This window comes from Dioscorea cayenensis, chromosome 14 (assembly GCF_009730915.1).
Source record: "Dioscorea cayenensis subsp. rotundata cultivar TDr96_F1 chromosome 14, TDr96_F1_v2_PseudoChromosome.rev07_lg8_w22 25.fasta, whole genome shotgun sequence".
NCBI lineage: Eukaryota > Viridiplantae > Streptophyta > Magnoliopsida > Dioscoreales > Dioscoreaceae > Dioscorea > Dioscorea cayenensis.
The window spans coordinates 1,685,425-1,737,700 of NC_052484.1; the positions used below are offsets into that span (position 1 = coordinate 1,685,425).

Sequence of the window (52,276 nt, forward strand, 5' to 3'; positions counted from 1 at the left end):
TGTTTGATATTCGAGAGACATAAATGTCTTATATTTTTTATAGCCATCACTTAAATTTTTATAATTTGTAAAATTATTAGGGTATAATTATATTTTTTAATTTTCTAAAATACAATAATTAATAATTTTTTGCCAAATATAATTTTTTATTTCTAAAATTTTTTATTAGGTTGAGGTCAGGTGTTTTAAATTTTAATTTTAACTATGGGCAAAACTGCTTTTTAATTGTGTTGTACCACACTTAAAAAGTTGTACTATGGTTTTAGTGGGACAAGAACTTTAACAACTTTTGTTGTACTCAACCAATTTCTTGTACTGTTGTCACACCCCGAACTCAGCTCTATGGACCCGGGACGCCGACAAACGGCCGTACACCAACAAGGCCGAAACCAAGTAGGCATACAAGGCCTCAAAATCTGAAAAAAAAAAATAACAACAAGATTATGAGCTTGGGAGCCCAGTAAGTAACCACTAAAAATATCGGGATCACAAAATGTTCAATAATCTTTAAAAACATAAAAAAATGTAATATAATGAAATAAATATCAAAAATGAACCCATAAATCGAAAATGGTTCAAAAGCAGTTTAATTTATCAAAAATAACGAGCATATAAGTCCCCCAAACAACTAATGCCAAAACAAAAATATCATAACTCATTTATTTAAACTCGGTGACCCGAGTCGGATTTAGAACTCATAGGTTTACCCTCGGTGACCCGAGCCGAATATCGAGTCTGTTATTCTTCACCGACGGAACGATGCGAAACTATAGTTTCTATGTCAGAAGTACGTGTCGACACGGTCGGTGTTTAACCCCCAGTGACAGGGTTATTACATTGTTAATTGGGGACTACGAATTTCTATACAAAAATATATATCTGTACATCAAAAATTATTATCAACGCAGAAACAGTGAAATTCTATGATCCCATTTTCTATCAAAAAGTATTCCAATTATATCAAATAATCTATTATTAACTAACATAATAATCCACACAAATAAAAAATAATAATTAAATATGGAAATAACCCACTAAAACAAAAATATCATTTCCCAGTAATTCAAATAAATTCAATTAATCATGAATTAAACAAATAAACTAATTAAACAAATATACTAATTCAAAATATATATATATACACACACACCATGAATCCGTATTTTCCTAAAGTAAAAAAAATAATAAAAATAACTAAAATAATATAGAAATGTTTATTTTCTAAACAATAAAATCCAAATTAACAAAATGATTATATAAACCAGTATCGAAAATCAGAATTTGCATTGATTATATAAACCATTATCAAAAATCAGAATTTGCATATACATACATATATTTACAGATTTATATGTGGTTTACTTACATGTCGATCGCTCAAAAACCCCCAAAATCCTACGATATTTCTTCGAGACAAAACCCTTGACGGAGAGACCTATCCCCGTCCTCGCCGCCGGCACCACACACCAAATCAAAAGAAAAAAATAGAAGAAGAGGGGGAAAAAACTAATCTCTCCCTCTTCTTAATCCAAACAAAGATCCATAACGTGAGAAACAAAGAGACGGCGACTAGGGTTTTGAAACCTAATTTAAAGATAAGTAAATAAAATTCCGTAACTGCCATCCATGCACAATAAATAAAATAATTAAAAAAAAGTGTGGGGCCCACAACTGTACTCCAAGCCCATTTGCAAAATAAATAAGAGACAAGAGAGTTTGTGTTGTACTGTCTCTCATTTTTTCTGTATCAAATGCAACCATAGAGTATAAGCGAAATGTTAGGGATATTAAAAGTAAGTAGTATTTTTTTTTATAATTTCACTTAATTATATCATTTTCTTTTCATTGAATGAATCATTTTTTTTTCCCGTGTAAAGTGTTGTTTGGCATAGTAATTATATCATGTTTATTTTATATGTTAATAAAAATTAATTTATTTACCAATTATTAGTCCTAGAATTTAAATTTTAAATTTGTGTTTAAATTGAAATTAACTGATTAAAAAAAATGGCAAACCACTTTATATCCAAACAAGTACTCATTTATTATAATTATTATTGAAATAAAGTTTTTAAAACAAAGATTATCAGTAAGGTTAACCAGTCCCACATTTAGAAGGAGACATATAAACTTTGCTACCTTAAAATGTCAATCCCTATATCAAAGTTCTTTTGTGCTAAATGCCAAACAGAGATGATTTAGTACTTAGCATGGTCAAGCAGATGGAATCATTCACCACCATGAATGAGCTTAATGGTACCAAGTTCACTTCAAGTCGAGTAAAGCGAAACTTTATTATTGGCACCTTCCCTTCATTGAAATCATTTTCATGACGAGGTCGGAAAAAGCCTAGTCAGTGCACCATTAAAAAGTGATCTATAGCCTCCACGTCACATAATGAAGATGCTAATTTATCAAGTGACATACCGCTGAAATGATTAGTAATTCTAGTGAGCATTTCAAACCAAATAAAAATTCAGTGATCAAAATAATATTTGACCAAAATTCAGTAATTTACCAAAAAAAATTAACCTCAAAATGTCCCAAAAGGTTATGTTCAACATTTCTGATCCCAAACTGATGTCTTTTAGATTGAGGTAATACAAATGAGTCGCATCTTGACTTGTTGCCAATCTTTGTTGGCTTTTCCGATGAGTTTGACCTCTTCTCCAAATACCATTTGGCTCTTTGAGTTCTCATGGTCATCGTTTATTAAGCAATAAAAGAACTTGTACCCTCCCAAACTCTTCATTTGACTTATCAGTGAGCTTGGCCCTATCTTTAAACCTACAACTCCTTCTCGATCTTTCTTAAAAATCACCGAGTACTTCCAACCACAACCAATGAAGGTTTTTGTAATGTAACTCTATCATCACCTTCAATTACTAGAAAATTGAGGTTTTTCAATCCCAACGATCCCATTAATAACCGAACCATCAAGGTAAGTGTAGGAATATCTACACATGTGGAGTACGAGCACATGAGAAATTGGGTAAGGTGCTTTGCATGATGCATTGTTGCAATAGAGTGGAGTGAGTGGAGGTCGAGAAAGGCCTAATTAGCGCACCGATAGAGGCCTCCACATCAATTAATAATGATGTAATCCATTGGGTGACCCTGCCGATAAAATGATTAGAAACTTTTAGTGAACATTTTGAAATAAATCAAAAATTTAGTGTTCAAAAGAATATTTGACAAAAAAATACAATGATTTACCATTAACCCTTGTTTGCATGTACTCTGTTAAACATATAAAAATTGAATATGCTGACATATTTAATTACTCGATTAAATATATAAGAATTGAATATGCTGACATATTTAATTTTTTAAACAATATTGTGTTTATAATTTTAAATGTCGCGTATTTATTAACTGCACTAAAGGTATCTTTATCTTCCTTTCATTGGCGAAGATTAAGTACAAACGAAGAGAAGATGCAAGCGAATATTATAGAGTAGTTATTATTAAATTAATTATTTGAATTTTATAAAAAGCTCAAAATTTTTGATATCTAGAAGATGTACTGTATATCTTGTGGTATCTCCAAAGGTTCATTAATAATTAACAATTATATCCAATCCCCAACATAAGTTTTATGAGAATTATAATTAGCATTAGGCCAATTATTATATATATTATCTTAATTTGTATAACTTATGTTATCTTAATTTGTGATCCCTCCATTATGAAACACAAGTCGTTTTGAGAACTTTTTTTTTGTTACAAAATACTCGTCATTTTATAATACGCAGGCAATATTTATTTATGTTTTTCAATTTTATCATTATTCAATTTTCAAAGTAATATAAGAGAAAAGAGTCATATTCATAGTCTCAAGAAAAGAGTATAATTTAAAAAAAAAAATGAGTAGTTTTGTAATTTGGTTAGTTTTTACCCTAAATTTTAAAAATTAATGTCATCCTTAATTTTTGTGCAAAATTAAATAAAATATATTTTGGAATGAAGAGAGTACAATTTATGATTTCAGTGGCTCAAGGTACATAGCTAATGCTAAATGCTTTATGATAAAATAAAGTCTCACTTTCTCCTCTCATGACAAATATAACCAATATTGGTTTGAAATTTAACCTGGGAGTGACCTAGAAAAGCCCCTGGATCACGGGTCAACGATTGGAAGTTGAACTAGGATTGACCCAGTTGTAAATAATGTATAATTTTTTAATTGTATATAATTATATAAGATATACTATAAATTGCTAAAACTTTTAAAACCAATAATATAAAAGTATAACAGATGAATAGGTTTTTTTTATAAGTTATAAATACTAACATAATATACTAAATAAAATCTAACAATCATGTCATAATAATCTAAAGATTGAAAATGGTATTATTTTAAAGCCCAATAAAAAAACATTAAATTAGTAATTTAATCATGCCCAGTTTTTTTTTTAATATGGATAAACTACTTCAATTAGGAAAAAAAAAGGACAATACCCAGTTGACCTCACTCTTGGTGGACAGACAAGTGAGACAACTACTTACCAAGTCAAGTCACCGGATCAAATTGTAGCTTCAAAAGATGGTGGCGTGGTTGTATCTCAAATGAATTGGGTTTAAAACATTGGATATAGCTAGCCATTCCTTTCATACGACTAATTATGATGGTGAAAAATCTACTTTTTAGGTTTTGTTACCATACTAGAATATCATAGAAAGACTTCTTAATTTGGGTAACAAGAGACAATATATAAACGTCTACTCTCAATGATATGTATCGGAGCATCAAACTAACATTGGATCCAAACAATGCATGGGACCCATTGATCTAATTAAATTAGTTCAAATAAAATAAAATGCATCCAATGCTTGTAGCTTACCCAACTCATCCATATTTTAAACAAATCTCTATCTTTATAATATTAGCATAAAATATATTAAAAAGACTAGCAAACTAATAATAAATATAGTAAATATATAAGGTAATATATTTAAAGTAAACAAATAAAATTAGCACTATATTTAAATCTACGCATATCTTAAGGGATCATTAGATTAACATCCAATAATCTTTCTCGTGTCTTCAATATCTGTTTCTCCCAAACCTCTCTTTCACGGTGGTTCCAACCAATCCGTGCTCTCTTCATCTCTTTCCCTCCTCAGGCTCTCTCTTATTTTTTATCATTGTTTACAAACTTCCACTATGACTTTTTAATATATATATATATATATATCAAATACTCAAAAGATAATTGAACATACATTTATACAAACTGTCATCACTACAACAGGATATCACTTAGCATATCTTGTTACAAAACCCTAAATATTTAGAGTTTAGATTTAAAATTTGAGAGAAAAACAAAGAATCAAAATTTTTATAAAAATGATGTGAATATGATGACAAGGTGATGTCAACTAATTAGCATTTAATCATTCCGAAAACTATTCAAAGTTATCACCTAAAAACATCATTACCCACCCACACAAATATTATATATAGTATATATATATATATATATATATAGAAATGGTTAGAGAGTTCAAATTAATTAACATGAAATCCAAAAAGAAAACTATACATGAAAAGCCAAGTCATACTTTAAACCCATGTACTGTCACAGTCTTCCTATCAAGACAACAACACAAAGAAACACAAACTCTTTTCACTTTCGAAGAGACAAGATATATCATGCACACACACTCCATATTTATATATATATAAAAACATGATTTGGAAGTCAATAGATGTGAACTAGTACATGAATTTCCCTGCTCCTTCATGACTACTATTGGTGAACAGCTGTGAAAACTCATCCTCATAAACATTATGATGATCATATGGAAGTACTCCACCAAAAGTATATAGTTCCCAAGATCTACATTTTGTTTGTAATCACTTCGAAAACATGAGGACACTTCCATTAATGTCTTCCATTTTGTAGTACTGTTGCAGTGATGCAGTTTGAAACACTGTTGATGTGTTTAAAGATGAAGATGAAGATGAAAACATTTGAATGGGAGGTTTATTAATTCTCTCATGAGATGAAGAAGAAGTTGGTTAGATGCTAGTGATTCCAAGAACTCTCTTGAGTTTTGTGTTCCAATAATTCTTTATATCATTGTTCAGCCCTTTCTTCCGGGAAGTTGTGCTGCTATCACAGACCACCTTCAAAGAGATGCAAAATATATTTCTTAACTCATTAATGAATTAATAATATACTAATTATATTTTATATATATGTATATATCTAGACTTACCTGCTTCAATGTTGGCAAAGAGGTTGCAAAATGATCATGTCTTCATCAGGAGAGGAACTCACCATGTTTAATGTCTGGTCTGAGATAATTTAGCCATCTCAATCTCAACTCACACACCTTCTCAACCCTAAAATCATCCAATATTATATATACATTATAGTACTTAATTAAAAAGAAAAGTTGTGTGCATGTATAATTAATCACCATTTATTCTCTTTTTATTGTTTCTTTTTATGGAACCTTAATGATAAATACTACCTTCATGCAGCTAGCCACCAAAAACATAAGAATACAATGACAAAATATAACACTAAAAATTAACTCTCTGAGATTCATAGCAAAAGTCAAGAGCATAAGAGGAAAAGAAGAAGAGAAGGAATGAATAAGTGTATATATATATATATATATATACATACACTACCATTCTTTAGCTCTATGGCTCTTGATAAACACTAATTTATATATTGAGATAAGGTACACAAAGAAAACTTAGGAAAGAAACCCATATTTCTTAAAATTAACTAATCTTACCATTCTCTTTTCTCTCACAATCGTTGACAAGAACATATAACAAGAAAAGAGCTAAAAGAAAATGAGATGAGATATATTATATAAATATATACTCTCATTCTCTCCCCAACACTTTGACAAGAACATCACAAGAGGAAAGAAAGAACATGTATATGTACACATACATAATGCACAGTACTTTTACCATTCTCCTATATCTTCTCATAAACTTTTAATTTATATATATTAAGATAAGATACAAAAAGAAGACTTTGGAAAGAAACCCATAACCCAAAAACTAACCTTATCACTCTCTCTCACACCTCTTGACTCACACACACACTCACACACACATCAAGAAAAGAAGGGAAGAAGTTGAAAAACAAACCAGCTTTGTGAGGAAAGCAAATCCAATTGCCACCAGTGCCATACTTTTCAATGAACTCCTTTGGCTTGTTATCTCCCTCTGGAGACCATGGTCCCTTCTTCACATTTGCTCTTATCACAACATGGTGTCCTTCCCATGTCCTCACCTCCACCTTCTCATCCTCCCTTTAAACAAACCTTATATGTTTCTATATAACTGAGAGCAAAGAGGAGAGAAAGAGAAAGAGAGATGATGGGAATGAAGTCAAAAAGATAGGCTGTCTGATTTCAATCAGTGCACAACTCTCTTTGATTTGTCTTTATCTCAAAGCCTATGACATAAAAGACTTAGAACAAAGGTCATTCTCTATGCCTTTGTGGATGGGTCCTACAAACCATCTAACTTAATCAATAATAACTCATCTACAAACTTCTTTCTTTCTCACTCTTTCTTTTTGTTTTCCTTTCTCACATCATCATCATCATAAAAGATTGGTTTGTTCTGTTAATGTGACATCCACCAAAACATCTCTTAGCTTTCTGTTTTTACTTGTTTTTCTTTTGTTCATTTAATTTTTATATGTGGTGTCCTTCTTAGCTTTAGGTAACATATAAATTTGTATGGTTTGTGTGCATGACAAAAAGTGTTTTTGAAGATGTGGATCAATTAGTGCTTCACAACATTTGGAGATGGAAGGAAATTTTTTATAAACAATAACACTAGTATTCTGGAAAAATCATAGTACAAAAGATGATGTTTTGTTATTAGGCTTATTAATTAGGGTGACGGATATCATCTTTTTATAAGCGTAATTTATTAGTGTTATCTATATACGAAATAAGTAGTTTATTGTTATTGGTACTATTTTTAAGTTAGAGCTTTAATTAGGATAGTAGAGTCAACAAACAATATAATTAGTGCCAAAGTGCATATCGAGCTTATCATTATTTATAGTACTTATCAAGATAGTAATATCTGCTCATTTATTAAATTAGTTTATATTCAACTATAATAATCACAGCTTAAGCTAAAAATAGACTAATTATTTCTGAATAATAAACAAAGCTTTCATATTATTTATAATATAAAATCCAAAATTTAAGATGATAGTCCAAAACAGCCATCACCAAACCTAATAAATATGTATAGGAACTAACTAACTACCGAAAACTAAGTTTCATTTTCTATTATGAATTCAGATGGTTCAAATTAAGATAAAATATTCTAGCAAACCCTTGAGCTTCATTATTATGTCATATATTTAAATATTTAAAGTGGCTATTCTTTTTAGTGATCATCAATATAAGTTTCTTTCAAAATTCATTACTTGTACACTTATAGAATAATAAAATTATATATGTGTGTGTATATTAAATATCAAAGTTATTAATTAATTAATTAATTATAAAACTCAACATCAACATCAATGCAATTACAATTTAAACTGGAATATGTGGTTCACAGCTATATGTACAAAAATGTCATTAAGTCAATAACACTTAACTCTGTCAAGATTAAGACTTTTGCAAAATTGTAGCCTTCTTTCTTCTTTGATTGAAGACAGCTACCATTCACAAAGGACTAGTTCAAAGCATTGACTTAGTATTAGTTCTTAAGAGTTCGGTTTTAATTGGAATCCATACACTATTGAAATTAATTGTTTGGTAAAAGAGTGGAAAATTTTTGGGTATTAGATTAATAAAGTGAAGAGAAACCATTAAATAATTTAATTGATAGCTAGGTAATTCATTTGACAAGATTGATCACAATTGTTTATGATGTAATTAATTAAGGTCTTAATTATCACATTGAAAAGGTGGAAAGATTAATAAATTTAATAGTTATTTATATAGAGAGTTGAAATTAAGTTTTCTAAAGAAATAATAGTGATTATATATATATATATCGTTAGTGGTTTAAAGTAGATTGAAAATTTGAATTTTATAATGAGTTACCTACCACCCATGCAAGATTGACTAAAGTTATCTAACTACATTGAAACTTTGGACAATATTGATTGAGTACAAGTCACAAAGTTAAAATTATTATATAATCAAAAAAGCAAATTAAAAACTTTATGATTAATAGATAAAAGCTTGAGAGACAAATACTACAATGTAAAATATTTATTAATTTATACTAATTATCATATATGATAAACAATGACTTTGAACATACTGTTTTGACATGCTCATGCGTTAGAAAAGAGCTAACCAATCGAAAATCAAATGAACAATAATTGATATTTATAATTAACTTGATTGTCAAAAATTTTTCTAAGATAGTTTCACTGAGTGCATGGCATAAAATATTCATTAGTGTTTAGTGAATCGCCAACTATGAATGACAAATAAAAACTTCAACGTAGAACAGTGACTTGAAGATCTTGAAAATTATGGTCCACAATAATTGAAAGTTGATGAATCACGTAGATTAATGACAAAAGAAAAGTTCCTCATAATACATCACAGCTTAAGATCGGTTTAGAATATGTCAATTATGGCTAAGAGATAAACTAATTGAAACTCTCTTTAAAGAATAATGAACTTAAGTTTCACATATTATATTAGAATGTCATATCTCAAACAAGAATATGGGAAAACAGACAATAATACCTAACAATACTTCAGAGACGGTGACATTAGTACATGAAGGTTCTCTAATACCTCATTAAAATTTTAAACATATTTATGTTATACTTGACATCTTTCAATGCACATAAGTTATATATATATATATATATATATATATATATATAGACGTAAATAGTTTTATATATTTTTGTGTTAAAACGTTGTATTAAAAATAAAGATATAGAAAATAATAATACAAAAACTGAGACATTTGTGAGACATGGACATGAATCAATATATAGAAAGTTCTCATTAAAATTTTAAATATATAAATTATATTACACTCCATAGCTTTCAACAAGACAATTTAAATAATTGAAATGTGTTATAAAATAACCATAATAGTACAATATATATATATATATATATATATATATATATATATATATATATATATATATATATATATTAAAGAGGTTGATTATCCATGGATATCTTTAGATTTAAAAATCTAGAGATATTAAACAATGGCTATTAAAAGCAAAAGCCTAACTGTTATGTAGTGAAGCCCTCCCTCCTTCACCAAAGAACAAAAAACAGTAATTATTTATAAACAATCAAACATCCTATATTCTAAAGAAGGACCACATTAATAGCAACCATTAAATAATGATTTAATAGCTGCTACATGAATTTCCCTTAAATCTATGACTATTTTTATATGACGAATTGCCATATATATATATGTATAGACATATTTCTAAAGACATCACCTCTTTATCTTAATATTCGACTTCATAAAATAAGAACTTAATTAAATATCAGTCTAAAAAATATATATTGTTTTAAAACTTCATTGATTTATTTAATAATACATGTTAAAATAATTAATTATAATCATGCAAATAAATATTAAAAAAAGAAGCACATGGTAGAGACTAGAGATATAAATGGGAGAACCCAATGCATGTTAAATGTGAGTTGGATTCAAGACTTGATTAAACAAAGATAATAGAAACACTGATTAATAATTAATTAAGACTAATACTACTACTACTAATAATAATATCAACAAAAACAAAAGCATCAATTAGCATTGACTCTTTGAACCATGGCTGCTCTGGCAAGCAATGTATATATTATACACAGACTCTTGTGAAAAGAGTCAATGAATTAGAAAAAAAATACACAAAGATAGGTGCATCATTAAGGGTGACAAATTTAGAGATGGAGTGACTTTGGGATTTTATATAATTGTTTTATCATATTTTTGTGGTATGGTAATTAATATATATTAATTAGGATCCACATGATTTGTTTATAAAAATATGAAAATAATCAATCACACTATATTTATACTGATTATATATTCCGAAATTGGCAAGCAAAGTATAATCAACTAATATATCATAATATGGTCCCAAATATGCCCTATTTGATTTAATATACTTTATTATTATCAAATGTTTTTTTTATAAATCTGTTATAATTTTTTATCACAATTATATTTGGCCGGATTTGAAAAAGTCACTATACAATTAGTGATTATTTTAATTATGAGAAATTTTTGGAGGATTAATCTATAGTGCTAATGGGGGATTGGACAGATAGAACTTATATATATATATATATATAAAAGCTTTCAAAACTTATTTAAAAAAACAATAAAGTTAAGTGGTAGTTTAAATTAATCCAAATATAAATCAATATGACTTATAAATGCACTAGGGGTATACTTAAGTATATTTTTAAAATATTATTTTGATAAAATAATTTCAATAAACTGAATTGTTCATCATTACCATATTAGCCGTCTGTAGGGCAATGAAAAAAAAATTGTACTGCCATTATTACACTTAATTTTTAATATAATGAAATTATCTTCTTTTTCTTTAATTGTGGTGCTGATTTTTGAGTTTTTTTATGTAAATTTGTGTGTCTTTTTCTTCTTCTTATTCATTATGTTTTTTAAAAATAGAAAAGAATTTGAAGGCAATGTTTCATCATAACTTGGGAGACTTAAAAAAAAAAATTAATAATAAAAAAACTATTACAAATCACATTGCACTTTCAATAATTAAAATAGAATTCGCTTTTAAAAATTTATTTAAGGAAATAATAATGGGTTGTTTGGTTACCCGCAAGTGGGTGTGATGTAATTTGATTTACAGGTAAAATGCTAACATGGGTTGTTTGGTTGTCTGTGAAAGCATATATGTGGTGATTTAATTTACACAAAAAGGGTTGTTTTCTTGCATTTGTTTTAATATATTTTTTCTTAAAGTCACTCATCTTTCTCAACAGCTTCTCCATTTCTTCACAAGCTCTGCCCAGATCTACCATTCTCCTTCACAGCGTCGTTCTTCTCCTCTTTGGCTTCAATCGCTGCAGAGACACCAGCGTTTTTCATCTCCTCTTCGGCTTCAATCGCTGCGGAGCAACATTTTTCATCTTCTCTTCGGCTTCAATCGCAGCAGAGACCCCGGCAGAGCTTCCAGGCTCATTCGCTCACCGACCTCGGCAGAGTTTCTGGTTCTACTCCCAGGTTTCTCCTTCAGGTATTTATTCTCATTTAAAAAAAAAAAACTTGAAAAGTAGGGTGTTTTTGTCCCCTTATTGTAAATGAAAGATAAGATGCATTTTGTGGTTTCTCCATCAGGAATTATCCAGATTTTGCTTATTTCCGTTGTTCATGTCATGTGGAACTCTTTTGAATAAAGATTCTATTTGATAATTTTACTGGCACAATGAATAGCTTATTTTGGGTTTTGCATGATTATTTGGCTGTTTTCATCATTAGATTTTAAGTCATTCATGCGTTCAGCAGCAAATAACAAGGAATTGTTATGTGATGCTTGACCAAGGAAAAATCAGTTTGGCACTTTGCTATCTTTGCTTAGGAAGACCATTATTGAAACTTGTTTCTTGGTTGCATAAAATCAATTAATTCTGGGGACAAAACATAAGACATTCTTGGTCCTCATAGATGTAAATAAAAGTTAGAATGTTATTGAAAAGGCTTGTCAAATTATATTCTTGCATGTTAACCACTATTTCGACATTTAAGATTTGCTTTCATATTAAATATTCTATCATCTTCTAATCTTGTTCTCAGACCATGATCTTCTTCTTTTTTTTTTTTTTAGTAAACAAGGTTCAATGGGCAACACAATTGATGTGAACTGTTCACTATTTTATATGACATTTTAGATGTTTTTCCTTTTATTACTGAAATTCACATTTGAATGATAGAAAGAAGCATTTTTTTTTAGCACCAGCTGGAAGTACTTTTTGTGATTCAGCTTAATACATGTAGATTAGGTGGCCTTCTTATCACATGTTTCCTGTTTTTGAAATATATGTCACAATATGTTTAAATGTTTGAATGATAGACTCACTTTAGTTATTATGGCAATGATACTGAGTCTTTGAAATGTTGTAACTTTGCATATAGTCTTCTTTTCTTTTCCTTCAGTTTGTGACATCTAAACATATAATCTTAATCATAGAGAAATAAGTCAGTTTATCCAAAACAATAAAGTTTGCTTGTAGTATGTTAACTAATCAAGAAATGCAGATAAGAGTTTCTATTTAATTGTGGCAGGTGCCATTGGATGCTAAAATAACAAGTATTGGGATAAGTTTTTTGGTTTAGTAGAACCTCTGCTATTTATACTTAGCCTTCTAAATAAAATTATTCAAAATAATTCTACTATGACTTGCATATGAATCTTTCCACTAATTAATGTCAATTGGCTAATGAAACCTTCTGTTAATACTTGTGTGTATAAACCTTCTCTTAATTCCTATATACACTTTATCTTTATACATGGATATGTGTGTATATATGTATAATATAATATATCAATGAAGGAAACATTAGGGATATCCACTTGTGAATTATTTTTTATTTTATAAAAATAGATTAATTATAATTTTGTTATAATAATTATATAGTATGAATAGAATATGGATTCAATTGAGTGTCATGGTTATCCAGCTGTGAATTAATTTTTTTTTATAAAAATAGATTAATTATAATTTTGTTATAATAATTATATAGTATGAATAGAATATGGATTCATTTGAGTGTCTTGGATATCCAGCTGTGAATTAAATTTTTTTTTTATAAAAATAGATTAATTATAATTTTGTTATAATAATTATGTAGTATGAATAGAATATAAAATACATTCATCATCCCCTATCCTTTTCATCTTACCCAAACATATATATATATATATATATATATATATATATATATATATATATATATATATATATATATATATATATATATATGATGTACAAATATTTTTTTTTACACAATATAAATTGGTCATTGGGTTGTAGTTAATTTTTTTTAATCTAAAATTAGATTATTAATGGACAATCAATTTGGTGACGAAAGCGTTGTACTTGCCGCCGCTACCATTGTTGCAATTATAACGTTAAGGTGGTACAATAGGAGAAGAGGATTGAATTTGCCATGAGAACCGTATTATAATAGGGATCAACAACGTACAAACTATGTTTCAAGAATAATACATGGATCTGAGGAGGCTAGTATAGCAATGCTAAGGATGAAGAGGGTTGTATTTTTTGGATTATGTGATTTATTAAAGTCAAAAGGATTGTTATATGTTCTAGCTGGGTGGGAGGGTTCAGCACATGATGCACTTGTTCTTCGTGACGCTTTAGAAAGAGAGGATGGTCTTATTGTGCCTGAAGGTATGTCACTATTTGACAAAATTATAATTATTATATTGTCAGAATAACTAATACAATTACCCATGTAGGCAAGTATTACCTTGTAGATGCGGGATATTCCACAAGAGCGGGTTTTATATCACCATTTCGTGGTGTTCGCTATCATCTTAAGGAATTTAGTGCCCGCACACCATCAAATAACAAGGAACTATTTAATTATATACATTCTTCATTGCGCACTACCGTGGAACGAGCGTTTGGAGCTTTGAAGAATCGCTTCAAAATTCTCACATCTAGACCATTCTTTCCATATCGAACACAAGTGGATATCGTGGTTGCATGTTGCATCTTACACAATTATGTTTTACAAGGAGGTAATGATATTTATGTACCCAATGTTGAAGAATGGGAACCTAATGTGCAAGAAGTTAGAACTCAATCTTCCTTTGTTGTGGTTTTGTTGTTTAATTATATACCTTCGTTGTGGCTTTGTTGTGGAATTATATTTAATGTTATTGTTTTCTGTTGTTGCATTTTGTGTTCCATCTTCTGATAACTAGGCTTAATGTGACACTATATAACTTCATTGTTGTTATGTTTTGGAATTATATTAATGTAGTTGTTTTGTATTGTTGCATTTTGTATTCCATCTTTTGATAATTATGTTTAATGTTATTGTTTTGTGTTGTTGAATTTTGTTTGAATATAAATTTATTGTCTTTTTTTTTTATATGTAAAGGATGGACTCAGTCGAAATGACTCAAGAAAGCGAAAATGTTGGAAGGAGATGCCCAACTAATTTTAGGTGGACAGCGATCATGACGTCATTCTTGCTTAGATGCTTAGTTGAGCAAGCAAACCTTGGCCTTAAAACTGACAAAGGTTTCAAGAGTACTGCTATCAATGCAGTTGCGAGGGCTATTAGTACGAGGTTTAACATGACTGTGAGTGATACACATATTATCAATTGTCTCCGACATGTAAGAAAAATATGGGTAATAATAAAAAAGCTTAAAAAGTTTAAGTGGGGTTTCTTGGGATGATTCGGAGAAGAAAATCATTATGGGCATTGAAGAATTCCGAACGTACATACAGGTAATTTGAAGTTTGTTTTTTATTTTTATAAATGATATTTGTGTGCATTATCTCTATTTACTTGTCCCTTTTTTTTTTTTGTAGTCACATCCTAATGAAGCGGTTTACATCAAGAAGCCCATTGAAGATTATGAGGAGATGGCCATTGTTTGTGGGAACGATCAAGCAACGGGATCATTTGCAAGAACAGGTTCTTAAAGCTCTAGGAGTCTGGGTGTCCGCATGGAAATGCCATCAGCACCACCGACATTGGATTCTGATGATCAATCACAAGGGTTGGATGATTGGGACTTCACTCAATCACAACCTCCTCCGGCGGAAACACCAACAACGTCCACTTCAAAGGCGAAAGAAGTAAACAAGGAATCAAAGCGTATTAGGCGGAAAGAATTGGAAGTCATGCAAAAAATCTCCATTGGATTGGATAGGCTTGCAAGTGCCGCGGAGACGGACAAAGGTGTACAGTTGAGTAAGAGATTGTACGATGAAGTCATGACTTTGATTGGCTACTACAATAAGTCTGATCTTGGTTTAGCATATGACCATTTGAATGCCCAAAATAATCTAGAAACTGCTTTTATAAACAAAGATCATAACCTTCGATGCTTTTGGATGGATGGTTTCCTTAGGCAGTTGGTCCGTGATGGTGGTGTTTGAGATTGTCTACTCTTATGATTTACTTATTTTGTGTGTTTTTAAGTTTATGGACATTTATTATTTTGCATGTTGTTTTTGTTTGGAGTTGTTGAACTATGTTATGCTCTATGAACATGTTGACAATTTAATTGTGTTGGTTGTTAAATTTAGGTTGTTGAGTCTCAAACTTGTTTGATGAACATGTTGAATTATTGAATATGATTTGTTGATTTTATATCTTCTTTTATGAACATGGTGAATTTTTTAATATGATTTGTTGACTTTATTGAATTTGAGTTTGTTGAATTTAGATGACTTGAGTAATTTTAGATTAAATTTCAAGTGAGTATGCTCAAGTGATAAGCATCAATTAATGGTTGTATTAGTAAGTTCAATTCAAGTATATTGAATAATTAATTTTAAAAAATTAAATAAAATTTAAATAAATAAAATTCATTAACTTAAATCCATTTAACTAAATAAAATATATTAACTTAAATAAATAAAACAGATTTTAAATGAAATATTAAAGAAAATTATAAATTATAAAAATTTTGAAAATAGGGGTAATCTCACCACTTACTTTACATGGTGATTATAACCCACAATTTACATCAAACCAAACGCTTGAAAAGAAAATGCAGCATTTTCATTTTAAGGCAACCAAACAACCATGATGTAAGTGAAAATACAATAATTTCAATTACATGTAATTTAAGTTACACTGTAATTTGAAATACTAGTAACCAAACAGGCATTAATAAACCCATGATTTTATTACGGAAGTATGAATAAACATCAAAGTAGTTGATCTTTTATAATTTTATATATTACCCAAAATTAAATAAATTGAATCTATGTAACAAGTTTTTTTTTTAATTATTATATTGATTATTATTATCTAAAATACATTATTTTTATCTTGCTCATAACGCTTTAGCCTAATAATACCTTGGTCTTCGGTGTACAGGTGAGACAAGGTCGAATCTCACTGTATAAGTGAGAGTGTGAAATACTTAAAAAAAACCACACACATGACTTATTTATTTTTGTATATATATATAAATAATATTTACTTTTATAGTAATCAATATGATAAATTATGATGTGTAGTACTATAAACAGTTATATAATAAAAATACGATGCACAATGCTTTCATCATGTTTATAATCTTAATAGTAATTCAAACAATCAGAACTATCCTTTTAAATCTGCGATATATATTTTAACATAATAATATTATTATAGAGTTTATAAATGTCTTCATAAATTAATAGCACAAAACTTCAGGGACTGTTCACGAAAATTACAAAAAAGAAAAATTATCCGAGGGACTCACAGTAACTTTCGCCTCAACCGTACGGAAAATCCAACCTATTTAAACCCATTTGAAAAATTTTGAAATCCATCTTCGTCTTCATCGTCGAAGGCTCGAAGCTTCAGCAATGGCAGCGGCGGCGGCGGCGCTCCGGCAACCATGGACGACGCTTTGCACTATAATGGCCGCCGATACCTCCAACCCCTCCTACCGCGCTTGCTCCCTCTGCGATCGGCCCCTCCCCGACTCCCCATCCTCCTCCCCCTGCCCTCTTTGCATCCGCCACTCCTCCGCCGCCGGCTCTCACCGCCTCTTCCGCCTTCTCGTAAGCACTTACCGAAACCCTAATCACCATCTCTGGTCTTCATCTCTGATCTAGATCTACAACAACTCTCCAGATCTCCATCGCGACATCAGACAAAGTATTGATTGTGATCTGTTTCGATAGGGCAACACGCGCGATCTTCGGCGGCAGCGCCGATGAGTTCTTCGACCTTTGCGAACTCCACCCTGACGCTGGTTTCTCCATTGATTTTTTTTCTTCTTCTCTTTGTTTTTGATGGTGTTTGTGATTAGGGTTTTTGATTTGGTTGTGCAGTGTGGATGGCTGGGGAGATGATGGTTGGGGAGATTTGCCGGGTGACGTTGCGGCGGCCGACGAATGGCAATGCGGAGCACTTGCGTGCCGTGTCGCTCGTCCCTCTGCGCGCTGAGTTCCGGCCGGTGATTGCGCGGCTGCGGAGCTTGTATAGAGCTCCGAGTCATTGAGGTGAGCATCAAGTGTTTGTTAAAATGCCCAAATGGAGCGCTCATTTCACTGAAGTGATATCACTTTTAGGACTTCTGTATTTATTTGTTAGAAAGTGAGATTAGAACCCAAGAATTTAAGTGTTGGATGAAGTTATATGAACTCAAAAAAAGATTTTAAAAGTGGAAAAAAAAAAGTTAGTTTTTATATATTGATTCACTATCCCTCACTTTAGTAAAAAAAATACTGAAGTGGATTTAGTTCAAAAATCACTTCAGTCGGAAGTAAGAAGTGTCACTTCTCCCATTTCAGCACAAATGAACATAAGAAGTGGAGGAAGTCAGACCACTTTCCCTCACTTCCCTCATTTCCCCTGAAATAAACGGCCCTTGAAACATATTTATATTAATAAATAAGAATGAGAGCCGATCTATGTTTGGATGTCTTTAGATAAGAAATCTAAAAATGTTCGTAGATTAACTCACAGTAATAACTATTTATATTAATAAATAAAAAAAATAGCCGATTTATGTATGGACGTCTTTAGATAAGAAATCTAAAAATGCATGTAAATTAACTCACAGTAATGACCAAAGTGTCATGCAAAATATGATAAATAGTGCATAATATGATGCACAGTGCTTGATGCATTGATAGTCATTGGATCATTGATCTTTCTATATGTTGTGCAATCCAGATCGTCCAACCGTATTTGCACTCTCCCTCCCTGTTGTAGGTGAAAAAAATAATTATAAACACTGTCTCACCTATAAATACCCATCCTACTGCAAGTACAATGATTTTGGTATTATTTATAGACATATTTAACTCTTCCATCCTCCTTTTGTGTTTGTTTCGTTGGCCGTTTATGTTTTGCTTTACCTATTAATAATTTAATTATTAATTATTAATTATTAATATTAGATAAAAAAGCAAACAGAACCAAAGTGATTATTGTTGTGCTTTAATCTTAAAAAAAAATTGGTGAAATATTTAAAGATCTCAAATTCAAAACTTATTAATAGCAATAATATTAATGGGTTGTGAGTTATGGGTATATGCTCACAATTCAAACCTTTGCTTTTTGTTGAGGGTGCACGTAAATATTGATTAAATTTTATTTTTATCTTTTTAATTAATAACAAAATTACAAGAAAAACAATACATGGGCACAACATTGTGGACTACATCAGTAACTCCACTGGAAGTGGATGACCAAACTATAGAAATATAATGAGAAAGATAATAAATAAATAAAAAAACCCTTGGGAGGCGATGAGACAAGTTCATGGCCAAGGTTGAGTTGGGCCAAGACTTAGTATTAACCATGGTTAAGTTATGCTTGCCCAAGCCTGGTTTTTCGAGCATGTACTTTTATCCAACTTCTGTTTATAATTTTAAATTTCAAACACATGATCAAAGGCCGCATAAGTTCACTCATATTTACTTTTAAATTTTAAAACAAATTAAATTTATTTATTTTATTTTTATATAATTGGGGCTTGTGTGGGTAGTCTAGCCCTTGCAATGATCTATTGATAGTTTATTTTTTAATAAAAAACTTTAGTTAATTTTTGATAAAAATTGTGTAAGTAAATAAAAAATGATTTATATGAATAAATAAATATTAATTTCTTCCGAGTATATAATCATTCATTTGTTATCATGAATTGATGCAGCTTCTGCAACTAAAAAGGCAAGAAGATTTTCAGGTCCCATATAGTTACATGATTACAGTTGGTCATTTAAAAATAATGGTTTAGATGACTATCGTTTTGTTCTTTTTATTTTTTTGGGATGTTGTTATCGTTTTTGTAGTTGTCTTTGTTTTTGTTGTTTGTTATTGTAATTTTTTACTACTAGTCCATGATCCACTTCTAATGGATCGTTGTTGTCATGTTTTGTAATTTTGTTGTTATTAATATATAATTTCTTTTTTTAATCTTGTTTATTTTATTTATTTATTAAATTGCAAATGGAAGGTACTATCATTATACTAAATGAATACATATTTTTTAAAATAAAAAAAATATATATGTGGCGAATAGCTTTGGTGAATATTTGATCAATTGTTTTTAATTATATATATTTTTCCATTTGTCTTGAGGTATACATAACTCTTGCCTCATTCTTTAATTTAATTGATATTAATTAAAATAAAAAATATTAAAAATCAAAACTAAAATTCAAATATTTATTTACATTTTTATAAAACAAAAATGGAATTTTTATGATGATATATTAGTAATTACACACACGTGGGCAAACTCACGTGACCCAGACCTGATCTCAGAGGCAGCCAAACACAAACCTCAAACTCGAGACCCAACCCTATTGTGAGACTATTACTAACCCGTTTAAAATTACGTTTTAGTCCCTCTCTTTATTTTAAATTCGATTCCACTTCTTAAACCCTTCTCTTCTTCTCGTCTCCCAACTCCACCCCCACCCGCCCTCCATTGAAAACCTCTTTCTAGGGTTTTTCGATCGGGGCGGCTTCTCCTCTCCATCGATCTCCCTCGACTTCTTCTTCGCTTCAGGTCTCTCTGATCCTTTGTTTTTCCTTCATTTTGATGTTATGCTTGTATTTTGGATCTTGTTCCAGTTCTTGTTTAATTATAATCCAGAAAGTTTGTTTTTGGTTTTGTGTGATTGATTTGGATTTTGCTTGAAGTTTACTGACAGTTTGGACAATTTGATATGGTGTTAGGTTAGGGATTGTGGTTTTTCTTTTTACATTTTGTTTTGTGGTTTGTGTTTTTGTGCTATTGGATTTCAGATTGGTTGATTAGGTTGTGTGCTTATGTGATTGATTTGGATTGTGATGAATTTTAGTGACAGATTGAGGCTGTAATGAGTTTGATTGGTTTTTGTAATTTTTTTCTTTCACATTTTTTGCTTTTTATGTGTGATTTTTGTGTATGATTTGTGTTCTTTGGCCTTAGATTTTTGAAATGGTTGATTAGGTCAAGTGCTATGTTGTAGTCGAATGTGATGTTTGGTTTAGTGATTCTAGTCCTTTCCCATTTTGTTTCTAGCTTGATTTTTGTTTTTTGTTTTGAGTTTTTCATGTCATTAGATTCCATAATGGTTGGGTTGCTTGTTTGGTTTCAGTGTTTCTTTTGTGGTTTTTAGAGTGATGCTTAAGGGTAGTGACCATAGTTTTTCCTTCTTGTTGCCCTGTTTTATTTGGATTGCATTGAAGGTTTTGTTCAGGGTTTGAATGTGTTTTCTTAGAGTTATTTGTCATCTTCTTCATTCTCTGTTTGTCTTTATGCTGGACTGTGTTGAGATCTGTCGATTCTGTCCAATTAGATAGCAGAAGGTTTATGTCTTACAAATTTTTAGTGTTTGGGATTTGTAATGTGTTTTTCTTTTAATGTAATTTGTTTTTCCTCTTTTTCTTTTTTGTCTTTGTGGTGGATGGTATTGAAGATTTGTCCAATTACACATTGGAATGGTTTATATATCACAATTTTTACAGTTTAATTTTTGGTGTTTAGATGTGTTTTTTTTTTCAATGGAAATTTGTAGAGCATACTACATTTTGCCTCTATGCTGGATAGTTTTAAAGATTTTTCCAATTATTAGGGTTTCTTAAATGTTGATGTGTAGTTCAGTGATCGTTGATCTTCTTATCTCATTTTTGGTTTCTGTGGTTAATTTGGGTTGTACTGGAGTTTTCTTCCTATTAGATACAAGAAATGTTTGATTATTTTCTTGGGTTTGCGTTCTTGTTTTACCCATTTTGTTTCTGTGCTTGTGTTTTGGATCTTTTGAGCCACTTTCAGATTCTGACAATAGTTGATTGCTTTCATTTTTCATTTGTGTGTGGTTGTGTTAGTTGATTTCGTTTTGCTTCTTATTAGTATTATTTGTTTCCTATCCATTTGTTGAAGTTTTGTCTGATTATCACCTTCATGGTTAGTTGGTCTCAGTGTTGTATTTAGTTATCTTCAAATATAATTTTTGAGTCAAGATTTCGTCTTTTTATCTCTATCTGTTTCTAGAATTCAATTGTGTCAAAGCTTTTTGTCCACTTTTTATCTCAAAATGGCTGTTGGGTTACTGAGTATTGTTCGAATTGACTGTTTTTCTTTTGGGATTTTTGATCGAGTTATTTCTCTTCGCTGATGTGATATTCATGCATGTAATCCTTGTTTTTACTCATAATTTTTGTTTGCTTTGTGCTTCAAATCGCATTATCCCCTTCACTAGATTCTTGAGAATATTTATTCTTTGGTCTCTAACAACCGGGTTTTAAGTCATTTTCTTGTATTGGCATCATAATTTTCACTTCTCCTTGAGTCTTAAACTATTTTATATGGTGTATTCTTCGACCCTGGTCCCTCAAAACCCTGATGCTTGTGTGGCCATCTTTTGTAAAAATGGTATCAACATTCCTTATATAACCAATCTTTTGTGTAATGCTCATGGTTGCAAGCTTTTAAGCATGCAAAATCTGTTCTTGTATCCTGTGAAGTGGAAAACAATTAAGTTGTGCCATCAATTATCTAGTGTTTACCTTTAGGATAACAAATTTGAAGTTTTAAATTCTTTGAATTTCTCATTTCATTCAACCTTTTAACAATAATAAAAATTTTCTCAATGTAAGCTGAATGATTTTTTTTATTATTTTATTTTATTTTATTTTTATGGCTGTATCAATAACTTTTTCCCCTCATGCAGATCACTAAGTTTGGATCTATTAGTGTTTATTTTAAGCACTGAAATGTCTTGATCAAATTTTCCCACTTGCATCAGTAATTAATATTCTTGCAGAAAATTTTCCAAAACTATAATACTATGGGTAAGATGTGATTTCTGCTTCAGTTCCATCTTAAGCACAGTTTCATAACTCTGCAGGAAGGCAAGCTGATAATTTTTATTAGAGATGGGCAATGGTCCCTGCTCCATTTTCTCGATTAGCAAGAAAGCGAAAGGCAAGTCTCTAAAATGATTTTTATTAGTTAAACTATCGTAATTGAAAACTTGAGACAATTTGGCTTTTTACCCATCCACTGTAATCCTTGCTGAGCATATTTTTGTGCTAACCATGTATGTGGTTCTGGCTTTTTGTCGTTTGATTGTTACTTCTGTTCTTTTTGCGCCTGCCTCTACAAATAAATATCATATGATCACATTTCAAGCTAGTAGTTCCTGTTATAAATATCTTGGTTAGTGTGAGCCACATTCATCCAACTTTGGAAGTTTGAAACACAGTGACATTTTAAGCAGCAGATAAAATTGATGATGATTGACTTAGATGCACATGGGACTGATATAGTTTAAGAGCCACAGGATTAACTTTTGTTGAATGGAGATGCTTTTAGTGATCTGGTTTTCAGATATGAATCTGTATACACATATGCCATTATGTTCCTCTGAACAAATACCCTTCTATCGAGGTGCTAATATATACATTGCTTTGCTTGCTTAGCTGCACATCCATTTTTTGTTTTTATGCTCCAATGTTACTTTTTAGCTGTTATCATTTAGTAATTAAATGTATCTTATCGGATCTTTGATGTCTATGGGTAATTTTGATCAGAAGTTCACATTTGCACTGTTGGGAAATGCTGGGCTAGTAAGAATATTTGCCTTATTTTATCGTAATACCTGTCCGAGGCTTATCCTTTTGACATCTGGCTAAGTTGTAAAATGGAGCTATGTAATTTCTTTCTGTTTGTGGCATCATGTTTTTCTGGTAGTTGTCCAGCACAGCGCAATTGCTCATGAGGTTCGCCACACTAATTAATATATTGCTGTGACTGCAGCCTCCTCCTGAACCCTTACATAATTTCTGCTCACTCATTCGATTTATTATATTATCATTGACTTGCTAAGTTCGACTTTATTTTGATCTTATCCTAATTGTGCTAAAGCCCTACTAAATGCTATGGATCTTTTTGCTTTTGGTGCACAATGCATATGAGTGGTGTATTTTTATCTTGATAATATGTTTCTCACATCGTGGTTGATATTTTACATATTTTGATTATATTTCAGAACAATTCATCTCTGTTTTTCTTTGAACTTTATGAGCTAATGATGATTTATATGCCAAATTTCTTTTGTAGTCTTGCAAAATATTATCCCTTTTGCATAGTTAATTTATCGTGAGCATGATTGTTAATACATGTGTATCTTCTTTTCTTTATTTTCTATGGCACATTATTACTCTTCATGGCTGTGACATATGTATGTACTGCTTTTCAGACTTTATTTGGGCGTGACAGGGACTTACTGCACTGGTGAAAATGGATGAAGTCTTTGTGGTATATAAACACAATATAAAGAGTGGCAAAGTACGTGGATGCAAAAGTTGAACCACCCATGCAATGTAGAACAGAGATCTGTATCAATTTCATCTAATTTTAGTCTCTGGTTTTTTATGATTGCCTTCATCATTATCACTAAAAGAATATTTAGCATTATACAAATGATCAGTACCAGTAAAGTAAAGATTGACTATAGCAAATGAACCTATGAATGTTTTTGCTCTGAACTGTTATTTCCTGTGTACATATGTCTTAACGCTTTTATGCGGATTATTTGCTGATGAAACATATAAAAGCTGCTTTATCAAATTTACCTGCTGACAGGTTTCTATAACAGTTTCCTTTTCATCGAATTTGTTCCCGCTGCTAAAAGACTTCATTTTAGCTGAGATGCCTGACCAGAGTCTAGCAAGGTTAGTAAATAACATATAGTGAAAAATAAGTGAAACTAGAACTACACATACGTTTTTTGTTCTTCTAGTGTTTTGTTTAATGAATAATTAGCAGTTCAAAACATTGATTAGGGAAGCAGATATATCTCTACCTGTTGTTGATTTTACAATAGTAATTAAATTTGAGATTAAACATTTGTTTTATTAGTAGAATACTTGAAGTATGGCTGAAATACTCATGATGATTTCTTTGTCTGTGATCTCTCATAAATGAAATAGCCATTGTACAGGTACGTAGGAATTGAGATTTGACTGACTATTTTGGCAGCTTGATGTGCAGTATCTTCATCACCATGCAGCCACTCACCACTAGCATTGGTTTGACGCCTTACACCTTTACTGGAGTTGTCTGCAGCAATTGGCAACAAAAGAGGTTAGCATTGGTGGTGAGATTGGTTTTGATAGTGCATCTGCGTGCATCACCAAATACTAATACTGGATTGGATACAACAAACAGGACTTTTCAGCTTCTCTGATACTGTACGCATCCTCCTCTCTCTTTTCACTGCAACTTTTGTATTTTGATGTGAACTAGACTTTTCTAATTCGTTTAACATCAAAATTTGCATTGCTTGGATTTTGTTTTTTTAGGAAAGGATTATGATTACTTCTTTTACGGCTACTGACATTTCTAAATGTGTGAGTTTTCTCCGGTGTTTTAATTAGCACAATTAGTACAGTTAGAGACCTCTCATGCTACTGTGAAGTCTACATGATCTGGAGTCATGTTATTTTCCCCTTGTGATATAGTTAAGGAACTTGCTTTTTATCTTTCGTCAGTGAACTTCATTGTGACTAATAAGTGTTTTGTTGAACACCCCTACAAAGACTGGGTAATTTCCAGTATATCTTCAACTCGTGACGATCATAAGTGGAAAGTTCATATTCTTCAGTCATTGATAAACAGTAGTTGGACAATGATTGACCCAGTTACCACAAAATATACTCTTTCCCTCTTCCCTTCATCTATCCTGGAAAGAGATACAAGATGATAAAGATCAATGATAAAATCTATCTTATTCTAGAATTTTTAAGTTTGGCTTTTTTGTTCATAGTGGTATAAAAACATTTTATAAGAGCACATTAGTGTCCCGATTTTATTGTATGTCTCTGATGAGACTATAAGAGCATATTAGCAATTATTTACTTTTATGGGTGTATATGCAAGCATTTCCTCAAAAATATAGATGCAAATTAGTAGTCTGCAGTGTCAACATTCTTTCTGTTACTAGCGACCTTTTGGGTACTATTTGTACACGGGTGGCCTGATAGTAGGCCCACTGCAGTGCGTGAGAGTTCGATTCTCGATTGAGGGGCACGTCCTGGTGTTGTGATCAGCTGGCTGTGTATGGGTTGGTTCCAGCCACGCATTGTGTGACATCCCCATTTATTCCCAAACGCGGCTGGCAGGCCCGCGTCGCTGCTTAGCGTGGAGTTTCACCCCGCTCCTCTTTCCCAAAACATTCTTTCTTTGTTCTCTCTTAAAGGGTTACTGTAGTTTCCTTGTAGTACTGATTTTCATGTTTGATTTATCCATATCGAATATTAAAGCGAAATCTTTGATATCCAGAGCCGGATAAAAGGACAGACATTGAGAGCTTCAGTATATTCATGTCGTCAATCCAACCAATGGAGCTACTGTCGCTGCTGAATTAGTCCACAGGTTTAACAGCATGACGAAACAGTTTCTGCATTGGAAGCTCTCACTCGGTTGATCCTCTGACATTGTTGAAAACCCGCTTTAGCAACAACGGCAAAGTTTCGGTTCTTGTCAGCATGAATGGAGACCTAAATCATCATCACTCTCTCAGCTGAATCGACTCGAAGGTTTATCGGACACTGCAAAACTTCGGTCTTGCCCTCGCCCTCAAACCTTGAAGTATGTACTCCTTTTGCTCGAATAAGGCCGTGTTTTGTGGGTTCAAATTCTTTGAAATCGATCACACTTTTGAAATCCCTTTGGTGGATTTTTTCTCTTTTTTTTTTCTTGGACAAGTCATTGAGAGCCAAAACTCAATTTTGAGAAAGTTCTTCCTAAAGCTAAAGGGAAGACCTTGTTATATTGTTTTACTGTACACCTTGAGCTAAGCTCACAAACTAACTTAAATATTGCAAGCACTGTCTTGTTAATTAGGACTTTTTGTTTAAAGTTCTTTTTGTCCTTTCATTATTTGATCTTCTTTATTGAGAGCAGGAAACCCTAATCCACTTGGCCCCTGAAAAAATGGGTTATTGCTTTTTTTTTATCCATTTTCTTCAAGCCATGTTTATTGATATATATATAAAAGAATATATTTTTGTGTATGTTAGCTTTTTAATGATTAGGGACATTTGGTGACACTTGTTAAATCATTATATGACAGTTGCTATTTTGTTTGAGTGGTGTATAGAATTATTGTTAATTGCGTACATTAGAATAAGAAAATCTAATTATAATTATATGAAAGTTTCAAAATATCACAATTTTTCTCTTCTATAGTTTACTTTTCATTTAATGCAGTTTACTCCATGAGTTTATTTAATTTTACAACATATATTTCCTGTTTAAAATTATTGGTTTTTCTTAAAACTTTGAGTTTCCTCTTAAAATTATGGTTTCAGTTTAAAATTATGGGTTTTCATTTAAAAAAACTTATAGGTAATATTGTCAACATCAACAATTTTTATATCAAGATCAGCCAGAAAAAAAAAAACTCTCTAAAAATACTTTTATACCTTAATTATTTGTTCATTACCAAGTAGATATATACCAGGAAAATATATTTACTGCATAATGTATGTATGCACTAAAAAATTGTGTTCTTTCAATATATACATATATTTGGGAAAAAAACTTTTTAATGAATATATTATTATGAAAAATTTTATTCTCTCAAATATTTTCATAAGAGTTATATATAATTACATGAATGATAACATTTCCAATATATATATATATATATATATATTATAACTATAAATTAAAACAAAAAAAAAACCCTTATATTTGAATTAAGGAGGGGCATAGATATAAAATTTCATTGGCCTTAAATTTATGTTAATTTTGTAAATATTTTTAATTCAAGGACCGTGATGCAAATTTTCCATCGTCATTCCTCCAAAACCTTTTTCCCTTCCCATCACCATTCCAATCCATGGAGAACCATCAATTTCCTCCATTCCCAAACCCTAACCCTAACCCTAATCTCCATCTCCACATCCCATTCACCGGCGGCAAGCGCAAGCGCACCGGCGTCCGCCGCAAAGCCACCTCTCCCTCTCCCTCTCCCCCTCCTCCGGCTCCCCTCGCCCCAACCCCGACCTCTCCGAGGAGATCATCGTCATCAACCGTGAAGCCACCAGCGAAGCACTCACCGGCCTCACCGCCGGCTTCCCCCGCCGACTCCCTCACCGATGAAGAGATTGAGTTCGGCGTCGTCTCCACAGTCGGCGGCATTGAGCAAAGTTAACTACATCCTTATCCGCAACCACATCCTCTCCCGCTGGCGCGATAATGTCTCCCAGTACCTCCTCGAAAGACTCCATTGCCTCCTCCATCCCTTCCCACTGCAGATCCCTCCTCAACTCTGCCTTCAACTTCCCTCCTCTCCTATGGTTATATCAACTTTGGCGTCTCCCCGGCCATCAAGGAACGGATTCCCGCCGAGCCAACGAAGCCAAATGTCATCATCATCGGCGCTGGGCTTGCTGGCCTTGCAGCTGCGCGCCAATTGATGTGTTTTGGTTTCAAAGTTGTTGTCTTGGAAGGAAGGAAGCGGTGTGGAGGTAGGGTTTATACAAAGAAGATGGAAGGGCAAGCAAGTCCGCGGCTGCTGATTTGGGTGGCAGTGTCTTGACTGGAACTCTTGGGAATCCTCTAGGGATCATTGCCAAACAATTAGGGTATTCTCTCCATAAGGTTAGGGACAAATGCCCTTTGTACCGGCCCGATGGCAAGGCGGTGGATTCAGAAGTGGATATGAAGGTGGAGAATGCTTTCAATCGGCTTCTTGATAAGTAGTAGGTTGAGACAATGCATGGGAGAAGTCTCCATGGATGTGTCTCTTGGTGCTGCATTGGAAACTTTTAGGGAGGTTTATGGTGATGCAGTGACAGAGGAGGAGATGAGTTTGTTCAATTGGCATTTGGCTAATTTGGAGTATGCGAATGCTGGGTTGCTTTCAAGCTTTCGTTGGCATTTTTGGGATCAAGATGATCCCTATGATATGGGTGGTGATCATTGTTTTTTGCCGGGAGGGAACGGGAGGCTTGTTCAGGCTTTAGCGGAGAATGTACCAATTTTGTATGAGAAGACAGTGCATACAATACGGTATGGTGGAGATGGTGTGCAGGTGATTGCTGGGGGACAGGTTTATGAGGGAGATATGGCATTGTGCACAGTGCCACTTGGGGTTTTGAAGAATGGATTGATAAAGTTTATGCCGGAGCTGCCTCAGAGGAAGCTTGATGGGATTAAGAGGCTTGGATTTGGGTTGTTGAACAAAGTTGCTATGTTGTTTCCTCATGTGTTTTGGAGTACAGAACTTGATACATTTGGGCATTTGTCAGAGGATCCAAGTCGGAGAGGAGAGTTCTTTTTGTTCTATAGTTATGCGACCGTGGCAGGTGGTCCGCTTTTGATTGCATTGGTTGCAGGGGAAGCGGCGCACAACTTTGAAAGCATGCCCCCAACTGATGCTGTGGCTCTAGTTCTTCAGATTCTCCGGGGTATTCTCTTATACTTTAACTACTAGGATAGCTCATATACTCATTAGTTTCATCTTGGTTCATTTGGCTACTCTCATATGCTCCATGTATATTCATATGAATTTTCTACCACTACTAGGGTTAGCCAAAATTTAGACATTATGCTAGCATGTATATTCAAATAAATTTTCTGTCAGTATTAGCATTAGTTAAAAATTTAGACATGGTTCACATTTATATTCATATGAATTTTATGTGACTACTAGGGTTAGCTAAAAACTTAAGACATGCTTCACTTGTTTAGTCACATGAATATTCTGCAATTACTAGGATTGGCGGAAATTTAGACATGGTTCTCATTTTAGATTTCACATTGGTATGATATTGCCCTTAGCTTTTTTCCCCTGTATTATTAAGTTTTTGTTCTTTTACTATTTATTAGTATTGGTCTATGTTTTACTTTTGCATGAAGATCCGCTTTTTAAAGTGGTTGCTGATTTGCTTGTCCTCGCAGACTACTGGTATATTGTCTTTTGCACTATATGAAGAACATATGAACAACAGAAGCTCATTGTAGATTGTCTTGGTGATAAAGCTCCTCTTAACTGCATTTTCATTAAAAGATGAAATACTTTGAGATAAATGCATGACACCAATCTGTATCCTATAACAGTATGCCAACATTTTGTGTAGAATTATTCAAACAAATATTCCATAGTTTTTTATTTTTTTTATTTTTTTCAGTTTCAACAAATATGTTCATCTTGCCTATACATTCCATGCTTTTAATGTACGAAGGTTTTTATAAATAATTTCTGCCTCTAATATTTCCAAGTTGATCTAAATCAGGAGCTGGAGTTGGCAATAGTTAGTCCTTTAGCTAATTTTTTGAATGGCATTGTTGTTGTGAGCAGGTATATTTGAACCGCAAGGAATCAATGTCCCTGACCCTCTACAAAGTGTTTGCACTAGATGGGGTACTGACTCATTCAGTTTAGGTTCATATTCTAATGTAGCTGTAGGAGCAACAGGAGATGACTATGATATATTAGCCGAAACTGTTGGAGATGGCAGGCTCTTTTTCGCCGGTGAAGCCACAACAAGGCGATACCCTGCAACTATGCATGGAGCCTTCTTAAGTGGTTTTAGAGAGGCTGCGAATATGGCTCATCATGCTAATGCACGAGCCTTGAAAATGAAAATCGACAGGAGCCCAACTATGAACAGCGAGTCATGTGCTGCACTTTTAGCTGATTTGTTCAGAGAACCAGACCTAGAGTTCGGAAGTTTTTCTGTTATTTTCGGGCGGTCTGACCCAAAATCAGCAGCGGTACTAAGGGTGACATTGGGTGGCTCCCGGAAGAAGGGTAACAACGACGGTTTGAAGTCTGACCAACAACATTCAAACAAGGTGCTATTTCAGCAACTCCAGTCACATTATAATCAACAGCAACAGATACATCTATACACATTGTTGACTCGGCAACAGGCTCTCGACTTAAGAGAGGTGCGAGGAGGAGATGAGATGAGACTTAACTACCTTTGTGAAAAGCTTGGGATAAAGTTGGTCGGTAGAAGAGGATTAGGACCTTCTGCTGATTCTGTTATTGCTTCTATCAGAGCCGATAGAAGTAACCGGAGAACCAGTTCGATGTCTTTAGAGTAGTTCTGATCAAAGAGTTTCCGATCTTGAAAATCATTAGATCATCCTCACATCGGTAAGCCTCCTCCGGTTTCCATTTTTCTGATCTGACAATTACTTATTTTGACACTCAATTTATGCATTGCATTTATTCTCAACTAGAAATTCGTCGAAAGTTACATTATATTGTTTTTGTAGTCAGCTAACTTACACGAAAGAGGAAGACGGAAATCTCTTATCGAAATTCCAAGCCGGGGATTTTTATCAAAGAAAAGTTTCAAGCCTGTCAAGTAATCTCTAGTCTTCCAAGAATTTTCTTCTCCTTATAGAGTTACTATCATGTTGTGTGATTAATTTGTTAAATTTATTCTAATGTTAATAATCTGAAAATAGTTTTGTATTTACTCTCACTTTGAACAAATACCTTTTCACAAATAGTTCAATGCTTCCATGCATTTAGATTTTATCTCTCTCTCTCTCTCTCATATTTTATGAACTTCTGTAAATTTAAAATCTATGAATGCGGATGGGTTGTTCGATCAATATTCATCGTCCCTGGTTTTTTTTTTCTTTTTCTTAATATCTCTCTTTTTCTTACTTTTCATCGTATGTGTGGAGGGTTAATTTCACTCATAACCACAAATGTTTGTATTTTATAATGTTGTGATCACAATTTTTTTTTTGTAACACAAAAACTACTTTTCTCCGGTTGCACGTGTGGTTATAATGACATGTTTTAAGATGGTTTTCGGCGCCATATTAGTACCATGTCAGCGCCACATCAGTAAGCTCACTAAAAACCGTTTTAAAATAGATCATTATGGCTATATGTGTAATCTGAAATAAATTAAGTGGTTTTTATGTTAATTTTTTTTTTTGTGGCAATAGTGATATAAATTACAAACATCTGTGGATATGAATGAAATGAATCATCTGTGTGGATGTCTCATGTTTGCGGTCGATGAATACGTCTTATTGGCTTATTCATGAAATTAATATTTTTTATAATTAAAAATATGATGTATTATATATTTTTTTTATTATATATTTATTTAATTTAGTGGTTTACGGGCATAAATTTTGTGTACTATTAGTCATTGAACTCTGGTGTAGATTTCATATTTTAAAACTTATTTAATGTTAATGTGGATATATTTCAATAATGCGGTTGCTCATGTGCACATGATACATGCCACATCATCAAATGGAAAAAATATGTTTTTTTATTTTATATATATATATATATATATTTCATATAACTAGTGTGACATAACTCACGTTAACTGTCACGTTAGCTGCCGCATTGTATTTTGTTTTTAAACATAAAATTATGGTTTTATTTTTAATTTCTTTTTAAATCGTTTGTCTTAAAATTTTTAAAATTTATAAAATAGATATAACATGATAAGAAAGTTTCTAAAATTTTCTAAAGTTTGTAAAAATTAATAAATAATGTTAAAATTACCAAAAATTCTAAATTTTAAAATAAATTTTGAATTATTAATTAATTAATTTTTACAGAATTTAAAATAATTTTAAAAAATGAAAGGTTTTTTTTTAAAAATAACTTTTGACAAACAGAGAGTTAAAATTTATCTTTTATTAAATGCAACTTCACATAAGACATGGTAAATTGTGTTATGCAAGCTATTGGGAAAAAAAAAAAAAGAGAAATACATTTTCCAAGTTAATGACGTAGCACGATGTGCCATATAACACATAAGTTATTATGTCATTGAAATATAACTACATTAACATTAAATAAAATTTCAAATATGAAATACATGGCAATATTGCCAATATAAACTATTAATTTTATTTATTAATATTTTTTTTTAAAAGGGGAGATTAATGTTTTTTATTCGGAAAAAATTAGGAATGTATGTATTTTCATTTTACATGGGTTTTGAGGTTTGATTCCGTGTTTTTCACAAAATAAATATTTTACGAAAAAAGAAATTTCATCTATTTACAATAAACTATCAAAATTAAACCCACCGTTGTATATAGCAAGGTATATTTACTACTTTCAAAGGTGTCAACCGTGTCATGTTATATATAATGCTTTCATTTATAAGTTCCAAAGGTGTCAAAGGTGTCATGTTGGCCCGGAACACTCTGGACATTGTTATGTGTGGCTCAGAAAAACAGGTGTCAATCTGTTCATGCAGTTTGTAGTCTTCAAGATGGCCACATTGCTGCATGAACGCTACATAAAACAATACATTGGAAAATGAACTTTATACACATAGTATTAAATTAGGTCATGTTGCTTGTAATCGGTAGGTGGGTAGGTCACGCAGCTTGTAATGGGCAAGATGGTCATATTGCCACATAAACACTATGTAATGAACTCATGTATAATCCTATTTCAGCTAACTCTGTGTGTTTGTGTGTGTGTGTGTGTGTGTGTGTGTGTGTGTGTGTGTGTGAGTGAGAGAGAGAGAGAGAGAGAGAGAGAGAGAGAGAGAGTATGTATATATAAATGAGAGAGAGAGAGTATATGTATATATAAATGGTGGGCAACCTCTGATTAGATTAATCTTTTGAGATGCAAATTCATCTCTATGTCTAACATTTGATGCTTTCATTGAGATGAGCCGTGTGTGTCACACCCACCCCTTCTACCGAGGTAAATGTGGCACCCATCGCTTAAAAAAATTTCTTTTAACCTGAAACCCGACACCCTCTCGTAAAACCAAATCGAGCTACAAATTACAATTTACAACTTTACACCAATCGCAGGGATTCAAATACATAAATACAACAAATATAATAACTCAAATTTGTGAGTACAATCGCTACAAGATCACGATACCAACAAATATAAAAGAAAAGTATGGGACCCACTGCAGTCTTGGACTTAACCCTGACTAGCTCTAAACTTGAACAGTGAATCTAGGGTCTTGCTCCTGCAGCATACAGACATTCAGTTGGTCAGTAGTGACTTAATAATTTCAAATACTCAAATACAAAGATATATATATGAGTATATAAATACCAACTTTTTTTCAAATAATTTCCAATTTTTTTCCAAAATACCGTAATTCTAGCAAAATACATTTTTTTAAAGAACTTTTGAAACATAAATTCATCACAAATCAATATCAAATCAATTTTTCTAAGAAAATCCAAATTGTTGTGAGAGATCGCCTCCTAAGAGCGGCAAAGTGGGCCTGCCCCTCATCACAACCCAAAATAACAAGTAATATAAAAATCCATTCTCAATTCCACACTGAAAACTCTCCCCACTTAGCCGGTCGCGACTAGGGTTGGGAGCCGCCAAAGTCTTCGCACTCGACGTCAGCCCACTCGGTCCCCATGTGGTGACTCGGGATCCCGATGTATAATCCAATCGAGCTCTACGCTCCCACCGATCTGACAAATCAACACTCGAGTCCACCACGCCACCTCTAAAAGGCGGCCCGTGGGGACCCACTATCGATGAGTCGGGCCTTAGCCCGCGTCACCATCCAAACCAACACGTAAATACAAAGAATAAAACAATCAGTATAAATCACATCATAGGATCCTTATCCGGGACAAGCATTCACATCACGAAAAATAAACATCATTTCCACAAAAGCCCAATGTCAAAAGTATAACAATGCATAAAACCAAGAAAATCCAGATCCATGATACCATTCCTATTCCGGGAATGAAAACCAATTCCACAAATATTGTTGGTAAAACATTTTTAAAATGCTCACATGATTTCACAAATCATTCCAAATCAAAAGCATATATAACCATCAAAAAAATAAATACATGAATTGAATAATTAAATCACATATACATGTATTTTCACTATTCACAAATCACGTATAATTATACTGAAACCCGATGTATCAATACGATTGTCGGGGAACATCAACGGCAAGTAAATATACATATATTTTTAACCTTATACGCAAAATTAAACATGATAAAATGAAATACTTAAATAATTATTTCCAAAAATACTAGTTATTAAACAATTATTTCAAAATAATAATAATAATTAATATTAAAAAAATAATAGCCACTACCAACTCACTCGGTGTCCCTTGGGTTCCTTCCCTAGATCCTGAACTCCCTCTCAAGACCCGAAACAACACCCTAATGTAATAATATAATAAAAAAATAAATAACATATTTAAACTCAAAAAGAAAATACTGAAAAACAATAATAGACTCTCATTGGGCCCACTCACTCCAATCGGTTAAAACCCCGACTCGTGATAGTCAATTGCCTTTCGGCTGTATTTAAAACAAAACTCGACTCAGAGCTAAACATCGCTGAATCAATCGAACCAACCTTAATTGCATCGAACCAAACTTAATTTCACCGAACCAGCTTGAACCAACTCAATTCTTATTCAAAAATCCATTGAACCAACTTGGTCTCAGTCCAAAACCCTTAACCCAAAAATCAACTGAACCAAACCCAACCCTATCTCAACTTGATTTGATCAAGCCCAACTCAACCAAAATCAACTCAACTCAACCAAATCAATTCAACTCAATCAATTCAATCCAACTTGGTTTGATCTAATCAAATCAATTTGGACTAACTTCAACCCATTTCAATCTAACCATTATCATTAACCTCCTAATCATCATAATTATCAACTTAATTAATCAAACCAAACCCTAATCTCGATGCTACAGAATACTACAGAAGAATCCTAAGCAAACTCACCTCCATTTCAAGCAAATTCCAACTCAAATACAAGTGTTTTTTTCCAACCAAAATTGAAGCAACAACTCTTATTAACAATAACTCATCATTTTTTTCATCATAAATCCTTCTTCTTTCTCAAGAAAAAAATTACATTTCTCAATCCAAAATACACACACATACGATTCAAGTATACTCAACAAATAAATCATCAAAAATACTTTACCAAATAATACTTCATCCATTCTTCTCTCCAAATACCGAAAGCTTTTATCTCTTCCAATTCTCTCCAAATCTCTCACTCTTTTTTCTTTTAACTCTCGGGTATCATGTAGCAAAATGGTGGAGAAGAAGATGAACAATCATCAAAAAGTCTAGATTTTTTTCTCTCAATTAACTCTTCAGCCGAAATTCACTTTTAGTCCCTCAAAACTTAACTTCTTACAAACCAGTCCCTGAAAAACTCCCAAATGGTCCTTGAATTATGAAATAGTATTCTTAAAAGGTCCTTTCAAATTATCCAATGGTCCCTGGATTATAACACAACATTTCAAAAAAGATCCCTCCATCTTACCTTTCAGTCCTTTATTTTTCAGAAATATTTTTATATCAATCCTTTTTTTCTATTACTCTTTAACCCAAAAATCTTTTTAAAAACTTTTTACACTTAGGTCCTTATTTTTTTCCACTTGGGGTTTCTCAACAAGATTACTCGTAGAAAAAAATCTTCATCGCAACTCGTAGTAATACCCTAAATATTTTTTTCCAAAGAATTATCCAAAGGTTCATGGTATTACATAATCCTTCCCCTTAAGAAAATTTCGTCCCTCGAAATTTCTAGCATACATTAACTCGATATCATCTAATCTCATTTTACTTCTTCCAAGATCTGTTTCTCTTGCTAGTAATCAGCTCAATAGTAGATAATCACACTGCAAATCACTATGTATCAGTCAACAAAGAGCATGCTAAACACCCTTCTTTGGCATATTCAAGTCAACTCATTTTGGATAAAAACAATTCCGTCAAATATCTCAACCCATGATCCCGATCACAAGACACTACTCATCTCTTTGTCTCAAAATGTCAAAACCTACTATCGGGTCCCCTCAATCCCAATACGCAACTTAGGTTTTAACCCGATCGAGACTCTAAATACTTCTACTGGGCCCCTTAACTTTCTGCCTAATCACTACTAACCCTCTAAGTCTAGACACGACTTCTAAACTTAGGGCTCGGATCACAACCCGTGATCTCTACCAACCGTGGGATATCTCAACCTACGACTCCGATACTACAAAAGATGTCACACCCACCCCTTCTACCGAGGTAGAATGTGGCACCCATCGCTTAAAAATTTCTTTTAACTGAAAACCCCGACACCTCTCGAAAACCAAATCAGCTTACAAATTACAATTTACAACTTTACACCAACTCGTAGATTCAAATACATAAATACAACAAATATAATAACTCAAATTTGTGGAGTACAACCGCTACAAGATCACGATACCAACAAATATAAAGAAAAGTATGGGACCCATCTAGCTCTTGGACTTAACCCCGACTAGCTCTAAACTTGAACAGTGCAATCTAGGGTCTTGCTCCCTCGAGTCTGACAAAGACATTCGAGTTGGTCGGTAGTGGCTTAATAATTTCAAATACTCAAATACAGTATATATATGAAGTATATAAATACCAACTTTTTCAAATAATTTCCAATTTTTCCAAAATACCAGAATTCTAGCAAAATACATTTTTAAAGAACTTTTGAAACATAAATTCATCACAAATCAATATCAAATCAATTTTCTAAGAAAATCCAAATTGTTGCTGAGAGACTCGCCTCCCTAAGAGCGGTACAAATGGGCTTCGCCTCATCACAACCCAAAATAACAAGTAATATAAAAATCCATTCTCAATTCCACGACTGAAAAACTCTCCCCCACTTAGCCGCGTCGCGACTAGGTTGGGAGCCGCCAAGGTCTTCGCACCTCGACGTCGGGCCCATCGGTCCCATGTGCGACTCGGGATCCCGACGATAATCCAATCGTGGCTCTACGCCTCCCACCCGATCCTGACAAATCAACACTCGTGTCCACCACGCCACCTCTAAAAGCGGCCCTGGGGACCCACTATCGATGAGTCGGGCCTCAGCCCGTCACCATCCAAACCAACATGTAAATACGAAAGAATAAAACAATCAGATAAATCACATCATAGGATCCTTATCCAAGACAAGCATTCACATCACGAAAATAAACATCATTTCCACAAAGCCAATGTCAAAAGTATAACAATGCATAAAACCAATAAAATCCAGATCCACGATACCATTCCTATTCCGAGAATGAAAAACCAATTCCACAAATATTGTTGGTAAAACATTTTAAAATGCTCACATGATTTCACAAATCATTCCAAATCAAAGCATATATAACCATCAAAAATAAATACATGAATTGAATAATTAAATCACATATACATGTATTTTTCACTATTCACAACACGTATAATTATACTGAAACCCGATGTATCAATACGATTGTCGTGAACATCAACTAGCAAGTAAATATACATATATTTTTAACCTTATACGCAAATTAAACATGATAAAATGAAATACTTAAATAATTATTTCCAAAAATACTAGTTATTAAACAATTATTTCAAAAATAATAATAATAATTAATATTAAAAAAATAATAGCCACTACTCAACTCACTCAGTGTCCTTGGGTTCCTTCCTAGATCCGGAACTCCCTCTCAAGACCCGAACAACACCCAATAGTAATAATATAATAAAAATAAATAACATATTTAAACTCAAAAAGAAAATACAAGAAACAATAATAGACTCTATCGGCCCACTCACTCCAATCGGTTAAAAACCCCGACCTTGCATAGTCCAATTGCCTTTCAGTTGTATTTAAACAAACTCGCTCAGAGCTAAACATCGCGAATCAATCTGAACCAACCTTAATCGCACTCGAACCAAACTTAATTTCACTCGAACCAGCTTGAACCAACTCAATTCTTATTCAAAAATCCATTGAACCAACTTGGTTCAGTCCAAAACCCTTAACCCAAAAATCAACTGAACCAAAACCCAACCCATCTCAACTTGATTTGATCAAGCCCAACTCAACCAAATCAACTCAACTCAACCAAATCAATTCAACTCAATCAATTCAATCCAACTTGGTTTGATCTAATCAAATCAATTGGACTAACTCAACCCATTTCAATCTAACCATTATCATTAACCTCCTAATCATCATAATTATCAACTTAATTAATCAAACCAAACCCTAATCTCGTGCTACAAGAATACTACGAAAGAATCCCGAGAACTCACCTCCATTTCAAGCAAATTCCAACTCAAATATGAGTGTTTTTTTCCAACCAAAATCGAAAGCAATAACTCTTATTAACAATAACTCATCATTTTTCATCATAAATCCTTCTTCTTTCTCAAGAAAAATTACATTTCTCAATCCAAAATACACACACATACATTCAAGTATACCAACAAATAAATCATCAAAAATACTTTACCAAATAATACTTCATCCATTCTTCTCTCCAAATACCAAGCTTTATCTCTTCCAATTTCTCTCCAAATCTCTCACTCTTTTCTCTAACTCTCGGGTTATCAGTAGCAAAAATGGTGGAGAAGAAGATGAACAATCATCAAAAAGTCTAGATTTTTTTCTCTCAATTAACTCTTCAGCCGAAATTCACTTTTTAGTCCCTCAAAAACTTAACTTCTTACAAAACCAGTCCCTGAAAAACTCCCCAAATGGTCCTTGAATTATGAAATAGTATTCTTAAAAAGGTCCTTTCAAATTATCCAATGGTCCCTGGATTATAACACAACATTTCAAAAAGATCCCTCCATCTTACCTTTTCAGTCCTTTTATTTTTCAGAAATATTTTATATCAATCCTTTTTCTATTACTCTTTAACCCAAAATCTTTTAAAAACTTTTACACTTAGGTCCTTATTTTTTTCCACTTGGGGTTTCTCAACAAGATTACTCTGTAGAAAAATCTTACTGCAACTGTAGTAATACCCTAAATATATTTTTCCAGTAATTATCCAAAGGTTCATGGTATTACAGTGTGGGACTGACTGATTTTGTTGGGGTTTTAGATGAACTCGAGGCTAGTGGCTAGGTTGGCTGGTTTTGCGCTAGGACTATGAGAGTGTTAGGCTTCAATTGAGGGTGTTATGTAATGAATCCATCCCATTTTTAGTTCTATATCGGTTAATTAAGAGTGAGTTTATGTACATAGAAGTGGTGGGTAACTCTTATTAGGTTGGTCTTTTGGGATGTTGACCCATTTGTGTGTCCAAAATTGGTGCTTTCATTGAAATGGGCTGTGTGGAGCCGAGGGGACTGGTTGGTTTTGTGCTGGGGTTGTAGATGAACTCAGAGTTGGTGTCTAGGGCTGGTTGGTTTCACGCTATGGCTTGATGAGGGCATCAGGCTTCAATTGAAGTTGTCATGTAATGAACCCATTCCATGTATCTACATCAACTAATTGAGAGAGTTCATGTGCATATAAATGATGAGCAACTACCGTTACTATGTTGGTCTTTTAACGTGCATACCCATCTTTGTGTTCAACATTTGTGTTTTCATTGAGATGGGCCATTTGAGATTCGGGCTGATTGGCTTCATGTTGTGGCCAAGGGAACTGGTTGCCTTCGTACTGGGTCCTAGTTGAACTCGGACTTGGTGTTTAGGCTGGTTAGCTTCACACTGGGGTTTGATGAGGACGCTAAGCTTCAATCAAGGGTTATGTAATGAAGCCATCTAATTGAGAGAGAGTTTATGTACATATAAGTAACATGGTCTTTGGGGTAGAGACTCATTTTAGTGTGCAACCCACTACGTAAGCAATACACACCAAAATAAACTTCGAACTATATAACATTAAATCAGATCATATCGATTCTAATTGGCGAGATGGCCTGACACGACACAACACAACACGGCAACCCACTACGTAAGCAATACACACCAAAATAAACTTCGAACTATATAACATTAAATCAGATCATATCGCTTCTAATTGGCGAGATGGCCTGACACGACACAACACAACACGGTGAGATGGCCCGACACGATGGGTCCGTGCTCGACATGACCTAGTTGCTAGGGATCCGTAGGTAGCATGACCCAACCTCGTGCATGTTCCGGCCAAAACATATGGATTGGCACAGCAAGGCTGTGTACACAATTATTATAAACCCCATGCTCACAATCATAGAACTATTTGAAGTTACTTTTTTTTTTACCTTTTTTATAGATGAAATGAACCCTATCTCGGACTAATATAGATTTGGTTTGTAAGTGTGTTTTTGGAAATTGAAATTAAAAAAAAAAAATGAAGTCATTTTTTAAAATTTTTTACTCAAGTATTTAAATTGTGAAGTTCTTAAAAATTAAGTAGAACATTTCAAACTTTACTAATACGAGTTGAAATAACGGTTAGAGGTTTAAATAAGTGATTTTATATTTAAATATTTATTTATAAAAATATTTATTAGAGAAATCTATTTTTTTTTTATAGGGTTGATAACTACTAATTCTAAAGATTGATGGATGAATGGCTAAAAATAAAAAATAAAAAAACTTTTTTCAAACTTTCAAAATTTTCAATCATCATGTTATAAAACATTTGCATTTGAAGAAGATTAGAAACTCTTCTAAATTAAATTGTCTATATTTTTCCAAATTTTTAAAAGCAGTTGAGCAGATTCTAAACTATTTCTTTTTATAAAATTATTTTTTTTTAAAAATAAATTGAAGGATTATCATAGGTAATTGAAATAATCAATAATTATGTAAATAAAAAAAAATATAAATTTAAAATTTACGTTATTTTTCAAAAATTGGAATAGGTTTAAAGCTTCAAATTTTGAGTTTGAGCTTGAATCACTTGTGAGAGTTTGAAATGCTTGACAATAATAAATATCATCATAGACGAGCAGTTCAATTCATTCAAAAGACATAAATACTCTAAAAAAATATGGACACCTTTAAACTACATAATATTTAAAAAAATTGAAAAAAATCTCAAGCACAAACAAATATAAGTTATAAATTAAATTTTTATATCAATTTGATCCTAAACTCTAAATTCATAAAAAAAACATATACATAGTTGTAAAATCAGGGACTTGCATGGTTTTGAAACTAGGCAATCAACCATTAGTTCGTGAACCGACACTAATTATTATATTATGTTTCATAATTGAAAATTCTCAAATACAAATACATTTAAAAATTAAAAATTAAAAATTATATCAACAATATTGTTCAATTATCAAAGTGGGTAGCCTGTTAATTGTTGATGGAATTTATAATAAATATCATCCTTTTCGTCCCTTGATTTGCTTGTTATCTTCCATTATTTATTTTGAATAATTTTCTCAATATTTAATATTTTGGTCCCAAACTTCTTATTCCAAAATATTTCCTTTAATGGAAAAATATTATTTTATGACAATCCATTTATTTAAAAGTAGAAAATAAATAAAAATTATATCAACAATATAGTTCAATTATCAAAGTGGTTGGCCAATTAATTTTGATGTAATTTATAACTAATATCATCATTTTTGTCCCTTGATTTGCTTCTTATTTCCATTATTTATTGTAAATAATTTTCTCAATAATTAATATTTTGGACCCATACTATTCTTATTCCAAAATATTTTTTCTTAATGACAAAATATTCTTGATGAAGTTTATAATAAATATCATCCTTTTTGTCCCTTGCTTTGCTTCTTATTTTCCATTATTTATTTTGAATCATTTTGTCAATATTTAATATTTTGGCCCCAAACTTATCTTATTCCAAAAAATATATTTTTTAATGACAAAATATTATTTTAGTGACAATCCATTTATTTAAAAATTAAAAAATTAAAAAAAAAAAAATCCAATTTGTAGAGTGACACAAAAGCCATGCAATAGAAGTTATTGAACAAGGATAATAATATAATTAGGGTATGAGATTAAACAACTAAATAAATTATTGAGATTCTCAGGGGTATACATGCAAAAAAAACCACCTTTTAATAATAAAATAATGCTACCATGAGATCTAATCCATTCATGTTCCATACGGCCGTCCTTTCTTAACTTATACTGTAAACGTGGCATTACCTCATTGGCCAAAGTCAGAACCTATCAACGAATCTCATCCATCCACGTTTGCTCCTCCGGAACTATTAACCTCTACTCGCGCACAACTTAAAACAATTTACAAATATAAATCCCGAAAAACACGGGGACCTCGTCACAAAACTACCACCATACTCCGTTCATTAATCTCAACCGTACACGTGGCGTGAGCTCATTTGTTTGGAATTTCACCAATCAACGAATCCCGTTGTGCCATGTGTGCGGCACAACATAACGTAAACCATGACTCGGGCACAACATACAGAACCAACCAATATAAATTTCCCAAAATCTCAAGGACCTCGTTGCAAAACCACGAGCGTCTTCTCCGGCCAGCGATGCTGCCCTACGGGACGATCTCGGAGGCGGCGGCGGCGCTCGGCCGGAATCTCACCGCCGGAGAGACCCTCTGGTTCCGCTACACCGCCACCGTGCCGGACTACCACATCTACTACATCAACATCGCCTTCTTGTTCATCATCTTCACTTTGATACCTCTCCCCGTCGCCCTCGTCGAGCTCTGCTTCCCTTCCCTAATCTCTCGCTTCAAGCTCCAGCCCAAGATCCATCTCTCCCCCTCCTCCTTTCTCCGCTGCTACTTGTCCGTCGTCCGCGTCTTCATCCTCGCCGTCGGCCCTCTTCAAGTCCTCTCTTACCCTTCCGTCAAGGTATACTACCTTCTCTCGATCTGCATTTGAATTTGGGGTCATTTTGGTTTTGATGCTTGGTTTTGTGAGCAGTTGGTGGGGATCAGGACAGGGTTGCCGTTGCCGTCACTGTGGGAGATCGGATCGCAGCTGCTGGTGTATTTCCTGATAGAGGATTACGGGAATTATTGGATTCATCGGGCGCTGCACCATGGATGGGGGTATGAGAAGATCCATAAGGTGCATCATGAGTATACGGCGCCTATAGGGTTTGCCGCGCCATACGCGCATTGGGCGGAGGTGTTGGTTCTTGGGATTCCGTCGTTCGTTGGGCCTGCGTTGGTGCCGGGGCATATGATCACCTTCTGGCTTTGGATCGCTCTCCGCCAAATGGAAGCCATTGAGACCCACAGCGGGTGAGTTGCTGAATTATCAGTCCTTTTCATTGTCACAATTCGATTTTAAACTTGTTTGAATTGATGAGAAATATTTGGAAAATGATTGAAAGGTAATGAAATGAATTTTCTGTGATTAATTTCTAATGATTGAGAGAAATTGGAACAAAAGAGAAGTAAAAGAAGGAAATTGATATTAAAAAAAATATGCATAAAAAACACAAATTTCAATTTCTTCTTGTTTATCACTTCTTCACTTTCATTGCTTTTGATCAGAAAATGAGTGCAATTGTTGCTTGTTCCATCTTCTAAATGCTTATATGAACTCAAATATTCTCGGTACTTTTGATTCTTTATGAATTGTTCTGAAATCTCATTTAATCAGGTAACACTTGGATATTTGTTCTGCAAGTTGAATAGTACATATATAAATTTAGTAACTTGTTCAGTCAAAAGTCAGCAATAGTTTTATGCAAGTTTTTTTTTTTTTTTAAATTTCATTGTTGAATATTCTGTTGAACCGAAGTTAACCATGTATTAGTTTTGCTTCAAGGAAACAGTTGATAGTATTAATTACTTTTTAAATAATTACCTTCCATTAAGTTCAGTCTAAGAATTTCCTGAACTTGAATGCATATGAATGATTTAATGAGGACTTTTAGGAGGGTCCTACTTTGCTTCTTCTAGGATATACCTGGGATCAGGTGATTGCTTTCTATACAGAAATCAATTCAATAAATATTCTTATAAGGTCTGGTCACCAATCAGGTGCCCATAAAACCTGTCAGTATTAATGAGTTTCCTCATGCACTTCGTCTACCTTCCTCAATATCTTCTGATAAACTAATAGGTAAGCATCTTTGTTTGTTTGATATTGCCAGTGTACTAAGCCACATCATGATTGAATACATTTTCTTTCATTCTTGTGAATGACAAGATGAACATGTATGCTAGAAGGATTATCTTTCGTCATAAGTCATTGAGCTGTGCTCATTCTATCACTTAACTTTAATGATTTATAAGATATTGTTATACTCTTTTTAAATTGTTCCCAATTATTCTTAACTTCGAAAAGGGAGTTTTACAACCAAATCACGAGAAGGAAGTAGCCTCTGTTGATGATCCTTAATGATTCAAACCTGTTTACATATCTAGCAGCCGTAAATTTGGAAAGAATTTTAATCATAGTTAATACACAGTATGGAGGTCTTATTACTGATGGGTTATCCCTTCTGCGTTAATAAATGCAAACTAGAACTTGAATAGATAAAAGTCATGTGGTTAGCAGTAGTATCCTTTTTGCCTGCTGAATCTTCCTGTGCATATTGCGTACAAATTTTATCATTCAACTTGTATCTCTACTCACATCAAAACTATGTTGTACTTGGGGCAAAATTAATGATATCAGGTTATTTTCTTTCTTGTGAAGAATACTATAAAATTCTCAAGTTATGTTCAACACTTAAACATTGTGTGCATTATGCTATCGTATGGGAAGTGGTAATACCATCTAAATATTGGTTTCTGTGGCATATGGAGATCCACTTGCATCTCTTCTGTTTTTCTTTGTTTCTTGAATCTCCCTTATTCTTGTGACTTCGATTTTCATATGTAACTTTGTTTGGCTTTTTGGGTAATGTATTGACTTAATCTATGGCTTTTGCTGGCTCCAACAGATATGATTTTCCATTTGCTCCGACAAAGCTCATACCCTTCTACGGTGGTGCAGAATACCATGATTATCACCATTATGTTGGAGGCCAGAGCCAAAGCAACTTCGCGTCTGTATTTACCTATTGTGACTACATTTATGGGACCGACAAGGTATGTTAAGTGAGATAACTACATTAAGATCAACTTGTTTATTCCAACCATACCTAATAATAATAATAATAATTCAATCACTTCCTTGGACCATTTCAGGGCTATCGATATCAGAAAGCACACCTCACCAAGGTATAAATTCTACATGTCACCGCATTGAATGCATTATCATGATCAAACTCATTCTTGTTACTTTTGTGAGTCATGATAGAATAAGGGATCAAACACATACAACAAGAACAACAGTTACTATATTTGATGTCGGTTTGACTTTGTTACATCGATGTTGAAACAGTTGAGGGAGAAATGGAGAACAGAAGATCAGAATGGAGACTCAAAGCTGAACCAAAATGGGAAGCATGATTAGCCAAAAAGGATTTTTGGTGACAATCCTGTGTGCAGTAAAGAGGTCCAATTTCTTCACTAGTTCAGTACTTCATGCCATGTTCATGATAACATCCATCATCCTGATTCTTGCTCTTGAGCGCAGTGCAACAAACTTGCACACACAGCCGGTTTTGAACCAACCGGTTGAAGCTTTACCTGATCCCGATCTTTTAATCGAATGCATCAAACTTCTTTTCAATCCTGAACTCAGTTCCTATAATCTGTTTATTGTGTTTATTAACTTATGTATTTCATGTGTTCATGCTTGCATGTTAGATGCATTTTGTGATCTAGCTTTGAATGTCAAGCATAGGACCAAAGAACATAAATGCTCCACTCTGTTTTGTTGTAGAATGTGGGAGTTACATTTGTTGCAATCTGGTTTAATATGATCATTTAAATTTGAGTCACATCATGCTTACTTTATTCAATACTGTGTCATAAATTGCAAGGCTTGGTATAAATGATTCAGAATTTTCTTTTCTTTTCTTATATATATATATATATATATATATAATGTGTGAATATACTGTTTATAAAAATTGGATTGAAATTTAACTGTTGATACAACGTTTGTAATGTTTGTAGATAATTGATGCGCTATATATATATATATATATATATATGTCAAAAGAGGTCAAGGCTTTTATTATTGAATAAACTGCTATAAAAAACACATCAAGCTAATTACCATCAACCTCCATGTTCCAAACAGTCTTGATTCTTGAATTAACACTATTGCAATTAAGTTCCTTCTTCAGAAGCTTCACATTTGCTATTCTCTGTTTGATTGGGTAAAGAGCAATAGTGTGTTTTTGTTAGGGGTATTTTAGTCACAATAATTAAAGTTTGAGAAGATGAGGAAAAATTCAGATTAAAAATTAAAAAAAAAAAAAAATCTGATTTAATGTTTATAGACGGTTTTTTGTAAATATTGTAATTTTTTTTTACCAAAATACCCATATTCAAGATTATTTACCAGAATGCGCATTTTGGGGGAAAACGGAAAAACTTTCCTCTTTTTCAACTTTTTTTATTATTATTATTTATTTTTTTTAAATATAAAAAAATGGAAGTTCTCCTATTTTTAAAAATTTATATTAGAAAATAATAGTTAAGTTATAATTTTTTTTTACATTTTATTTTATTTTTTAAAATACAAATTCTGAAAATATTAGAAAATAAGACGGCCAAACTTGCACTGGCCAAAAATTATTATTAAGTATTTAGTGCAAAATAGGACGGTCAAATATGCATCAAATGGTTAAACTGCACCGATTAGTAATTAGTACAAAGTAAGACGGTCAAACCTGTAATACAAAGTAGAATGGTTAAACTTGCACCGGTTAGTATTTAGAATGGTCAAACCTGTACTGATCAGTAATTAGCATAAAGTAAGACTGTCAAACTTATATCGTTGGTCAAACATGCAACTACCACTGGTCATTTCTTAGCACAATTATTAATACAATTAATAATTATGACATAATACAATTATTAATATAAACTAATGATTTAATACAATTATTAATCAAAAATTAACTTAAAGGTCATTTAAATATAAAAAATATTTTTTTTTGGCAAAATAGATGAAATGCGGTCACGTAAAAATTATCAATGTAAATACCCAGTACATGTGACAATTAAAAGTTTTAAATAAAAATTAGAAGGGGAAAAATTAGAATAGAGGGTAGGTGGTATAAAATGTGAAGTGAGAAATGGGATTATATAAAGAAACAAATTATGCAACGGTAATATGCCCGTTAGGAGGCCACAAAATATTGACTAACGGACATATACAGATATTATCTATATATTATATATTTTTTTAAAACAAAAAGTGAACGGTAGAATCCTTCTATTCCTTTTTCTTTTTAAATAAAAAAGTGAAAACAGAAGTGACTTCTGTTTTCACCTTTTTCATTTATTTTTTTTAAAACTATTTTTTATTTTTAAAAAATAAAGAAAGAAGAATTTTTCCTGCTTTTCTCCAAAATGTAGGTTCTGCTAAATAATCCAGAACATGCATATTTTGATATTTTTTTTTGTAATATTTTTTAAAAAAATTTATTTAGACAGAAGTGTAATATTATGTTTTTTTTATGAACAAAAAATATTTATTTTATAAATTAAGCATTTTAGGGGGAAAAGTGGAGTCAACCACGACTATATAAATGATGAACACATCACGTCTTTCTTTCCTATTTAAAATTTTCAGATTTTCTTTCTTATTATTATTATTATTTTTTTGACACGGGGCGATCGAGTAAACGCCACGGCCCCTCATCGTCACGGTCCCCCACGCTGAGGAAGTCGAGGGACAGGCGCCAGAGGCATCGCCTCGCAGACGACCTTTCACCTGAGCCCAAAAGCATCGCGTGGATGCAAGGCTCGAACACGCGACCTCCATGAAACTTTTGGGGACCCGGTACCACTAGGCCATTAGGCCGGTGGTTCTTTCTTATTATTTACATTTAAAATTATTATTGCATTCAATGACAGGGCAAGTTGTGATTGTTGTCATTTGATATATAAAAATTTGAGGTATAGCATAGTAAAATATTTTCTTTCACACATTTGTTTTGTAAATAAAGTAAAAGTACCACATAAAAAAGTAATAAGTACAACACAACATAGATTTTTTATACTTTAAAATCACTTGTTTGTTTTGTAAATAAAATAAAAGTACAACACAAAAAATAATAAGTACAATACAATATAATTTTTTTGTACCTGAAAATCATGTAACAAAAATTTTGTCAAGTTACAATACAATAAAATAACAAAACTATCCTAGTCAAAATAAAAAAACTCTAGACTATGTTTTACAGTGCTGATTGTGTCTTCCAGCTTGATGGGTTTTGCTATTTCATTTTCTTTAAAAATGATTTTATATGTTGTTTGACTAATAATTTTTTTATTGATTAATTATGAACTAATATTTGTTGTTTTTAGTTTATGAATAAATAATTTTAGTGAATTATTTATGAAAAAAATTTATTTATTTTTTTATTAATTATAAATTAAATATGTGGTGAATATTAAAAAAATGAGAGAAAAACTTTATAAACCATTGTCTTACAAATTTCTTTTTTTTGTAAAACAAATAAATAACATTACAAAGCATATCTAGTATTTTTTTTCGTCATTGACCATTTGACTCATTGAGTGGGGCAAAATATTAAAAGTATATGGCAATAAGACTTCTAAATTGTATCGTAGTAATTTTTTAATTTTTTATTTATTACATCACATTTTTTATGTTATTTTATTTAATATCAACATAAAATAGTACAAATATTTACACTGTAATTCAACCGCTTGTAACGTGTTACAATGCTTGTGTTGTGCTCATATGTGAATCGAAAGACAATGCTATGATAAATAAACAACTACCACCTTCCATCTTCTTTCCCATTTATTATCATAGTTACATAGCAGCCATCGAATGGCCGTCCCCGGGCCCACCACTACGTGGCCCAATCAATGGCTGCCATCAGCGACAACCATTTAAATTAAAGTTCCTGCCCTTGGTGGAGTGGTGCGTCGTGGGCCATTCTTTGTCCTCTCCTGTCCCCTCCCTGATGCACATGACCAGATGTTCCTTGACGCTCATCACCGTCCATGTGGCACCATCTGCATCCACCTTCCCCTTCCCTCTGATCAGTGATCAGTTTGGCATCTCAATCAAGGTAACCTATAAAACCTAGAAAGGAGGACTAAAAAATAGAGGATGTACCGACAAATAAAATAATATTAAAATATGTATTATTGCTGTAAAAAAATTCAAACTCTATCTCCGTAGGTGTGCGTAACGAACATGCGTAGCCGACCTGGAGCACCATTCCTCTTAGTGTCAGTTTGTATTAAAAAAATTATAAGACTAAACATAATAAGCTATTACTTTCGATTAACATTTTAGCATAAATAGCTTTCGACATACATGACAACAGAAATAACTTCCAGAGTACAATTTACAACAACTACCGATATACGTTATACAATATCTTCTTATAAATACTATAAAGCGAATCATACATATAAAATTCAAATTAACCGTAAATACATATGATAAATACACATGGAAACATATCCGATTCTAAAACAGAATAAAAAAAAAGTGATATTGAATATAAGAAGATTAATATAGATTGTATTGAATATTAAAATCTTGTGATACATCAATAACAAGTTGTTAAAGGCTGCTAACAAAATAAGAGACATCGCGAATTACATTGTTAACTGAAATAAAACCAAAATCATTTAGGAAATACAATACACGAGACTTAAATAAATGAAGGAAGTCATATCCCCTCGGAAACAAGGTAATAAAGAACTTGAAATTGAACCAAAGATTTGTGAATCCGTGAACGCCTTATCAAATTATAGTTAAACCGTATTTGGATAGTGATGATGTTATATTGCTTACCAAAGGGCCTTTTCGTGGTGTTCTTTTTAATTTGAAATAAAGCGGATTATTTATCTGCCAAACATAAATGCCATTCTTCGCCTGTGGTGCAATTATGAGGACCCTGCCATTAATCTGGAGGTAGTCCGGGTCTCTCCGAGGTCGAGATTAGAGAGGAAATGAACTCGAACTTCACATTCGGACGGGTCCACTCCCTTGGAGAAAGATTATCACATTTCTCGAGAAATTCAGAATAGCTAGACTCAGGGACTAGATTGAATAAAACAATAGCAAGAATACCACCCTTGCTCTAAACTAGTTTACCATACTTACAATTGGATTGCCAATCTCTCTGTGCACCAATTAATCCATTCTAATGCTTTAACTGGAGATAGTGTGGTGCGACATCATCAATAACATTATACATGACATCATTGCGGAACGTGTGGGAGTTAAAATCCATGTACCACAAATATAATTATACAGTGCCCAAAGACCGAGCCCATGCTATTTTTCCATGTTTTTGCATGGTCCTTCCAAGATCAAACTTATTGGCCGATTAATATCATCCATTAGAATATACATAGTGTGTTTTTGTTAGGGGTATTTTAGTCACAATAATTAAAGTTTGAGAAAATGAGGAAATATTCAAATTGGAAATTAAAAAAAGAATCTGATTTAATGTTTATAGACGGTTTTTTTTTAATATTGCAAAAAACTGAAATACTCATGTTCTAGATTATTTACCGAATACTCATTTTGGAGGAAAAATGAGAAAATTTTACCCATTTTTCAATTTTTATTTTTTTAAAAATATAGAAAAACGGAAGAAGCTTTCCCGTTTTCTATTTTTTTAATTAAAAAATGTGAACGGGAGAGTTTCTTCCGTTTACATGTTTTTTTTTATTTTTAAAATTAGAAAACGGGAGATTCTCTCCTGTTTTTCTTTTTAAAAATTTCTTAACGGGCAAGTATCATTGTCGTTAATAGTTTTTAAAAATTTTTTAAAAAAATTTATATTAGAAAAATAATAGTTAAGTTATATCTTTTTACGCTTTTTATAAAACACATATTCCGAAAATATTAGAAAATATGATGGTCAAACATGCACTAGTCAGTAATTAGTACAAAATAGGACGATTAAATCTGTACTAGTCAGTATTTAGTACAAAGTAGGATGGTCAAACTTGCATGATTAGTAATTAGCATAAAGTAGGATGGTTAAATCTACATCGTTGGTCTAACCTGCACCGACCAATAATTAATATAAAGTAGGTCTGTTAAACCTGCACCGTTCAGTAATTAGTACAAAGTAAGACGATCAAACTTGCACCGGTCAGTACTTAGCACAATTATTAATATAATTAATAATTATGACATAATACAATTATTAATATAAACTAATAATTTAATATAATTATTAATAAAAAATTAACCCAAGGGTTATCTAAGTATATAAAAATTACCTTTTTAGGCAAAATAGATGAAATATGGTCACTTTGTAATCTTAA

The 52,276-nt window shown here is 32.4% G+C and overlaps 3 protein-coding genes across 3 annotated transcripts; all 3 read left to right on the top strand.

Annotated features, from left to right (window-relative positions):
* Nucleotides 1-17,540: 17,540 nt before the first annotated feature.
* On the top strand, nt 17,541-18,391 carry LOC120276409. Its single transcript, XM_039283143.1, has 3 exons — nt 17,541-17,760; nt 17,834-17,954; nt 18,034-18,391. The coding sequence occupies exons 1-3, from the start codon at nt 17,563-17,565 to the stop codon at nt 18,201-18,203; spliced, it is 489 nt and encodes a 162-aa protein (XP_039139077.1). The 5' UTR covers nt 17,541-17,562; the 3' UTR covers nt 18,204-18,391.
* An 8,198-nt stretch (nt 18,392-26,589) lies between these two features.
* Nucleotides 26,590-31,648, top strand: LOC120275573 (lysine-specific histone demethylase 1 homolog 3-like). Its single transcript, XM_039282194.1, is given in 10 exon segments — nt 26,590-26,626; nt 28,135-28,289; nt 28,291-28,359; nt 28,361-28,426; nt 28,428-28,496; nt 28,498-28,714; nt 28,717-28,912; nt 28,914-29,623; nt 30,517-31,320; nt 31,447-31,648. Coding segments are annotated over 9 exon segments (2,271 nt in total). The 3' UTR covers nt 31,269-31,320; nt 31,447-31,648.
* An 11,766-nt stretch (nt 31,649-43,414) lies between these two features.
* Nucleotides 43,415-46,602, top strand: LOC120275111 (very-long-chain aldehyde decarbonylase GL1-10-like). Its single transcript, XM_039281608.1, has 5 exons — nt 43,415-43,772; nt 43,845-44,167; nt 45,823-45,970; nt 46,070-46,102; nt 46,266-46,602. The coding sequence occupies exons 1-5, from the start codon at nt 43,443-43,445 to the stop codon at nt 46,335-46,337; spliced, it is 906 nt and encodes a 301-aa protein (XP_039137542.1). The 5' UTR covers nt 43,415-43,442; the 3' UTR covers nt 46,338-46,602.
* The last annotated feature ends 5,674 nt before the right edge of the window (nt 46,603-52,276 follow it).

Excerpts from the sequence above, each read along its gene's own strand:
- LOC120276409 (XM_039283143.1), top strand. The coding sequence starts at position 17,563 with ATGGCAGCGGCGGCGGCGGCGCTCCGGCAACCATGGACGACGCTTTGC. Across the intron at positions 17,761-17,833 it reads ACCGCCTCTTCCGCCTTCTC|ATCTCCATCGCGACATCAGA; the intron begins GTAAGCACTTAC and ends ACAACTCTCCAG. Across the intron at positions 17,955-18,033 it reads CGAACTCCACCCTGACGCTG|TGTGGATGGCTGGGGAGATG; the intron begins GTTTCTCCATTG and ends TTGGTTGTGCAG.
- LOC120275111 (XM_039281608.1), top strand. The coding sequence starts at position 43,443 with ATGCTGCCCTACGGGACGATCTCGGAGGCGGCGGCGGCGCTCGGCCGG. Across the intron at positions 43,773-43,844 it reads TCTCTTACCCTTCCGTCAAG|TTGGTGGGGATCAGGACAGG; the intron begins GTATACTACCTT and ends TTTTGTGAGCAG. Across the intron at positions 44,168-45,822 it reads GCCATTGAGACCCACAGCGG|ATATGATTTTCCATTTGCTC; the intron begins GTGAGTTGCTGA and ends TGGCTCCAACAG.